Source organism: Schistocerca americana, chromosome 7 (assembly GCF_021461395.2).
Source record: "Schistocerca americana isolate TAMUIC-IGC-003095 chromosome 7, iqSchAmer2.1, whole genome shotgun sequence".
Lineage (NCBI taxonomy): Eukaryota > Metazoa > Arthropoda > Insecta > Orthoptera > Acrididae > Schistocerca > Schistocerca americana.
The window spans coordinates 593,648,529-593,710,856 of record NC_060125.1 but is presented as its reverse complement, the minus strand read 5'-3'; the positions used below and the strand labels follow the sequence as shown (position 1 = coordinate 593,710,856).

General features: G+C 41.5%; 1 protein-coding gene and 1 non-coding gene across 2 annotated transcripts; one reads left to right on the top strand and one right to left on the bottom strand.

Moving 5' to 3' along the window:
* Positions 1–20,389: 20,389 nt before the first annotated feature.
* Positions 20,390–35,599, top strand: LOC124622388 (prostaglandin reductase 1-like). The gene is made up of 3 exons (XM_047148077.1): positions 20,390–20,593; positions 26,526–26,876; positions 34,934–35,599. The coding sequence occupies exons 1-3, from the start codon at positions 20,393–20,395 to the stop codon at positions 35,384–35,386; spliced, it is 1,005 nt and encodes a 334-aa protein (XP_047004033.1). The 5' UTR covers positions 20,390–20,392; the 3' UTR covers positions 35,387–35,599.
* A 10,679-nt stretch (positions 35,600–46,278) lies between these two features.
* Positions 46,279–46,353, bottom strand: Trnas-cga. Its single transcript has one exon. It is a non-coding gene; the product is annotated as a tRNA-Ser (tRNA).
* Between the last annotated feature and the right edge of the window lie 15,975 nt (positions 46,354–62,328).

The window sequence follows — 62,328 nt, the reverse complement described above, 5'->3', positions numbered from 1 at the left end:
GAATTATAAAATACATTTTGGTTACCTTGTCCATCATTAAACAAAAGAAATGCATACATGACCTCTAACAGCCTTTAGTTCAAATAACTCTCAGTAATTAAGTACGATTACGGAGTGTGAATGATCATAATATTTCACAGTGTGTACACCACTTCAAGAATCATGGCAGAAGCAAACATGTGGAGTATTTTTGTGTCAAGTGTCACTTGCTATTTCAATTGCTCACGAAGAATGCAGTGTAATAACTGTCAATGGTCTAACCCTAGTGTTGGTATGTCATGTCGTTAGCTTCCTTCCTATTAGCATAAATTTATACAGCTTTCATCAAACCTCAGCTCATGTGACTTCTATGAAGTTTCTTGTACTAATGTCGTTCGTCGAATTATAGCAGTTCATTTTCTTATCTTAAAATATAAAGCACTGAGCGTAAGCAAAACATGCAATAGCGAGTAAATATACCAGTGGAGAACAGAATGTCAACAAGTGGATGCAGCACAATTCCTATAATGAGGCTCTGCCAAGCAAACAATCTATAATTAATACCATAGTGTGACCTAAACTCCATGTTCGTACAATGTATATCAGCATTTCTACATACAGCAAATTAAAGAATAGTTATGACAACAAACAGAAATGTATAAATATGCAATCCATACGCACAGCAGCAAACATATATCTTACATAATAAACAGATCATTAGCATCATATCAGCATAAGCAAATAAATGTTCATATGTAATCTTAATAAGTAAACATAAAGGCGCAAGCAGATAAATCACAAAGTGTAGGCGGAAAAGGAACGATTTCAGAAATGCGATTTGTCGGTGCTTTGTTTTTTAATATCAGTATAGGCGGTAAAGAAGTTGAATCATTAGGGAGTTCATTCAGAATGTTTTGAAAAATATGAAGATACTGATCCCAAGTTCTGTGATTCTGATGACAATAAAGACGACACAATTTATTGATTTCCTTCATCCATCTCTCTGAAGCGTTAGATTGAGGGTGAAAAGGTGAAATGAAAATTAGTTTAATCTTACGAAACCGTAGAGTGCGAAGCCATATTTTAGAGCGAAACTGTGATCCATTATCTGATATAACCTTATCAACATGACCCACTTCTTTAAGAAAATGTTTGATGAAAGCATTAGATACTGAACGAGCTGTTGCTTTGCGTAAAGGTGTAAAACACACATATTTTGATGTCAGTTCCACTGCTACGAAAATGTACGCAAATCCATTAGTAAACGAACCACTGGACCGAGCAAATCGACTGCAGCCATCCCCTTTAATTTCGCTGGATTGATAGGAAACAACGGTGCTCTGTGAGAAATAGTTGGCGGCTAAGCCTTTTGACATAATTTGCATTTGGCAAGAACAGATCGGCAATAGTTTTCTGTACTACAACGTCGTTATCTTCTGTCTCTTGAAATAAGTGTGCACCTAGGCCTTTGTATGATGAGTCCGTCGCCAAACAGAAATCTTTAGATAAATCCGGATGTGAAAGAAGTGGAGCAGCAACTAAAGCATTACGAAGTTGTTCAAATTCTGATTGAGCTTCCTCATCCCAACACCAATTAGAATTCTTTCCAGATAGTTCACATAAACGAGGTGTGGCCAAATCGTCCAATCTAACAAAGCGTCTAAGAAAATTACAGACACCAAGGAAACTACGAACATCACGTTTTGTGGAAGGAACAGCATAATTACGAATAGCGTCTAGTTTTTCTGGATCAGGAAGAATACCTTCTGTAGAAATAATGTGACCGAGAAATTTCACCTGAGAACGACCAAATTCAGATTTTTCCAAGTTCACTGTAATGCCAACTCTCGCAAAGATACGTAATAATGAATCCAAAATTTTGTTGTGCTCACTCCAAGAATGTTTAGCAATAAGAATATCGTCAACATATGAAGTAATATTGTCACGAAGATAAACAGGTAAAATTTAGTTTAAGCTAAGAACGAATGCTGCTGAAGATACAGTAAGTCCAAACGGTAATTTCCGAAATCACTTTTGTGTAAAATAGTCATACTCTTAAGAAACTCAGCTACTCTCTTCGGCCACGAGACCTAGAACGCCAGTGCCCATGTTGATGTAGTATTCTTCGGCTTTAGAAAGGAGTCTTATAGAGTTCCACACTCATTTACCGAAAAAAAATACGAGCTCACCGAATATGGGACAGATTTGTGATTAGGTTCAGTACTTCCTTGCAGACAGAACTCAACACTCTATCTTATCATAAAAAAATTTGATGGATGTAAAGGCAATTTCAGGAATACTCCAAAGAATGTGTGGTAGGATCATTCCTGTTGACAGTTTACATAAAAGATCTTCTGAGCAACGATCTGCAGAGGATGGATGACTGGTGCATGGACTGCCAGTTGACCCAGGACATAGACAAATGTAAGGTATTATGAATGAAATCCACTGTAAAAACTTCCTGGCACATTAATACTGTGTGCCGGACCGAGACTCGAACTCGGAACCTTTGTCTGGCAATTGCTCTACCATCTGAACTACCGAAGCACGACTCACGCCATGTCCTCACTGCTTTACTTCTGCCAGTACTCGTCTCCTACCTTCCAAACTTTACGGGAGCTCTCCTGCGAACCTTGCAGAACATGGCTAAGCCATGTTCCGCAACATCCTTTCTTTCAGGAGCGCTAGTTCTGCAAGATTCGCAGGAGAGCTTCTGTAAAGTTTGGGAGGTAGGAGACGAGTACTGGCAGAAGTAAAGCTGTGAGGACCGGACGTGAGTCGTGCTTGGGTAGCTCAGATAGTAGAGCACTTGCCCGCAAAGGCAAAGGTCCCGAGTTCGAGTCTTGGTGCGGCACACAGTTTTAATCTGTCAGGAAGTTTCATAGCAGTACCAATGTACGAAGAATTCTGAAATCTGCAAAGTGGAAAGTTTACATTCCACGATTACTGCACACGATTAATGATGACGATCCTGATCTCCGAATGTAATATTGCGAAGGGCATCAGCAAATGGTGATTAATGAGGAACAATTTGTGACAAAGAAGAGTGGAGTGACAAGGCACAATTTAAACTTAATGGAACCGTGAAACGGCATAACAGTTTGTACTGGGCACCGGAAAATCCGCATGTTCATGTGGATAAAACAGTCTATCTACCAGGGGTTCACGTGTGGTGTGGACTATCATCTAGAGGCTTAGCAGGACCCTTTTTCTTTTATGCTACCGTCACTGGAAAAGGGTACCTGGAAATGTTATGCACCTCAATTTTGCCGGGTATACGTGCGCTTTATGGAGCTGATGAAGTGGTCTTCTACCAACAGGTTGGGGCGCCACCACACTACCACCTAGCTGTACGAGCTTTCCTAGATGACAATTTTCCGGGGCATTGGATTGGACGAAGAGGGCCCATTGAGTTCCCTTCACGGTCGCCAGATCTAACACCTATGGACTTGTGGGAAACTGTGAAAGATAACGTCTATTGACACAAGCAACGCATGCAGGAGGAACTTCGCCAGGGGATTACAGCGACATGTGCAGCGGTTTCAACTGACGTAGTTGCCGCGACCGCTCATCGTTCTGTTATTGCGTATAGCCGCCAGCGGTGAACATTTAGAACATTTAAAGTAACCATGTGCTAAACTAAAGGTTATACAACATGTGCGATCAATTATTATATGTAAAATAAACACATAAGTAATACTTTTCCTTTCTTACAGTGGGTATACATTTTTCTGGCGGTCTCGATATATTGGGATTTTCCGCAAAGCTCGATAGCAACTCGGTTTTCAAATCATCGTTATATCATAATTCGGCAAATTTTTTTTTTTTTGATCAGAGTAAATCATTTGATCAACAATTACATAAAAAGTCTTAGTTTTTACCTTAGACCTTATTCCGGGCGCGATTTTACATCATCCTTACCCATATCTTCCACGCCGTACTCTGACAGCTTACATACGACTGCAGTGCTATGTACTCTGGCCAGAGAGTTTCGCTTTTGTTCTGAAGCTGCTAGACTTCTGCGATGCCGCTACTCTTCTCTAAAAATCTTGCGTACAAGTACATTAATACCGTTCTTCCAAAAATCAAGTCACTGCTCTGAAACTCCAAACAAACAAAAGCCATTATTACTTTATTTTGCAGGGCGCATGTACTAAAATTATGACATTGCAGGATTTGTCTTTGTTCTTGATAGCAGAAGTATTTGTTCATTAACACGCGGACATATAAGAATTTCAAATTCTTAGCAGAAATATTGGCAACTGTCATCGGTTGATGGCTAAACGTTCGTCCGCTTATGATACTTCCATTTTACCGTTAAAAAATACTTTCTCAAATGCGACTGTGTTTCACGTACAGAATACGGTTTCAGACTCTTGCTACAATTCATAATAAAGAAACTAACATTCCAGTCATTCTGCATTTTCACTTTTCTCCCCCACTCGAGATACAACGTGAATTCTATTGTAGTTGCTTCCAACGTTACGAATTTCCAGAACATAAGAAAAAAACACGAACCTCATTCTACCAAAATCACGAAGTTAACAGTATATAATTATCACAGATAATTCTGTACAAGGAGTAAACAGCTAATTTACGCAACAGAGAGCTCATCTGAATAAAATTACTTCTATGGTACGTAGACTACAATAAATTGTTGTTCCTTCTCCATTGTTAATGAAATCTAAAAAGGCGCTTAGATTAAATATTTATGAATAATTAAAATTTTCCCATACCAAGCGTTATGGTCTTCGAACTTTGACTTGAAGAGATGTAATCAGCTTGAAATTATCCTTTCCATTTGTCGTTGGATCTGATCAAATTTCGGGGAATTTTAGATTCGTGAGCAAAATCATTTCAACCTGGATTACAGTACATTGTGATTTTAGTGTGACCGAACGATCTTGCACAATGATTTATCAAAATAGGTGTAATCTCATGCATCTGTACGACCACTCCAATTTAAGTACATCGCAGTTTTTCCACATATCATCAAATTAATGACCACAGTTCCGTCATACACTTCTAAATTTACAGCTACGTCTACATAACTACTCTGCAGTTCACAATTAGGTGTCTAGCAGACGATTCATCGAATCACCTTCAAACTATGTCTCTGCCGTTCCACTCTCGAACAGTGTCCGGGAAAAACGAACACTTAAAACTTTCCAAGCGAGCTCTGATTTCTCTTACTTCATTACAATGATCATTTCTCCCTATGTAGGCGAGCACCAACTTAGCTGGGGACAGAAATTTCATGAGAAGATCATGCCGCAACGAAAAACGCCTTTCTTTTAATGATTTCCAGGTCAACTCGCCTGTTATATCCGTGACACTGTCTCTCCTATTTCGCGATAGCGCAAAACGAGCTACCATTCTTTGAACACTTTCAGCGTATACCGTCAATTTAATCTGCTGCGGATTCCACACCGCGTAGCAGAAGGCGATTGACAAGTGTGATGTAGGTAGTCTCTTTAGCAGACCTGTTGCATCTTCTAAATGTTGTGCCAATAAAGCGCAGTCATTGGTTCACTTAACCCACAACATTATCTATGTCATCGTTCTGGTTTAAGTTAGTAGTAAGTGTAATCCCTTAGATCTCATAACTAATGAGGAGGTTGTTGTTGTTGTGGTCTTCAGTCCTGAGACTGGTTTGATGCAGCTCTTCATGCTGCTCTAATCTGAGCAAGCTTCTTCATCTCCCAGTACCTACTGCAGCCTACATCCTTCTGAATCTGCTTAGTGTATTCATCTCTTGGTCTTCCTCTACGATTTTTACCCTCCACTCTGCCCTCCAATACTAAATTGGTGATCCCTCGATGTCTCAGAACATGTCCTACCAAACGATCCCTTCTTCTAGTCAAATTGTGCCACAAACTCCTCTTCTCCCCAATTCTATTCAATACCTCCTCATTAGTTATGTGATCTACCCATCTAATCTTCAGCATTCTTCTGTAGCACCACATTTCGAAAGCTTCTATTCTCTTCTTGTCCACGTTTCACTTCCATACATAGCTACACTCCATACAAATACTTTCAGAAATGACTTCCTGACACTTAAATCTATACTCGACGTTAATAAATTTTTCTTCTTCAGAAACGCTTTCCTTGCCATTGCCAGTCTACATTTTATATCCTCTCTACTCCGACCATCATCAGTTATTTTGCTCCCCAAATAGCAAAACTCCTCTAATATATTAAGTGTCTCATTTCCTAATCTAATTCCCTCGGCATCACCCGACTTAATTCGAGGTATTGAATAGAATTGGGGAGAAGAGGAGTTTGTGGCACAACTTAACTCGAAGAAGGGATCGGTTGGTAGGACATGTTGTGAGGCATCAAGAGATCACAAATTTAGCATTGGAGGGCAGCGCGGAGGGTAAAAATCGTAGAGGGAGACCAAGAGATGAATACACTAAGCAGATTCAGAATAATGTAGACTGCAGCACGTACTGGGAAACGAAGCAGCTTGCACAAGATATAGTAGCATGGAGAGCTGCATCAAACCAGTCTCAGGACTGAAGAACACAACAACAACAATATTTGATTCTCGATGGATTTTACAAAGCACGAATGTATTCTCATTTCTGAAAGAGTTTTGATTATTATCTACGACTTTGATTGCGCCAAAAGAGGAAAATCCCTGCCTGTTTTGTTTGAGTGGCGTTATCTGTTGTGTCAGCACATATGCGGCACACAGCCGGGGAACGAATTAGCGCGGCTAACAGATGGCACAGGTGCTTCGTCATCGTTCTCTCCACCTGCACGACTTGCAGTAATGGACACGGTGTACAACTAGAGTACCGTCTGCAAAACCTACTTTTCGATTGCGCAAGAACATGTAACATAGTTTGCAATAAGCTAGTATCTTGTCAGTTCGACATAATATAGAGGTGCAGAGGAATTTTAACACCCTCGAAACAAATATCACATATACCGATCATTTGTTTGAGTTGTTTCTAAAATAACGTTACTTTGCACTTGTAACATTAAACCTGTGGAAGTGTTTCGATGCACTACTACGTCTGAAATTTCTGTGCTGTTCGGCTGATGTTTCGTAATGTCCGCTAAAGCTTCCTAACCGTTTATCGCAAATTCGTGGTTGGATCCTTTGTAAACGGCCGACCTCCTTTCCTACTCTCCACCAATATGCGCACCAAAGTGCTCTGTCACCTTACGACCTCGCCGCCTGCCGGACGTTAAAATATAATCACGTTTCTTCTTTAAGTCATGTTCCGATTGCAGATGTTCATGGGGAAATGAGAACAGGTACTCGCTTAGCGAGATCTTGACTACCCGACACCAACACGCTACATGTATCAACAGCTGGACCTAGTGTCAAAGGCACAAGGAGAGTTCTGCCGCCTCCTACCCATAATAGGGCAAGAGAAACCAAACTACATCTACATGATTACTCTGCAGTTCACTGTTAAGTTCCTGTCAGAGGGTTCACCGAACCACATTTAAGCTATTTTTCTACCGTTCCACTTTTGAACGGCGTGCGGGAAAAACGAACATTTAAATCTTTCCGTACGAACTCTGATTTTTCTTATTTTATTACGATAATCATTTCTGCCTATTTAGATGGGTACCAACAAAACATTTTGAAACTCTGAGGAGAGAGTTGGAAACCGAAATTTCGTGGGAGGATCCTCCCACAACGAAAAACGCCTTTGTTTTAATGATTGCTATTTCGATTCGCGTATCATACCCGTGGCACTCTCTCCCCTGTTTCGCGACAGCACGAAACGAGCTGCCATTCTTTGAACTTTTTCGATGTGCTCCGTCCCTGCTACCCGATGCGGATCCCACGCTGCTCGGCAATACTCCAGAAGACAAGCGTAGTGTTAAGCAGTCTCTTTGGTAGACCTGTTGCATTTCGTAAGTGTTCTGCCAATAATTTGCAGTCTTTGGTTTACTTTCCCCACAACGTTATCTACGTGATCGTTTCAATTTAAGTTATTTGTAACTGTACTCGCTAAGTATTTAGTTCAATTTACAGCCTTTAGATTTGTGTGATTTATAGTGTAACCGGAATTTAACAGATTTCTTTAGCACTCACGTGGATGATTCCACGTTTTCATTATTTAGAGGCAGTAGCCAGTTTCCGCGCTAGCATACATCTTGTTTAAATCATTTTGCAATTAGTTTTGACCATTTGATGGGTTGACAAGACTGCAAATGACAGCATCATCTGCAAACAATCTAAGAGGGCTGCTCAGACTGTCTCCTAAATAGTGTATGTAGATCAGGAACAGCAGACGGCCTATAACACTTCTTTGGAAAACGACAGGTATCACTTCTGTTTTACTGGATGATTTTTCGTCATATACCACGAATTGTAACCTTTCTGACTGCAAATCACAAATCCTGTCGCGTAACTGAGACGATACTCCATAGGTATGCGGTCTGACAAGAAGTCTTTTCTGAGAAACGGTGTTAAAAGCCCTCTGGAAATCTACAAATACGAAGTCAATTTGACACCCCATGTCGATAGCAGTCATTACATCGTGAGAATAAAGAGCTAGTTGTGTTTCACGTGAACGATGTTTACTGAATCCGTTCTGACTAGCCGGCCGCGATGGTCGAGCGGTTCTAGGCGCTTCAGTCCGGAACCGCGCGACTGCTACAGTCGCAGGTTCGAATCCTGCCTCGGGCATGGATTTGTGTGCTGTCCATAGGTTAGTTCGGTTTAAGGAGTTCTAAGTTCTAGGGGACAGATGACCTCAGATGTTAAGTCCCATAGTGCTCGGAGCCATTTGAACCATTCGTTCCATTTGTCAATAAACCTCTTTCTTCGAGGTAAGTAATAATGTTCGAACACGGCATATGTTCCAAAATCCTACTGCAAATCAACGTTGGTGATATGGATCTGCAATTCAATGGATTACTTCCTTTTTTGGGTATTGGTGGGACTTGTGCAACTTACCAGTCTGTGGATACGGAACTTCCTACGAGCGAGCGGTCTTGAGTGATTGCTAAGTATGGAGCTCTTGTGTCAGCGTACTCTGAAAGGAACCTGATTCGTGTACAATTTGGTTAGCATGCTTTGCTTTCATTAAGTGACTTGAGCAACTTCGCTACACCGACGACATCTACTAAGTTACTCATGTTGGCAGTTGTAGGATGTTTGACATTAGAGCGGATTATTACAACCGTGGATACTCGCGGTCAACAGCACCCGCTGATGACCGTTATCCAGAAATTATGATTCGTAGCAGGAGACTGCAGTACAACTGCGCACTGCCTGTTTTAGGAAACGGGATGTGCTGTGCAATGTGTCCATGGTTGATACTATAGCAATGTGTAGTAGCCTAATAACCTGTTATCAGTGTTATTCTACGTGTAACTAATGTTCATAGTGCGTTTTAGCGGCAGAACGCATGCCTTGTACCTTAATTCATATACAGGTTTAGAGTGCAGTATTACGGTAATTCGCCTCCATCTCTTCTGTGGCATCCGCCGAGAGGTCGGATATAGACTTGTCTTCTGTGGGCTCGTGTCTATTTATAGTTTATGTTTTGGGTATTACCAGGATAATACGCCAAATACATGTTCTAAACCCTCAGTAGCAAACGTATTGCAACCCTGGGCAAGCCGCTGTGGGGACTGTCGTATGAATTCCATATTATCATACATACACTGGTTAAATGCTCAGTATTCAGGAAAAGTAAGCACATTGCAGAAAATATCGTTCTTGTGCAACACAACTAGTTCTTTATTCTCATGAAGAAATGGGTGCTATCGACAGGGGATCTCAAATTGATAGCATATTTTTAGATAGGTTTTTGACACCGTGCCTCAGAAGAGAATTCTAATCCAATTGCGTACCTATGGAGTACCGTCTCAGTTGTGCGAGTGGCTTCGTGATTTTCTGCGAGAAAGGTCACGTTTCGCAGTAATCGGGGGAAAGTGATACAGTAAAACATAAACAATATCTGGCATTCCCCAAGCTAGTGTAATAGGTCCTTTGTTATTCCTTATCTACATAAACGATTTAAGAGACAATGTGAGTAGCGCTCTTAGATTGTGTGCACATGAAGTACTCATTTACCGTCCAGTAAAGTCATCAGAAGATCAAAACCAATTGCAAAGTGCTTTAGAGAAGGAATTTGTATGGTGTGAAAAGTGGCAATTGACCCTAAATAATTAAAAGTGTGAGGTCACCCTCACGAGTACCTGCTAAAAGGAATTCGTTACTTTTCGGTTACACGATAAATGACACAAATCTGAAGGCCGTGAATTCAAGTAAATACTTAGGGAGTACAATTACGAACAACTTAAGCTAGAACGATCACATAGACAATGTTGTGGGGAAGGCGAACCAAAGACTGTGATTTACTGAGACATCATTTAGAAGGTGCAATAGAAGCCTACATCTCACTTGTCCGTTCTGTGCTAGAGTACTGCTGTGCGGTGTGGACATCGAAAAAATTCGAAGGGCAGCTCGTTTTTTACTGTCGCGAAATAGGGGAGAGTGTGTTATGGGTAAGATACACGAACCAGTGGTGGCAATCATTAAAACGAAGGCATTATTTGTTCCGGCGAGATTTTTTTCACGAAATTTAAATTACCAACTTTCTCCTCCGAACGCAAAAACATCTTGTTGACGCCCACCTACATAAGGAGATTATCGCAATGAAACAAGAGGAATCAGAGCTCTCACGGCAAGATTTTCGTTTTCTTTTTGCCCACGCGCTGTTCGAGAATGGAACGGCAGAGAAATAGTGTGAAAGTGGTTCGATGTGCCCTCTGCCAGGTGCTTAGTTGCCAGTTGCATGGTAGTCACGTGAATATAGACGTGATTACTATGAGAACCATTTCCGATGAAATTAAGCCCACATCGACACACTGGTTTTAATCTGTATATCAACTTACTAGGAGCTGCGAGAAAGCCTCGTTTCTTCTCGTTCGCCTACGGTAGCCGTTAAAAACTGGTTTTAGAATTGAAAAACCCGTCAAATACTAAATCCGTTATAATAAAAAATGAAAAGCACCAGTTTGCTTTTGTTCTACAATATTACTTTTATTGCTAACCGGTTCTCGGCTTACAAGGCCATCTTCAGACATTTACTCGTAAGCCGAAAACTGGTTAGCAATAAAAGTAATATTGTAGAACAAAAGCAAACTGGTGCTTTTCATTTATCATTATAATGTTGTTATACCAAGAACCGACGGAAGATTCTGTTAATATGACTAAATCCGTTCTATAATCGTGTTCTTAGTGGCAAAGAATCTCAAAGCTAAAGATACCAATTGCGAAATTTGTACTGTATACTTACGGAATCTCGTCGTCAACGTCTTCCTTAACAAGGCACAGCCTACTGCCTTTACCCAACTGTTTTTCTATTCCGCTTGTAGTTCAGGATCTAGGTGAATTCTACGACTTGTCATTCTCATGAGGTGTTGTCTCCAATTTTCATGATACTTTTGAATCCTTTTAGTGCTGAAAATATATAATTCTGTTCAGATATCTTCATTTATACATAATTATGTCTCTTCACGTGCAGCCCTTCGTCCTCCCGAGGCGGAATTCTATTGTATTTTTTTTTAATTTTTTGGTAACGCCGTTTTCGCTTCCGTAGGATAGGACAGGAGCCGCCATTACTTCATAAATTTCTTGGTGATCTCTTATTGTAGTTTATGGCTCATTACTCTGCTAATTGTACCACTGGGAATTTGAAATCTGTTATTTTCAATATTGAAGTCAAAATCAAAACGTAAATTGCAGCCCAAGTACGAGAGTCGAGAGACTTTTTCTGAAACTGAATTATCTAAAACAGTTTTTGATCTGACTGTATATTTCCCTTGGATTGCCAATACCTTCGTTTTATTACCATAAATTTTAAATTGCTTGCATATTTCTTTCAGCTGGTATACTGATCATTGTGCGTCTTTCTCATTCTTGTGAATGATAACGATAACATCAGCAAACAGAAGAACATTTGTGATCTTAATTCCCTTGCTTGTATTACATTTTCATTTACAAAGAGTGAAGTCACTGTAAATATCAGAATGAATAGCAGATGTCACGTTCTTTCTTACACCTTCGTTAATACCTATTTCTTCTAATACATACCTACCTATGTTTGTTACAAAGCGTGTATTTTTAAAGACTTTTCACTACCTCTGTTAGGTGATAAAGGTTATCCACATTCAGGGGCAATCTTCCTTTGGCTATCATGACTGACGTGGTCGAAAGTCTGCTCAAGTCCAAAATGGCCATATGTGTTTCTCGATTAACATCACTGTGTTTTTCTAAAATCTTCTTAATTACAAAATGAATGTATGATATGATATAAATCAATTTCGTTTCCCAGAAATAACAGCTTCTGTAATATTTTTCTTGTGGTCATTAACTATCGTTGAGTATAGCTAGTAGCCAGAGTTGAGAAGAATGACGCCACAATAGTTTCAGTAGATATGTTGTGCATCATTGCTGTCCTTTGTGTAGGAGTGGTAACACGGATGTTCACGGCGCTGACAGAAGTTGAAGGTGGGCTGTGCTATTTGCCATGACGATTTTCTGGAAGTTTTGGCCCTAAATGTGAATGAAGTTACGAATTTGATAAATGTATTCAGTCTCTGAAATATCGATAAAATCATATTCTTTGTAAGACTGTGTTTGACACCGGCGATGTCGGTCAGAAAAGTTAACTTTGCTTTGTCAGAGTACGTCAGATAACAGCAGTAGCAGAATGTGTTGAACAGTCTGGCAAAGTATTTGATTTGAAAAGGATGGAAGCTGGTCTGCTGTGTTGTGGAGGCAGCATTATTCAAAAAGAATTTTGTAATAATATGTTTTAAGGAAAGATAGTGAGTAAATGAAATTATATTGATGAAAGAATGATAAAAGTCAACTTTTTTAAGGTAATTTAGTTTTTTATATTTGTAACTGTGTAGCTTCTTGTTGCTAGAACATTGCGTATGGTTGAAGTTTGCTGTAGAAATTTTGTAATGGAGTATATGGTCCTGTCTTATAGTTGAAACAAGTGTCAGGGGAGGCAATAGTACACAGGGGAGTTATTAAGAAATATTTTGCTAACTTGTCTAGACGTGAGGACCTTACGAGAAGGTGTATTGTTGTTGTAGCTTAATGAAGCACAGTAAACTTGTAGCCTTTCTTCTCATTTAACACTAGTTAAGATTAGTTTCCCATTTTCATTTGTGCTACGGTCGCAGGTTCGAATCCTGCCTCGGGCATGGATGTGTGTGATGTCCCTAGGTTAGTTAGGTTTAAGTAGTTCTAAGTTCTAGGGGACTGATGACCACAGATGTTAAGTCCCATAGTGCTCAGAGCCATTTGAACCATTTTCATTTACTTCCTCAATCGCATTGCACATCGCGAACTGTGTATTGACAAGCGGTTATGAAAAATGGCAATATACTATCTTGCACTGCACATAGCAAGTACGATTAATGGAATTTGATTTTTAACAGTCACACCATTATTCCTAGTAGCAACAAGTTGCGGAGCAGATGAGTGTTCGGTGCCCACAGGTAGGCCAATAAATTTAAGTACCACCAAAGTTCATGTTCCAATGTAAGGCACGGTGTTTGGCAGAGTGTATTTGTGAAAGTAATATCAGTATCATTTCAGAAGTTTTGCACCAGTAAAAGATCTTGTGAATTTTCATGCAGTTTTATCAGAAAGTCAGATGCGTTAATTTTTATGTTCATTTGCTGTTTAATTACAATAACAGTTCCGGTACAGTGATTTTTTATAATACTAACGATAAAGATTAGTAATATTCAGGGCCAACATTTTTAACTGAGTAATTTTGTTTTGCACTGAGATGGCGTATGTAAATTTCATTGAAAACGGATTGCCCTCTCACAGACCAATTGTTTGATGTACGGGCTAGTGTGTATCTTGTATCGTGTAGCGTGAGATCCTCAAATTTCCCTTTAAAAATAAATTTTCACATAGTTACGAACTTCACATTGATGAACACGAGGTTAAAAAAATAAGTTGCTTCCAAAAATGATCGTCCGTTTTCCGTGACCAACGAAATGATGAGGAAAACTATCCAAACAATTTGTGGTAACCGTCTTTTCAGGATGTATCAGTTGTTGGACAACTACTTGCATGTTTCTCGGATTGTAAGTAATTTGGTACCAATAGTTCTGTGCTCGTTGGGTTAACAGTCATGTGACAGAATTATATTCAGGGGGAGTTAAGTAACTCATGAAGAGATATGATAAATCCTTAAATCTGACTGGTAATTATGTAGAGAAGTAATGCAAACATCTATAGTAAATCCCCACTAATTCCTTCCCTTCCCGAGAAAAAAATAAATAAATAAAAAATTGAAACGTATGTGAATTCCTAAGGGACCAAACTGCTGAGGTCATCGATCCCTAGACATACACATTGCTTAAACTATCTTACACCACACACACCCATGCGGGAGGACCCGAACCTCCGCGGTAGGGGCCGTGCAATCCGTGACATGGCGCCTTAAACCGCGCGGCCACTCCGCGCTGCTTCCTTTCCCCTCCTTTTCACCTGCAGGCCGGAAAGGTTCCGGATGGTAAAACCATGAAAACATTGGTATAGGTTTAAATGTTGATGTGTCACTTAATAATCGTTCTTCTGTTTACACTCTTGAAATAGCTAACTAATTCGTATGAGCATGAAGATTTATTACGTAACTGTCTACAGATGTGCATTCTGAGCGGAGATTTAATTCACACTCAATCTTTTTCCCAAAATGTTTAAACATCCGATGACTCATGACTTCATCTACTCCGAGGCTCCCTTTAAATCCAAGCGCCGTGCTCCGCTCAACAAGTGCCTCAAACAAACAACAATGCAACACAAAACAAATGTTTGACCATATAAAAATGTCCTTTGCATTAAAATGACTCTTTCATGTATTTTTTAAACATCATTAACATTATTATAATATTCGCTGTAGAAACGTTTTTTTTTTCATTTATATACGGCGACGAGGGTTCTAACTAATAAAAAAATTGTTTTTTTTAAATTTTACTATTCACGCTTAAATATTGTACGTGGTGGGAGATTATGATTACTTTTATATAGCTATAACAATGAAATCCTACACGAAGCTGAAATGCGGTCGTACCGCACCTTTTGTTCATAAATGGTTATCAAGAATACTTTCTTTCGTATGAAATGTTAATGACAAAAAACACTGTAATATTCCATAATTTACTACGTAAAAAGTCTTAAACTTAAGAAAAGAGGGGCCACAGGCTACAGAAACTTCATACATCTAATGATTACGCGACTAATCCAGAATTACATTTCGCAAAACATTCTGTATCTTCACAGGCCGACAACGATTAACATACGTATCTGTGTTGCGTACAGGGACACAACAATTTAGAAACCTCCTCAGTTTGCTTTCTCAAGCTTACATAATGAGTTACGCTAAATTCTATCTCTTTGATCGCTTAAAAAGGTATTAAAATGCGGTAGTGTATTCATCAAGTTTGTTAAATGTTTGAATTTGCATTGCAAACTTCAACGCATTTAATCCAGTCGCACATTTTTGTGATATCATTACATATCTTCTGAACTCTGGCTACTAGCTATACTCAACGATAGTTAATGACCACAAGACAAATATTACAGACTAAAAATACACGCTTTGTAACAAATATAGGTAGGAATTTATTAGAAGAAATAGTTATTAACGAAGGAGAAAGAAAAGGACGTGGCACTCTGCTATTCATTCTGTTATTTACAGTGACTTCACTCTTTGTAAATGAAAATGTAATATAAACAAAGGAATTAAGATTGCAGATGTTCTTCTGTTTGCTGATGATATCATTATCATTCAGAAGAATGAGAATAACGCATAATCTTACGTTTCAACTTAACTACTACGTCCACGGTTTGTTAGGTTCATTATTACATCTGCAGATAACTATTTTAGAAAACATTTATGTGATCCCGACTTTCTACAATTCGGACTAGGACTGGCCCCAATTATACAAGTTTCGCTGTAGTTTTAAGACTTTTCTACTATTTAGTAGATACGATTTCGATATTTCATTTATATCTGTAGCCACTTTCTGGGTTACTCTCGTATTATGTAAACACCAAGCATGGTCTGGAGCACGCCAGAAATCACTGAGGTACGAATTACCAAGCAAAACTTGGTTTAATCTGAATAGAGTTGAAATTCCAGACGTATTTCCCGAAACAAATGGGAAAAGTTCGCACCCGCTGGACATGGCTTCGGCTGTGGACAGATCAGAAGACACGTTGTGAACACGTGGCTCACGCTTCGCCTTGAGGTTTCAGTATATCATTATAATGCGGGTTCGAGTCAGCACGGATGACAGAAAAACTAGAACTGTCCAAATCACGGAAGTTTTTACCGGAATCTACTGTTTGCTGTATTAACAAAGCATTTGAAGGCACGCCGTATTACTTACATCCTTATTCACCGGAAAGTGGCAACATGCTTGCAGAATTACACTTGAGACACACCGTAGTTCCTACCACATGCTGCCAGTTCTCTTGCGGGAAATAGTCGTCCAGTTCGTTCTATTTCTGTCTTTCAGTCAGTTTTTCTTGACGACGGTTTTCGTTTTCGGGAGAGTCTGAACACCGGTACGTTGAAACGGATTCTGTCCCGCATACTGCAAAAGCAGATGGTCGTATTTTAGTTCGTCTATCGCCTCGTTTTCGCTCGCTTCCTCTATCAAAAAACACTTGTCACTATTGCGTTGTCACTTGGTTGCTCAGATTCCGGTTCATTGGCATCTCTATTTAACCAGCAGCGGATGTTCCGTCATCTTAACAACCAGAAATTTGTATTCTAAACGAATATATTCTTCCTAATCATAACAAAATACCTTAAGGCTAGTTCTATATTTGTTCAAAAATCGCGGATGATTCTCAAGCCCGATTATCCACACCCAGATAATCGGGAGCTTGTCTTGCAACACACTTTCTCAGTGTAAAATACGACACCATGCTGACCCTTTGCGTGATTGTTTCTTACACTGATCTTAGACTACATTCAGTTTTTATTTATTTATTTATTTATTGTTTACACACGTCTATTTGTAGTTAACTGTGTTCAATCACGTACAGTGAGGCGACAAAAATCGAACAGCGGAGGAGTGGTACTCAAGCGTCAACTTTAGGTTACAATATCTCCGGATGTAATTAACATTTTACAATGCAACAAACGGCACTGATTACGTATTTGTTTATATGTTCAGATGTGCTAACAAAACTAACGGGGTTCCATTTAAAAAAACGTAGGTTTGTGTAAAAAAACGTACTTCCGTGCATTTTTGTATGGTTTGTATTAAACAATTACACTAGCCCCTCTCCTCACATTCGGTCTGTGGAATCGGTTCGTCAATATTTGATGTGGTTTACAAAATTATCCAGCGGTAACGTTAGGTGACTCACCCTGTATATGTTCATATCCGTGTGAATCCCATAGGGGGATAGGACGACATATACAGACGGCGGTAGTATCCTGTACACAAGGTATAAAAGGGCAGTGCAATGATGGAGCTGTCATTTATACTCAGATGGTTCATGTGGAAAGGATTCCGGCTTGATTATGACCATGCGATGGGAATTAAAAGGCTTTGAAACCGAAATCGTAGTTAGAGCTAGGCACATGGGGCATCGTTAGGGAATTCAGTATTCCTAGATCCACAGTGTCAAGAATGTGGCGATATGACCAAATTTCAGTTAACACCCGTCAGCACAGACAACGCAGTGGCCTTCACGTAACGACCGAGAGCAGCTGCATTCGTGTGGAGCTTTCAGTGCTAACAGATAACCAGGACTACGTGAAATAACCACAGACATCAATGTGGCAAGTACGACAAACATGTCTGTTAGGACAGTGAGGCGAAATTTGGCGTTAATAGGCCATGGCAGCAGACAACCGACACTTGTGCCTTTGCTAACACCATGACAATGTCTCCAATGGCTCTGAGCACTATGGGACTTAACTTCTGAGGTCATCAGTCCCCTAGAACTACTTAAACCTAACTAACCTAAGGACATCACACACATCCATGCCCGAGGCAGGATTCGAACCTGCGACCGTAGCACGACAATGCCTGCAGCACCTCTCCTGGGCTCGTGACCATATCGGCAAGACGGCTGGAGAAGCGTCACCTGGTCGTACGAGTCCGGATTTCAGTTGGTGAGAGCTGCCGGTAGGATTCAAGTGTCGCGCAGAGTGCATGAATCCCTGAACCCAAGTCGTCAACAAGGTATGTGCAAGTTGGTGGTGGTTCCATAATGGTGTGGGCTGTGTTTACATTGAACTAAAACGGACATTGACTTGGAATGGTTACGTTCGCCTACCTAGAGACCATTTTCAGCCATTCATGAAGTTTGTGTTCCCAAACAACGATGGAATTTTTATGGACGACAATGCGCCATGCCACCGGGCCACAGGTGTTCGCGATTGGTCTGAAGAATATTCTCGACAATTCAATCGAATGATTTGGCGACCCAGATCGCCCGACATGAATCGCATCGAACATTAATGGGATATAAGCAAGAGCTCGGTTCGTGCACAAAATCCTGCACCGGCAACACCTTCAGCATTCTGGACGGCTATAGAGGCGGCATGGCGCAGTATTTCTGCAGGGGACTTCCAACGGCTTATTGAGTCCGTGCCACGATGAGTTGCCGGCCGGCAAAAGGAGGTCCGACACCGTATTGAAAGGTATCCTGTGACTTTTGTCACCTCAGTGCGAATCGCGCTGACTTAAATTATTGACTGTGAATAAAAGTATCATTTCTGTTCGTCTCATTGCGTATTTCTTTCATTTACCTTCCGTACTGTACTGTAGAAACACTTTGTGAAGAGTTGCCCCAGAATTTGGCGAGAGTACGAGGTGCATTCAAGTTCTAAGGCCTCCGATTTTTTTTCTCCGGACTGGAAAGAGATAGAAACATGCGCATTGTTTTAAAATGAGGCCGCGTTCATTGTCAATATGTCCCAGAGATGGCAGCACTGTATGGCAGATGGAATTTTACCGCCAGTGGCGAGAATGAGAACTGTTTTAAATACTTAAAATGGCGGCGTTTTCCTTACTTGAACAGCGTGCAATCATTCGTTTTCTGAATTTGCGTGGTGTGAAACCAATTGAAATTCACAGTTGAAGGAGACATGTGGTGATGGAGTTATGGATGTGTCGAAAGTGCGTTCGTGAGTGCGACAGTTTAATGAAGGCAGAACATTGTGTGACAACAAACTGAAACAACCTCAGGCTTGCACAAGCCGGTCTGATGACATGATCGCGAAAGTGGACAGAATTGTTTTGGGGGATCGCCGAATGACTGTTGATCAGATCGCCTCCAGAGTTGGCATTTCTGTGGGTTCTGTACACACAATCCTGCATGACGACCTGAAAATGCGAAAAGTGTCATCCAGGTGGGTGCCACGAATGCTGACGGACGACCACACGGCTGCCCGTGTGGCATGTTGCCAAGCAATGTTGACGCGCAACGACAGCACGAATGGGACATTCTTTTCGTCGGTAGTGACAATGGATGAGACGTGGATGCCATTTTTCAATCCAGAAACAAAGCGCCAGTCAGCTCAATGGAAGCACACAGATTCACCGCCACCAAAAAAATTTCGGGTAACCGCCAGTGCTGAAAAAATGATGGTGTCCATGTTCTGGGACAACGAGGGCATAATCCTTACCCATTGCGTTCCAAAGGGCACTACGGTAATAGGTGCATCCTACGAAAATGTTTTGAAGAACAAATTCCTTCCTGCACTGCAACAAAAACGTCCGGGAAGGGCTGCGCGTGTGCTGTTTCACCGAGACAACGCACCCGCACATCGAGCTAACATTACGCAACAGTTTCTTCGTGATAACAACTTTGAAGTGATGTCTCATGCTCCCTACTCACCTGACCTGGCTCCTAGTGACTTTTGGCTTTTTCCAACAATGAAAGACACTCTCCGTGGCCGCACATTCACCAGCCGTGCTGCCATTGCCTCAGCGATTTTCCAGTGGTCAAAACAGACTCGTAAAGAAGCCTTCGCCGCTGCCATGGAATCATGGCGTCAGCGTTGTGAAAAATATGTACGTCTGCAGGGCGATTACGTCGAGAAGTAACGCCAGTTTCATCGATTTCCGGTGAATAGTTAATTAGAAAACAAATCGGAGGCCTTAGAACTTGAATGCACCTCATACATTTGTAGAGAGAACTAGCTATTAATTTACACAACAAACGGATGTTAAATTGCAAGACAGTGGTGGAATTTGCATCTCATCGCCTCTCAGACCCACAGTGATTCAGCACCGTGAGTCTGACGACCTTCCATCTGGGACCCAATACAGATGGCGATGACAACGCGTCAAGGCCTCGCGGCGCGGCCGCGTTATATAAGCGGCGTGCAGCGACCGCGCTTGCAGTAGGACACCGGCAGCCATGGTGAAGGCGCGCAAGATTGTGATCGCCCGGGTGTTCCAGGGAGAGCCGCGGCTCGAAGACTTCCGCATCGAGGAGGAGGACCTGCCGGCTCTCCGCGATGGCCAGATACTCGCCGAGGCAGTCTACATCAGCGTCGATCCCTACCAGAGGGCGTACAAGAACATGCACCACGTCGGCAACACCATGATCGGCTCGCAGGTGAAGTTTCTTTCATATGCCTCCGTTGCTAACCAATTCTAATTAACTCGCACTAATTACTGTCCTGACAGAAGAACACCATTGCGAATGACAAAATTATTACAGGTACGCCATATTGAAGAACACAAGTCCACACACACACGCTCACAAATAACATCACTGACTTTCCATTGGCACCCCCTGTTTCTGTTCACCACCGATGCAAAAATAAAATAAAAACGATTTGCTGTGCTGAAGTCAATGAATCAATTTACTTTTGGGTAATGACAGATGATAAAACTTTGCAAAAAATGTCGTACATGAACGAGTTCAATTTTTTGAAAGATAAAAGTCTTTTCAGGCGTTTTGACAGACACTCGTATTTCACTTTTTTTTTTTTTTTTTTTATTACTTGATTTAAGTTTGGAAATTTGTGGTAAGCTCCTATGCGACCAAATTTCTGAGGCCATCGGTCCCTAGGCTTACAAACTACTTAATCTAACTTAAACTAACCTACGCTAAGGACAAACACAAACACCCATGCCCGAGGAAGGACTCGAACCTCCGACGGGGGCAGCGGCGCGAACCGTGGCAGATTTAAGTTGCTTACAGGCGATGATGAATGAGAATAATATTATCACATGCTTATTTCTAATAAGTAACAAAGCTGAAGTAATCAGATCGATACTGAAACTGCTTTGTGAGTTGGTATTAATCTCAAATGATAACATTATGAATAATTAGTTTGTTGGTGTACGCCTTTTTTTATTTACTTGACCATAAAATGATAGACATAAATCTATCGTTAACTGAATGCGATTTTTGCCGTGGTCCTTTAGTTACGATCAATTTTATCTTCTCCTTCTTCTGCCCTTCAAGGCTGAGTCGTTTGTGCCTCTTCCGGCTTCACCTTTTACTGCCACCTCTTTCTGGGCCTTCGTACGTCCCTTCTTCCTCTTGGCTGGTACAGCGTGGCCACTCATTCTTTGTTGGTGATGTTAGCATACAGTTTTATTTTGTTCAGTCTTTTCATTAGTGTTATAAATATTTAGTTCGTTCCTAACAACTTCATTTCTTATGCGGTCTTCACTGGGAACAACTCTCACTTCCCTAAAAAAAATCTCATTTCTGCTGCTTGTGGTTTGCTTTTATCTCGTTTTTAAGGATCCATGACTCTCTTCCCTACAACAGTACACGATCAATTCATATGTCGTTAAGTAAACCATCAGTCTCACTGTATAAGAAAGTTGCCATTACTGTTTTACTGTAAAAGTCATCTTGTTGTGAACTGCTACTTATCACACACATTAATTCGACATTTACAGATGTTTATGGTCTATAAGAAATATCCAAATTCCGTGTGTTTAGAAAAATAGGACTAGCCTGACTTGTATTTATGTTATTCTTGATATTGTTGACAACTGGCAAGTGTGTTATACGACCTTAAGTCAACAGTTACTTTATGTAATACCAATCGCTGTGACTAACTGACACTAGTTCAATCACTCCTTGTCCATCGACATATTTCATAAGCTTTATGTAACAAGAAAAATTTAATTTCTCTGAACCGACATCTTGCATTTTCCTAGAAGACGTGTTGTCAACAGAATCATATCACTCTTTTGAATACATAGCAGTTGATAAGAGTACAGCAGCCCTTCGGTTCAAGGTTTAGTTTCTTCTAACTTACACTACAGCTTTCAGCCGCTTGTGCAAACGCAGAAGAGTGTTAATTGATGTGATATCTAAGTATAAAAAGCATTGTTAGATCACTAATTCACCTGAAGACGAATGGAATGACAGGTATCAATGACCTGGGGGGGGGGGGGGGGGGGGGGGATATTTTTGGGTTCTGGCGAAATGTAGGATCATACGAGAAAATTTATCTGGGCAGATAGATTCAAAAACGGCAAAACAATATTTATAGCATTTGTATATTTAGAAAAAAACAATGACAATGTTGACTGGGATACACTCTTTGGAATTAAAAAGTTATCGAAAATAAAACACGGGGAGGAAAATGTATTTAGATTGCACAGTAACCAGACTGCAGCTGCCAAGAAGAATACGAAAAGGAAATCAGTAACTGCCTCTCCATCATATTATTCAGTCAGTACACTGAACAAACAATGAAGGAAACTCAGGAGAAATTCGGAAAGGAAATTAAAGTTGAAGCAGAACAAATAAAAAACGCTTCAGTTCTCTTGACAGCATTGCAGTTCTACCAAACAGTGCAAAAAACTTGGAAGATTATTTGAACAAGTGGATAGTGTCTTCAAAAGAAGTTGTAAAATGAATATCAACAATACCAAAGCAAAGGTAACGAAGTGTAGTGGAATTAAATCAGGCGATGATGAGGGAATTAGATTATGAAACAAGATACTAGAAGTAGTAGACGACTTTTACTATTTGGACAGCAAAATAAATTACGATGGCAGAAGTAACGAGAATATAAAATGTATACTAGCAGTAGCAATGAAATCTCTTCTAAAAATAAGAAATAGGGAGTGGAAACAGTTGTCGGGTGTGAGGTCGAATGTCGTTGTGAATTTCGACAATATTTCATCAAACGCAACCGAATGACATCTTCAGGTGCGACTAATACATTGCTGAATAATGAATGTTATCACTGTCATAACTCAGCAGTGAGTTCGACGCACCTGCAGATGTCGATCAGCTGCGTCAATGAAACATTGTGCCTATTTCACAACGACAGTCGACCTCTCTTCCGACAACCTTTCCTACTAATCCGTCGGGTAAGCCTCAAGCAAAGCAAGAAAAACGTTAATACCGTGTACAAATTTGAAAGTCAGAATGTCTTCCACGACAGTATTTGCTGGATTGTAGTAACCTTATCTGTAATCTATTCGTGTAGAATAAACAGAGCAGACATGAATAGAATAATGTCCGATGTTACGGAGAATGCTTAACATTAGATGAGTAGACTGGATAACTGATGAAGAGAAACTGAATCGTGTTGAGCAGAAAAAAGTGCATGAGCACAACTTAACTGTAAGACTGGATCATGAGGCATCAAGTAATAGTCAGTTTAGTAATTCGGAGAAGTGTGTTGCTACAAATTGTAGAGGGCGGCCAGTGTTCGGCTATGGAGTTTCATACGGACAAAGCTTGCATTAGGTATGCAGAGATGATGAGAGTTAATCAGAAGGTCTAGCAGATACAGACGCATCAAATCAGTCTTTGGAATGAAGACCCCGAAACAGCATATCATTAAATATTACTGTGTTGGCAGACTATATTTTACCATACACTACAGTGTGACGTTAATATTACGAATGTAAATCGATGGAAAGTACTGTGTGATAACTATTGAACTGTATGAAATGAAATCGTCATTACTTCTGAACGGTTTGCGTTAGCACGTTCAAACTGTACGGTTGGCCGCAGGGCACGGTGGGAATTAGTACTCAGATGCATGGTTTGGTTTATCGAAGAAGCCCACTTTCATTTGGATGGGTTCGTCAATAAGGAAAATTGGCGCATTTGGGGAACTGAGAATCCACAATGCGTTATCGAGAAGTCTCTTCACCCTCAACAGGTCACTGGGTGGCGTGCAATGTCCAGCCATGGAATAATCTGTGCGATATTCCTTGATGGCAAGGTGGCTACCGAACAGTACGTGAAGGTTTTGGAGATGATTTCGTCCCCCATTACCCAAAGTGACCCTGATTTAGACAAGATGTGGGTCATGCAAGACAGAGCTCGATCCTATCGAAGAAGGAGAGTGTTTGACGTCCTCGAGGAGCAGTTTGGGGACCGCATTCTGGCTTTGGGATGTCAAGGGGCCACTGGCATGAGCCTCGATTGGCCGCCATATTCTCCGGATCTGAATACATGCGATTCCTTTTTGTGGGGATATATTAAAGACAAGGTGTATAGCAATAACCCCAAAACTATTGCTGAGCTGAAAACAGCTATTCCAGAGGCCATCGACAAGATCAATGTTCCGACACTTCAGCAGGTCATGCAGAATTTCGCTATTCGTCTGTGCCACATCAACGCCAATGAAGGCAGTCTTATCGAACATGTCATAACCTATATCCGAATATATGTAGTAACGTTTAAATGTTGAATAAGGTGTGTGCACGCTGTAGTTTGTAACTAATTTACGTTTTTTTCATATAGTTCAATAATTCTCACGCTGTAATTCTTTTCTGTTATGCAGTCTGCAGTAGATCTTTCTCGAGCGCTTTGTAGAGAACTTGGGTGGCAAGAAATCAACAAGTGATTGAGAACTCTGAAGAAACTTTCAAACGCCAAGATCGCTAGTAAAGCTGATACAATGTCAGGAACATATAAAATGATTAATAAGTCACGGCTTTGACAGTAACAAATTACCAGTATGTGGCTGTGATTTCAGTTTCATGCAGACTGCATTCCACCTGTTTTACAGCATCCACACTATCATGGAACACACAGGTTATTATCTGAGTCACAAGTAACAACTAAAACCAAGGTTATTCTTCTAAAAGTAGCATTGTAACTTTCAATGTCAGACGCCATCTGTTGACAGACGTTCGTACTTCGTTCTGGGTGCCTTGTGTCTCAGGCTATCGATGTATAACCTGTCTATGGTCGAAGAAGTGGTCCACGTATTCTAAACACAAACTCGAACTGTACTGTATGGAAGATTATGTTATCATTCTCAACATCCACCATTAATATATTCAAACTTGTTTCATTACTAAAAAATTTAAAGCCAAATGAAGAACACATTTAATCCATACTTACTACAGACCGTTTCGTTGGGGCAAAATTTTCTCTGTGCACAGTCGTGTCCAGTTCTCAAGTAACATTTGTTTACCATGTGGTAAAAGTTATGTAGTACTCCTGTCCATTATCTGAGATACGTTTTCTGACTTTGCCTTGCAGTTTTAGATTTTGTGATGAAAAGTGTGATAAACGAAGCAAATTGGGTGAACGTAAACATCAGGCTATGCTGTAGGTCAATCTTTTACCACAACTTTTATTTGCCATTTTCATTCGTTAGCTTCGCCAATTCAAAAGCAAACTATCGCCTTCCAACCTAATCCAAACATCGGGCTACGCTAGAGATCAGTCTGTCTCAGTCTGTCATTACAACCAAGATTTTGTGGAGTTCTAATATCACACTCTAGCATGTCAGCAACAACTGAGGATGAATGGTTCTAAATACGAGTATTAACAATATCATCTCACCTAACATTTTGTCTCGTCGGTTATCGAAAACTATAACGTTAGGTCTAAACAAGTAATCGCCTTTACAAGCGAGAACGTATGGCTTCCGTCACGTTGTCACAATCCACCTGGCTAGGTATACCAGTCAGCAACGCACTTGTCAGTGACTGTTAGTCCTTACAAGTTACTAATCACAATGTAATAGGTGAGGCGATAGCAGCAGGAATATTTTAATGTTGGTGGATTGTGGAGTGATGTGTTGTGGTCTTCAGTCCTGAGACTGGTTTGATGCAGCTCTCCATGCTACTCTATCCTTTGCAAGCTTCTTCGTCTCCCAGTACGTACTGCAACTTACATCCTCCTGAATCTGCTTAGTGTATTCATCTCTTGGCCTTTACCCTCCACGCTGGCTTCCAATACTAAATTGGTGATCAGAACATGTCCTGCCAACCGATCCCTTCTTCTAGTCACGTCGTGCCACAAGCTTCTCTTCTCCCCAGTTCTATTCAATACCTCCTCATTAGTTATGTGATCTTCATTGTGATCAGCATTCTTCTGTAGCACCACATTTCGAAATCTTCTATTCTCTTCTTGTCTAAACTATTTATTGTCCACGTTTCACTTCCATTGTGGAGGGATACAGGTTGTGAATTCGCAAAACTGTAACAAAACACTACTAAAAATACCAGTTATTGCAATTAACAGAAATCACTGTTGCCAGGAAGTCACAGTTTACGCTGTCTCTAAAGGTACATGTGCTAATCTCTGCCCACAGGTGGCCCGCATCGTGGAGAGCCGTGCTGCGGACTTCCCAGTGGGGCGGTATGTGGTCGGCTACTGGGGGTGGCGCGACCGCACCGTGGCCGACGTGGGGCCGGATGCGCCCTACTTCATGTCTCCGGTCATGCTGGTGCCAGACCTGGGGGAGCTGCCCCTCTCCCTCTCTCTGGGGGTGCTGGGCATGCCCGGAATCACAGCCTACTTTGGACTGCTGGAGATCTGCAAGCCTAAGGAGGGAGAGGTCGCCGTAGTCAGTGGGGCAGCAGGTGCTGTGGGGACCATAGTCGGGCAGATAGCGCGCCTCAAGGGGTGCAAAGTAATTGGCTTCGCGGGATCAGACGCTAAGGTAAGACACCGCTTCCATTTGCGATTCCTGCACCTATGACGCTGTGGTGTGCGTACTGTAAGACCTTCAGTACACACACCATCAGATTATTTGACATGTCGCTCTAACGAAGTAGTTGAGTGTCAGCAATATGTCTCGTGGTCTTATCGTGGCGTGTTTATCTCCTGCCGTTAGGTCGGACGACAGAAATGCCACTTGCACGCTTAGAGTAGCAGATTGACGGTGACCAACCTAAAGCAGAACTTGATTAATTTTCACACACATTTATTAAAATAATAACAAACATAAAAATTACTTAACTTGGTTCTGGATGCTATTTACAATTGACAATCTGAAGTTCCTTTGGTATTGGTACGTTAGTCTTATTCTCACATATATCTCTGATACTTGACAAAAGTGCGTATACATTTATCTTCATGGCTATGTACAGGAATATGGTAATCTCATTAGGTGCAGACTGAAACTTGACTATAGACTGGTACAGGCAAATGTAGACTGGTACAGACTAATGCAGACTGGTACAGATTAGTGCAGACAAATGCAGACTGACTAATCGGAGGTCTGTACACTCGTTATAATACCACGCGCATTCGTGTATCACTGCGCGAGTGTGATCTGCGAGGAGAAAAAGTTCTACTTTAGCAGCAATCTCATTGGCTGCGTTACATATTAATACACAGATCTGCGGAAGCAGAATTTGGTCCGTCTCTATGGCAGCGCCATCTCGTAGTGCGGAGATGGACGAGCGCTGCGCCTGCACTGTTGTGCTTAGTGGGGCGCGCTCTAGTGGGAAAGTTGTGTATCCGCTGACTACGTGGAACTATGTACACAACAGACGCAGGTGAGGTCAGTGCAGCATAATCTCATCAGATCAGTGACACTTGTTCGTAAGTACTGCTGAGTTTTCCTCAAAATCCTTACATTCTTCAGACATAAGAAGGCTGCCCAGAAAGTAATGCATCCCATTTTTATCTCAGCTGAAAACAATGCTACGAATGGGAAACGTTACGTATGTATTATTTGAAGTCTCCTGAGTGAGCGCGCCAAGTATCTGTCTCTTCCGACGGATAGCGTAGCTGCATTTCAAAGTGGCGTCTGAGGGTGACACACGTTACAAGCAATGTGCCGCCATTGAATTTCTCACTGTAGAGGAGAAACAGTGGGGAATATTCACAAACATTTGTGCAAAGTCTATGCAGCATCTGCTGTCGACAGGAGTACAGTTAGTAGCTGGGCACGGAGGGTGAGGTCATCAGAAGGTGGTTCGGTGGAGCTCGACGATTTGCAGCGGTCGGGGAGACCATCCACGGCTGTCACACCTGACATGTTGCAGCGAGCTGATGTTGCCATTCACGAGGACAAATGGACAAATGGTTCAAATGGCTCTGAGCACTATGGGACTCAACATCTGAGGTCATCAGTCCCATAGAACCTAGAACTACTTAAACCTAACTAACCTAAGGACACCACACACATCCATGCCCGAGGCAGGATTCGAACCTGCGACCGTAGCAGTCGTGCGGTTCCAGACTGAAGCGCCTAGAACCGCTCGGCCACATAGGCAGGCTTCACGAGGACAGACGCATTACGACTCGGTAGTTTGCGCTGCATCTGTCAATCAGCAAAGGAAGTGTGGATGCAATTATCCGCATTTTTGGATATTCAAAAGCGTGTGCAAGATGGGTCATGCGGTGTATAACGGTGGATCACAAATCGCACAGAAAAAAACATTTTGTCTTGATTTGCTGCAACGTTTTGAAACTGAGGGGGAGGCCATCTTGTCCCAGATTGTGACAGGTGATGAAACCTGGGTTCACCATCTTGAGCCCAAAACAAAACTACAGTCGATGGAATGGCGCCGTTCTCTTTCCCCGCAGAAGAAAAAATTCGAAGCACCTGCTTCCGCCAGTAAGATCATGATCATCGTGTTCTGGGGCTGTTAAGGTGTGATTCTCGTTGATATGATACCAAGAGGCGGTACCATTAATTCAGGAGCATATGTCAATACATTAACAAAACTGAAGACGCGCTTCCGGCGACTTAGGCGCCACAACAATCCAGCAAATGTTTTGCTGCAACACGATAACGCTCGGCCCCACACAAGTATGAGGACTGCTGAACGCATCGCAGAACAGGGTTGGACAGTGATACTCCATCAACCCTACAGCCCTGACCTACCCCCTCGGGCTTAACACTTGTTTGGGCCAATAAAAGATGCCATTCGTGGAAGACACTTTGAGGACAATGAGGAGGTGATTCACACAGGGAAGCACTGGCTCCGTCACCAGGACCTTGACTGGTACCAATAGGACGTTTTGCGCTGGAGGAAGACCATAGAACGGGATGGAGATTACGTGAAAAAATAGGGTATGTAGATAAAACACCATTCTTTCGTGCGTGTAATTCTCATTATGTCCAATAAAGAATTATTGAAGAAAAAAAATGCGGTGCATTAATGTCTGGCAACCCTCGTACAAAGTGTAAATAAAGACATGTGCATTACCTGGTCAAACGTATTCGGACACCTCTATGTAATGGGAAATTGACGACTAAATGTCACTAGAGGCAGACGTGCCAGTATAAAAGGAAGTGAGGAGAGAAGCAGCGACAGCAGGATTTATCAGTCGGGAGAGCTCTGTTACTTCGAATTTGAAGTCGAAAAGCGATGGAACAGCCACAGTAAGCCGAGACCAGGCAGGGCTCACACACTGAGAGACAGGTACCATCGAATATTGCGGAATGTGCTTATAAAAATCGCGTGAAATCAGCGATAGATTTCACTCGTCAGTTCCAAAGTGCTACCAGCAGTACGGCCAGCACATTGGTTGTGCACAGGGAGTTAACAAACATGGGGTACAGTCATCGAGCAGCTGCTTATAGGCCACACGTTTCTGCAGTCAGTACAAAGCGACGCTTGGAGAGCTGTAAACAACAACATCACTGGATAGTGGATGAAACTGATGATTTGGAGTAATGAATCACACTATACAATTCCGTGGGAAGTTTCCGGTTTGCTGGATGCCTGGAGAACGTTCCTGTGATCAGCTATTACCAACAGTAAAATGCGGAGGAAGTGATTTTATGCTACTGGGGTGTTTGTCATGGTTATGGAGTGGTCCCCTTACTGGGTTTAAGAAAACACTAAATGCGGAAGGATATGAACACATTCTGCAATATTGCATACTGTGTACAGTAGAGGTACAGTTTGGAGACGATGAATGTTGTATCAGCGTGACACTACACTCTGCCACAAAGCAGCGTCCGTGAGCCCATGGTTTGTGTACAACAACGTTCTTAAAATTGACTAGCCTACCCAGAGCCCCTATCTGAGCTTAGTGAATCACCGTTAGGACGTCGACTTCGCACCAGATCCCACTGTCCAACTTCACTATCTTCTTTCGTTACTAGGAGGACTTCTCGCAAAAACTGGGGCCTAAGCCCCAGGGGTATGCACTGGATATACAACACAGTGGTTAGACCTAGGATTTCCTATGGGGCCATAGTGTGGTGAAAGAAGGTAGAACAGCGGGTTGCTGCTAAAGAGCTTGCTAAGGTGCAGAGATTGACCTGCTTAGCCATGTTGTTGTTGTGGTCTATGTTATTTGTAAAGAAGAAAATACTCACGTATATGAGCCATGTTGTTGTTGTTGTGGTCTTCAGTCCTGAGACTGGTTTTATGCAGCTCTCCATGCTGTGCAAGCTTCTTCATCTCCCAGTACCTAAGGCAGCCTACATCCTTCTGAATCTGCTTAGTATATTCATCTCTTGGTCTCCCTCTACGATTTTTACCCTCCACGCTACCCTCCAATACTAAATTGGTGATCCCTCGATGCCTCAGAACATGTCGTACCAACCGATCCCATCTTCTAGTCAAGTTGTGCCACAAACTCATATTCTTCCCAATTCTATTCAATACCTCCTCATTAGTTATGTGATCTACCCATCTAATCTTCTTCATTCTTCTGTAGCACCACATTTCGAAAGCTTCTATTCTCATCTTGTCCAACCTATTTATCGTCCATGTTTCACTTCCATACATGGCTACACTCCATACAAATACTTTCAGAAACAACTTCCTGACATTTAAATCTATACTCGATGTTAACAAATTTCTCTTCTTCAGAAACACTTTCCATGCCATTGCCAGTCTACATTTTATTTCCTCTCTACTTCGACCATCATCAGTTACTTTGCTCCCCAAATAGAAAAACTCCTTTACTACTTTAAGTGTCTCATTTTCTAATCTAATTCCCTCAGCATCGCCCGACTTAATTCGACTACATTCCATTATCCTCGTTTTGCTTTTGTTGATGTTCATCTTATATTCTCCCTTAAAGACACTGTCCATTCCGTTCAACTGCTCTTCCAAGTCCTTTGCTGTCTCTGACAAAATTACAATGTCATCGGCGAACCTTAAAGTTTTTATTTCTTCTCCATGGATTTTAATACCTACTCCGATTTTTTCTTTTGTTTCCTTTACTGCTTGCTCAATATACAAATTGAATAACATCGGGGAGAGGCCATAACGGGCGGAATTAGCAGCACACCAACCGCTGGAATGGAAGCCATGCTGGATATGCCTCCACTTCACCTTTGGGTTAAGATGGAGGCAGCAGCTAGGGCATACAAACTTGAAACGACAAAACTGGGTCTCATTCAGATATCCAGAATCACACACTAACGTAGTGAGTGAGGTAAATAAGGGTTTGGCCAGGGAATTGCCCGCCGACTATATAATAACTCCGAACTGCTTCGACAAGCCTTACAACATAATAATTGGAAGTAGGGAGCAGTGGAAGAAAACAGTTCGACACCATACGAGGGACATTGTTTGGTTCACCGATGGGTCGAAAACAGATCAAGGCGTCGGGGCAGGGTTGTACGGGGTTCTACCAAGACTGGAGAGCAGCATCTCCCTAGGGAAGCTGGCCTCTGTATTCCAAGCCGAAATTACTGCAATTAGGGCATGTGAGGAGGAGAATATGAGTAGGTGCTACAATGACCGTAGCATCTACATCTATTCAGACAGCCAGGCAGCCCTGAAATCATTGGCAGCTCCTGCAACAAGATCTAAGATTGTTGCAGATTGCCACAGGGCTCTGGTGGAGCTAGGGGGAAGCAATAGGGTGAACCTAGTGTGGGTCCCTGGCCACTCAGGGACCTGTGGCAATGAACAAGCCGATAGATTGGGTAGGTAGGGGGCAACAACTCCATTTATTGGACCGGAACCTGTCTTGACAATCATCAAGGCTATGATCAAATTAGAACTACTGAACTGGCTTAGGAAACAGCATGTAGGATATTGGACCATGGTCCATAAACAAAAACATGGTAAGGTAATGATGCCCAAGCCATGTTTTAAAAGAAGCTCTGTAATCCTGGGATTGAACAGGAAAGAGATCAAACTCATGACTGGACTGATGATCGGCCATGGGAACTTCAAAAAACACCTACACACAATGGGTATAATGGAAGAGGACCCTAAATGAAGGATCTGTGATGAGGGTGAAGAAACTGCATCCCACCTAATCTTTGAATGCATGGCATTGGAGAGTAAAAGATTCAGAATCTTCGGGACAACTAGACCTGAAGAAATTGTGTCTAACAAAAAACTGGTAGAGGGACTCTTTGCACTATTTACGGGCACTGGTTGGCTTTAGTAGATATACAGGGAGCGATACCGCACGATAAACCTAGTTTCGGTGCGGGCAGTGGCGGGTTAGACCTAAGCTGTTTTAGTTCTCCTGTTAAAATCAATCAATCAATCTTCTTTCGTTTCGGTTCTTGAGGAAGAATGGGATGGCGTTTCTTCACAAACACACACCTCACTAAAAGTGTCCCTAGGAGGTTTCAAGCTGTCATAAAGGCGAAGGGTGGACACCTCCCATATTAATGTCCATTAATAGGTATCTGGATGCTTTTGATCAGATGTTTAAGGTCGCAGCTCCATTCAACGAGATTATGTTGGCTATTTTCAAAAAATTGTATGATGTATCACTCGTACAAAAGCATATTGTTTGGTTGGCCGGTATAAAGAGAGCTTGAGAGATGAAGTGTCGTATTTGTATTACTATCGGTGAATATACATATGAAAAATAAGAAAAAGAGAATGAAACTGGGCGTGTGTTCACAGCCTCCACTCTTCTCTGGAGACGTCTCAAGGATAGATGTTGATGAGCAGTACTCACGTGTCTTCACTCCGTACTGTACTGATGAACCATAAACCGTTTGCACTCAGTCTCTCAAGCACAACAGCTAATTTTAAAGCTCGAAATCTCATTCTTCACGAATATTCAAACCACGTACTATCTGGTCGAGTCTTGGCGCATTGTCATTGTTTCAAGGCCACAGTGTAACACTGACCCGCTAAGGACAGTAGAAAAAAATGACTAGTTATGTTTCATTAACGATAATTACGTAAGTAAATTCAGAAAAATTACACTCTGTGGTTGTTTCAAAACCCCGACAGACAGTTCATTGTACGTACTCATCGCAGGCTTGACTTATGTCACAGTACTCGTACTTCTGCTGTGTCTGTGTGTTCTTGCACTGCAAACGTCTACTGTAAACGGGAGATCTTATGTTTATTACTGTCTTTCTTTGAAATTAAAATATCGACAAAAATATACAAAATAGAAATGTAATACAGAACGGGGAAGCATGCAGCGACGCAATATTTTTTCCACATTAATGATCTGATCTCATCGCCACCTACACGAAATTTTTGGGGGTAATATAAACATAAGTGGTTAGTTACAAGGATGTACCGGAATCTGTTGTTAGCTATTGAATAGAGCGTCGAGTAACAAATCCAGAAGTTGTCATCGTGAGGTTGAAGCTCTTCTGTCTGTGTTCGTTTACAAACAAATAATAGATGTACACAGAGCTCTCTATAATGGGAGTGTGTTCCCCGCCCTCAAAGAACTATCGGACAACACCGACCTATAAGCTCCCCCTCCCCCCCCCCCTTTCCCTTACACACACATCTTTTTAAAGAAAATACATAGAAATAAATGAAAATAAAATAAATAATTAGATAAAAAAGTAAGTAAATAAATAAAACCCACACCCATTCACACACACAAAACACACACACACACACACACACACACACACACACACACATACATGCATGCACGCACACAAATCTTCCAAATAGAATTAGTTAATGTTAGGTCGACCATAACATCCCAGGCGTAAAATTTCGAAGTAAATAACTTTTCCACATTAAGATCTATATGGTGGCGAAAGACAAGCCGCGAAAGAAAACAAGTGCAATAAAAAAAAACATAAAAACCTAGGCAAACCACTGCATATAAACAATACTTTGTGTTTCAAATTTGTAAATACTGTCTTCAAAACCCAAATTTATATGTTTACAAGTACATAGTAAAGAGCAATTTTTCCTGTTTAATAGAAATAAAATAAAGGCCCACTGATGATTCTCAATATTCAGCGAAACATATGTGGTAAACAGGAGAAAAGGTAAAACTGGGTGTTTGTGAAGGTGGACCCCCTCCAAAAACTAATGTATTCAGAAGTTAATAAAGGAAGAATGTAGTTGAAATAATAAGACACTAAACAACGCAGTTTTACCATTCCAGTAAAAATGAAAAGCAAGGCAAAAATTATTGTATGATAAACATATGCCACCATAATCAGATATCTATTAAAGCTGCAGAGGAGAAGTGCTAATTATGACCTATTTGTAGCAAAAATTGTGTCGTTCATCTGGAATGATTTGGGAAAACGAGTGAAAATTCGAATCAGGAGGGCCGGCCGTTGTGGGCGCTACAGTCTGGAACCGCGCGACCGCTACGGGCGCAGGTTCGAATCGTGCCTCGGGCATGGGTGTGTGTAATGTCCTTAGGTTAGTTAGGTTTAAGTAGTTCTAAGTTCTAGGGGACTGATGACCTCAGCAGTTAAGTCCCATAGTGCTCAGAGCCATTTTGAACCGAGTCAGGAGGAGTGGATGTCATTATAGTAACTAGCTGTAACTTCTTTCCACAATGTGGAAACGTCTTCTTGTAGCGATATAACTGGCCTCTCTTCCGCAGGTGAAGTGGCTGAAAGAGGAGTTGGGATTCCATCACGCATTTAACTACAAGACGAATGACGTCACAGAGGCGCTGAAGCAGGCAGCACCTGACGGCGTCGACGTGTACTTCGACAACGTGGGCGGCGAGATGAGCAGCGCAATCATCAACAGCATGCGAGAGTACGGTCGCATCTCCGTGTGCGGCGCGATATCTGGATACAACGAGTCTAATCTCCCGAAGGCTACCATCATCCAGCACGCAGCCATATTCAAGCAGCTCCGCATGGAGGGATTCATGTACATCCGATGGCACGACCGCTGGGGAGAGGGCATCGGACAGCTGATGCAGTGGATCAGGGAGGGGAAGATCAAGTACCACGAGACTGTTACCGACGGCTTCCAGAACACTCCCAAAGCCTTTGTTGGCATGCTGCAAGGAGAGAATCTAGGGAAAGCTGTTGTTAAAGTCTGAAGCGTGAGGAATACTACCGTACTGGATTTGGGTGCATAAGCGGGGACAAAGACATTTTGTTACAGTATTTTGTGCAGTGAACTACAAAAGGTAGCTGGATGACTGGGACACAATATTCTTTCAGAATTTGTTTGTGCTTTCATTTTCCCAACTAGATTTTACGTCATGATACACTTTTTGTAAGCTAAAAAGAAATAAATTTTATAGAAAACCTTTTGTGTGTTGTGTCCATTACTAAACTCCACAGTCAGATTATATGTTCCAGCATGTAGTTGTCGCAAAAACAACATAACTTAAGTGCTGTACACCAGCAACTGTATAAGAGCATGAAACGATAGAAAATATTCATGTAGCTGGTTAATGTTTGTGTTCTTAAGTAATAGAACCCAATATGAAGTCCTTGACAGAGAGTGTTCATCAGAGACAAGGGGATCGTCAGTAGTGCGCCAGGGTAGTGTGATAGGACCGTTATTATTTTCTACATACATGAGTGATGTGGCAGACAGGGTGGGGAGCAATTTGTAGTTGTTTGCTGATGATACAGTTATGAAACGTCCCATTAGAAAAATTATACATGACTGTGCTTAAACTGACACACAATATTTTTGGCGCAACGCAATCTGACTATCAAAACTCCCTACAAAAGAATGGCCCTGACAAACATTAAACTATACCTTTCACAAATCACTAAATCACTTACCTCACAAAAATCTTCTTTACTCGAACTACTGCAAGACAGCGAGCGCCACTACCGCCAGCTAAATAAAAGATTCAAACTACGGAAGGCGCTAACTACTGATAGGCATAGTTATCAAATGAAAGATTTTAATAGAAAACAACCAATGTATTAACCTTAATAGTCATAATATATATAGCAGTTCATGACATCCAGTCTTACAAATTTAAAAACTCCACCATCTCTCTCCCCACATCCACCACTGCTGGCGGCTCACCTCCAAGTGCGCAACGCTACGCACTGTTCACATCCAACTGCCCAACGCTACAATGGCGAGTATTACAACAATGCCAACCAGCCACAGCCTGCACACAGCACAGCCAGTGATTTTCATACAGAGGGATACGTGGCAGCGGCGTTACTAATACAAGAACCTAAACATCCTACTCACATAGCCCCCATACTCCCCACAAAAAATTTTACAAATTGTTTTGGGCAGTGGCCAATAATCATTTGATTAAATTTTTCATAATTACAATAACAAAGATATCAAATGCACACACTTATTGATACAATGTTGGTCAAAAGCTAAAATTTTCTCGCAGTCCATAAAGACAGTCCTGATCATTCAAAAATGGCTCTGAGTACTATGGGACTTAACATCTGAGGTCATCAGTCCCCTAGAACTTAGAACTACTTAAACCTAACTAATCTAAGGACATCACACACATCCATGCCTGAGGCAGGATTCGAACCTGCGAACGTAGCAGACGTGCGGTTCCGGACTGTAGCGCCTAGAACCGCTCGGCCACCGCGGCCGGCTCTGATCATTCATCACAGTAAAATTGCAGTGTTTTCTCAAAGTCTGAGCAGTAAAGGAGAATTCACACGAAAGTAGTGGATTTCCATGCAGTCTTGAAGTAGTGTTGTTCTACCAACGGAAAGACAGTGCTGACTCTTGACATGCAGACGGGTAATGTGCCACAACAGAGCAAACCCACAGCAGAGTCAGTCGAAGTTTTGAAGAATATTGGTAGGTAGGTCGTCACAGAGCAGACCCACTGTATTCCTGGTAGAGGTTACGGTATTGGTGGGCCACCAAAGGTGCAAACCCACTGCAGTCCTTGTAGAAATGATGGTATTGATGGCTCATCAAAGGTGTAGACCCACTGTAGTCCTTGTAGAGATGGCCAGCAGCCATCTGCTGCGACTATGCAGTTGCACAATCACCATCGAAGAATCTTGCGGACAATATAGCAAGTCCATAACCACCACTTGTGCGCTCACAAAGGTTTTGGAATTGTCCTTAGAACCAGTAATGCTGTTATCCAGTCCCTTGCTGAATTATTAACACACATGCAAACACTAACAGTCCCTACTTCTCACATATTGTCCATATACTATGACCAACAGAAACGTGTGCAGTGAAATGGAACTTACAAATTAATAATATGATGAACTGGGGTCAATTACAATTTTATAACATAAGAATACAATTACAAAGGTACAAAATACATCATTAAAGAACATAACAATACAGATAACATTTGTAGTAATAGGGGCTTTACAAAAGAATCGAAATAACATATACATCAGTGTTACAGGAATTATGACATAACTACATACATAAAAGATCAGAGTAACTTTCGAAACATCAACTTCACACATGAGCATTAAAACAAAACAGAATAAATAATGTCTAAGCATCTTTACAAGGTAAATAACATATTATCAGATAATTCTACAACATAAATCTTATTAGCTAAACACATACAGACAGAAAAAACACAAATTCACATAGTGTAATAACACAAAAATACAGGACAGGGTTTGTTTTCAGTGTGACATTTGGTACTGCAGTCCACCCCAAAACTTCATTCCATATATCTTTCCTCTTATTTCAATATTTGTTTCCACCAAAAAAATTATATCCAAGCATGCTTTCTGTATTTATATGTTCACATATTTCTTACCTCATTATTTATTTTCCATTATCGTACCTCATCATTTATTTCCAAGAAAATCCTACCTAAACCTGTTGTCCCTAAACCCTACTTTTTTTTGTTCATATCCTCTTTCAAAATACTTTTTTGGCCAAACCATTTTCTTACAGCATCTCAATGCATTTCTTCCAATTCATCACAACTTGTTCTCTTATATGGCCTACCCCATCTTAAGCTAACTTAAATCTACTGAGCTCAGATGCTAAACTAAGGGACGAGGCAATGCAGCAGCACAAAACAATTAACACAAACAGCAATGCCAAAAATGCAAATTGGCAAAGCAAGCAGCAGTAAATCTAAATTAACAGAGAAAATGCAACATTACAACTATTATGAGCCAATGTGCAGCAACAAGAAAAATAAATCAGTAGTAAAACTGGCTTAACAGAGTAACACAAAGTGAAATTCAGTAGCACTATGCCTGGCAAACAGCAGCAGCAAATGCTATAACTTATATCTAAACGTGACAGAGCTCAAGCACAAAAAAATAGTAGACTAAAGACAACAATGCAGATAAGGGAAATGTCTATTCACATCTTAATATCTATGTCATTAAAGTGGTGCACCACAACTCATTCTACAAAAGAAATTACCAAGCACTTGAAAAGAAAATTATGTATGCAATTCCTGTGAAGGGAAATGTCTTTTTGTGCTCCTTCGTTTTTTTTTTTTTTTTTGAAGTACATCATAAAGTTATGATTTACTGGATCTGTAGGCATAAAATTAGTACATCTATAAAATTTTATTTTAACCAATGCTTCAGTGCAGCTAGAAACTAGATATTAAACAAATTGAGCAATCTCTCAACTAGAAAGACAATACATATAAAATGTTTCTCATCATTTCATTAGGCATTTTAGTAAATATCATAAATTAAGAGCTCAACAGTGTAATCATATATTTTCAAGTTTGAGCATGTTGTATTTGTGATGCTTTCGACAAAGAAATGTCAATAGCGAGGATAATGACCTCTTTTTTTTTACTCCACCTGTGCCTCTGAAAGGCACACACTAATGACTTTTTTCCACGTGACTGTCGCTCGGATGGGCCTCCATGGCACATTACGTAAAGGTCATCTACCTTCTTTACAGAAATATTTACGGCAGCAGTTTCCACTACAGTGACAGTCTCATGTAAAATAAAAAAAATCAAAGGTTAGAAATTTGCATTAGAAGTGTGTAGAAACAAAATCTCATATATAAAGTACTATTCTTGGTTTCCAACATCCTTATTTCACAAATCAGAGCTCCACAGTGTAATCATATGTTTTCAAGTTTGAGCATGTCATATTTGTGATGCTTTCGACAAAGAAATGTCAATAGCGAGGATAATGGCCTCTTTTTTTTTTTACTCCACCTGTGCCTCTGAAAGGCACACACTAATGACTTTTTTCCACGTGACTGTTGCTCGGATGGGCCTCCACGGCACATTACGTAAAGTTCATCTACCTTCTTTACAGAAATATTTACGGCAGCAGTTTCCACTACAGTGACAGTCTCATGTAAAATAAAAAAAATCAAAGGTTAGAAATTTGCATTAGAAGTGTGTAGAAACAAAATCTCATATATAAAGTACTATTCTTGGTTTCCAACATCCTTTTTTCACAAATCAGAGTTCCTAGCCACTACTCATTATTCCTTACCTTATTACACATATACATATTCGTCGACACTTCAATATTTCATCATAATAAATACATATCATAATAAACACTTCTCAACAGCATAATACACATCGTCGTCGTAATAATAACATCATAACACCTCAGTCAAATCTCAAAAACGTCGTAGCTTCCTCCAATAATTTCAAAACCTAAAAAAAATTCTCTGCTCATTTCAATAGTGTCATCTACCTCAAACGTACTTTAAAAATCATGATCCCATATCAAATACATCATTGGAAGCTCTCATAGCATCACAATGGTTCTGAAAAAATATGAACAGCTCACAAAGTACAGACAAAATACAATTTCGTAAGTGTGAAGTTATCCAACGGTGTAATTATGTAAACGTCTGTCACTGATGTAGTAAAATAAATGTTTGTCTCTCTCAGTTAAATGGTCAGATAGCTGTGTAATTTATGTGTTAGAGAAATATGGTACCGATGTGTAAAGTTGTATAATCAAATACCATATTAGCTAGGGCTCCTTGTGCTTGCCAAACACATGGTACACAAAGTAAGCGTGTACCCCCCTGAGGATTAATGTAATTATACCCTCAGGTGTTACAAATTACAGCAGTGGAATGAAATGTATCACGGAAAACTTTCTTTGTAATTCAAAAATCTTTAAAAATAAATGTTTTAAGTACTTAATTAATCACTCCAATACGTGTCCTGTAGCGCTAAATGTGCGTCTTGCTGTAAGATAATCTCTGTGGAAGTGTTGTAGTTATTGTCCTATGAAAGCTAAGTTCTGCAGAAGCCAATGTACTTACCTCATGATAAACAAAAGTGAAATGCTTTGCGTATAGATATCTTAGTTATTACGCTTATTGCCATGCTGAAGAGAGTACTGTGCTGTAACGTATTGTTGTGCTACAGAAAAGGCTGTCTCGTTGTAGCTGTACCACAAAAGTTACTACTAAAACATGTTTTCCTCTCCAGAAGAATTCAGAAAAACTGTGCAGATATAAAACAGAAACACCGCAAAAGCAACATTGTAAATTGTCACTCATTAGTAGCATCGTGATAAAATCCTGTAGCTGTCACATAAAGTAACCACTGTGTCATCTGGTATTTCGCAGAAAGTATTTTAAATCCAGAATGTATTTTCAACTAAACCAAAATGTTGCATTAAAATCTCATTAGCAGTACCAGTATACGTTCTAAGTATGTAAGCCTTATAGTCGTTACGTAATCATGCAACTAACAAGCAAGAATGTACACACATAATAACACTGTGACGTCTGTTCACTATAACAATGCATTCGTAATTTCTGTTTAAATAAGTTCTCTTGGTTCTTGATTGGATATTTAACTTCAAACATTGTTGCATGGTAACAGTTTCTAAGTCTGACAATGCATACTAGAAATGTGAAGTGAAAAGTTTTATGGCAAAGACAAAGTTAAAAGGCAGAGTATCTCTCAGTAATTGGTTTTACACGTGAAATATGGTGTAAACCTCTACTCTTCCTAGTATCCAGAGTTTCAGTTTCAACGCAATTATCATGTGGTATATGTCAGTAACGAATACTGGAATTTATCTCAAGGTTAGTTAATGTTATTTTTCTGAAGCCCAGCTGGCGCACGTGGCTGCCTGCGGTGCGAGTCATTGTCTGTTTCTTTGTTGGCGCGCGTCGCTATTGGGATTTGGAGACCTAACTTCTACAAATTCACCTTGTCCAGAGGGCCCTGCTCTGTTTGAATCCCGCCAATTCTGATGCAATTCAGCACTGTAGTTACGATCATATCGTCTGTCATCATGTCGGTAGATTCCACAGTTTCTTTCTTGTCGGTCACGTGGTGGAGAATTTCTCCCTGAATCGTAACTGAGCGCTGAACTGTTGCGTCTGAAGTTATTCTGTCTCCCGTGATAATAATAGTTCTGGTTGCCATATTGTCTGTTTCTATGATTGTCTCTGTCATATTCATTACTACGGAAATGCAATCTTTCTCTGTAATTATTACTACTCTGCCAACGGTTATCATACGGGTGGTGTCTGTTTTGTCACGATTTGTGTTGTGAGAATAGCCTTGCCGTGTCCAGTTATTATTTCTTTCATCGCGGAATTGCAACGGATGTGACCTGTAATTGATGTGCTCCTGTTTTCGCGTTCCGCGATTGTCAGTGTTAATTTCCAGTTTTTGGAACAGTCCCTGAAAAGCTTCAATGTCGTCTTTGCAACGTCCTGCCAAAATAATATGTCGTAAATGTTCAGGTAATTTGATTAAGCAAATGCGGATGAGTTCTGAGGAGCTGTATGGGTTGGACAGGTACTGATTCTTGTGCAACATGTCTTCAAAATATTTCACAAGACTGGAGAATTCAGATTGTTCGAAATTTTTCATCATTATGACGCTATGTTTTACTCGGTCTTGTGTAGCTTGAGACCAATATGCTGAGAGGAAGGCATGATAAAATTCTCCTTCACTGTGGCAATCGTGAATGACCGATCGCATTCTTACAGCTGGTTCATTCTCTAAATAGCCACACATAAATTCTAATCTGTGCTCTAATGACCAGTTGGGAGGAAAACAATGAGAGAATTGATGAAGCCATGCTTGTGGATGAATGTCGTTGTCAGAATTCTTAAATGTTTTGAATTTATGTGTAGTAATGAACAGCTTATAGTCAAAATCATCGTGTCGGCGAGTCGCACATCGCTCATTGTTACTTTGTTTCGGCGGTTCCATCTCAAAATCCAATGCGCCTTGTAAATTTCTTTCATAATTTCTGAAGTGTCCTACGTTATTATTTTGTGGTTGTTCCATATTTCTATGTCCTTCTTCCCGTACTGGAGTGCGAGTGTCCTCTCAAATATGTAATTCTTGTGTTACCTGTGTCAGCTGATCTTGTACTTCCCGGATTTCTCTTTTGTACTGTGTATTGATTTGATTTTGATTTTGTTTGAATTTTCTAATTTGTTCATACTCTTCAGTGTCGGTGAAGGCTACCAGTGTTGTGTCATTCATATCATCATCTACCTTTGTAGATAAGTTAGTGAACTGATCTGAAAGTTCAGCTACTTTATCCGTTAGTGAAATTATTTCCTCTGTGTGTTTTTCTGAACCAAGTTTCAGAGTGTCCATTTGTGTTGAAATCGTATCTACTGTGTCCTTTAAGTTTTCCTGAGTTTTTGCAAGTTGCGTAACCAAATCGGTAGATGCAATTGCGTCAATTTTAGCTTGCAAGGTCTCATTATTTTCATGAACAATAGTTTGCAGTTCTTTTATGGCTGCTTCGTGATTCTGTAATGCATTTTCATGCCGCAAAAAAATAGGTTGAAAATGCTCACAAATTTGTGTTTTACATCATTACAGACTTTTTTACATTTCGATTCAATGTTATGTAACCAGTAGTTAAATCTTCACGTGTTTCTTCAAGTGTGGTGTCTAACTTCCGAAGATTTTGTTCCATTTTGTCTAACTTTTGAAGCTTTTGCTGTGTTTGTCTCTGATTTCGTTCCATTGTGTCTAACTGTTGCTGTGTTTTTCTCTGGTGTTGTTCCATTGTGTCTAACTTTTGAAGATTTTGTCCCATTTGTTTCTGATTTTGTTCAAGCGTTGTATCTAACTTTTGTAGCCTTTGTCCCATTTGTTGCATTAACTGTAATAACAGTGCACTGGTATCTGAAACATGTTCCTCAGTGCTCTTCGGCAGTGCATTTGAACCGGCAATATTAGCATTTTGAAAAGCAGAAAATGTGTCTCGATTTAATTGAGAAAATGGTGAGGACGCAAAACCTGAATCTACAGTGTTTGCAAGATTGTGTCCTGTCATTTCGGAATCCTGAGGCGAGCTGTTGCCGACCGATCGATCGATAATGCTTCCCTGTTCACTAATTATTTCACTGCCTATACCACTGTTTGCAGCCCGCTCCATTTCCCTATGCACAATTACCAAATTACTTCATTACATGGTGGCGCTAACACACTGCTTTCGTCTTCACTGTCATTTCTCAGTTTACTTTGGAGCCTAGTATTACGTTTTTCACACGCCATTATTGTCACAATATTTCACACGACAACACAGACAGACACAATTTGAAGAGCAAAATAAGAAAACACATTAACATAACATTAAAAATAGTATCTCGTTAATTGCAAGCGCAGCTGCGAAATACTTGGTGCAAATCTACATGCATGCCACAACTGTTTTACTGTACAAGAATGAAAAACTACAACTACAAAGGAAATTTGCTCTACAATTACGCGCTAGCAATAAACAAAGGCTGCACTAATTGCACAAACTACAAGAAAAAATCAGAAGATTCCAGTGAGGTATCCTAGCAGGGTCGCCATATGAAACGACCCCTTAGAGAAATTATACATGACTGTGCTTGAACTGATACACAATATTTTTGGTGCAACGCAATCTGACTTTCAAAATTCCCTACAAAAGAATGGCCCTGACTATACCTTCCACAAATCACTAAATCACTTACCTCACAAAAATCTTTACTCGAACTACTGCAATACAGTGAGCGCCACTACCACCAGCTAAATAAAAGATTCAAACTACGGAAGGTGCTAACTACTGATAGGCATAGTTAGCAAATGAAAGATTTTAATAGAGAACAAACAATGTATTTACCTTAATAGTCATAATATATATAGCAGTTCATGACATCCAGTCTTACAAATTTCAAAACTCCACCATCTCTCTCCCCACACCCACCACTGCTGGCGGCTCACCTCCAACTGCGCAACGCTACGCACTGTTCACATCCAGCTGCCCAACGCTACAATGGCGGGTATTACAACAATGCCAACCAGCCACAGACTGCCCACAGCACAGCCAGTGATTTTCAAACAGAGCGCTACGTGGCGGCGGCGTTACCAATATAAGAACCTAAACAGCCTACTTACACAGTGTGTAAGATAAGATGTCATGGTCGAAAGACTATAGAAGGAAACAAGGTGACTTACACAAAATTTCTTCTTGGTGTGATGAGTGGCAGCTAGCTCTGAATGTAGATAAATGTGAGTTAATACGAAGGAGTAGGAAGAACAAACACGTAATGTTCGGATGCAGCGTTAGCAGTGTCCATCTTGACTCTGTCATATCCTTTAAACATCTGGGTGTACCTCGCAAAGTGATGTGAAATGGAACGAGCATGTGAGGATTGTGGTAGGAAAGGAGAATGGTCGACTTCAGTTTAGTGGGAGAATTTTGGGTAAGTGTGGTTCGTATGTCAAGGAGACGGCACATAGGACGTTAATGTGACCTATTCTTGAGTACTGCTCGTGTGTTTGGGATTCCAACCAGGCCAGATTAAAGACAGCATCGAAGCAATTTAAAGTCTGGCCGGTAGATATGTTACTGGTGGGCTCGAACAACATGCAAGTTCTATGGACATGCTTCAGGAACTCAAACCGAAATCCCTGGAGGGGAGGCGACGTTCTTTTCGGGGAACACTATTGAGAAAATTTAGAGAACCGCCATTTCAAGCTGACTGCTGAAAGATTCTACTGTCGCCAAGATACATTTCGCGTAAGGACTACGAAGGTAGGAGATGGGAAATTAGGGCTCATACAGAGGCGTGGTTGTTATGATGAAGTCCCATACTCCTTGAGAGAGCATAGGGGAACGATGCGGGGGATCCGCACCGCCCTACTAGGCAGGGTCCTAGTGGAGGTGGTTTGCCATTGCCTTTCTCCGACCGTAGTGGGGATGAATGATGATGATGAAGACAACACAGCAACATCCAGTCATCTCGAGGCAGGTGAATATCCCTGACACCGCCGGGAATCGAACCCGGGACCCCGTGCTCGCGAAGTGAGACTAGAGGCATATTAACAGCGTCTTTCCCTCGCTCTGCTTGCGAGTGGGACAGGGTACACTCTCCCACGCAGCGTACGGCGTCCTGCAGAGAATGTATGTAGATGTAAGTATTAGTAATGTTATTTCAAAATCTCTCGGCAATATAGCCATTGGAGCCAAGAACAGTTTCTTCTGTGAAGTGTGTCATAAGTATTGAACATTGTGCAAGTCCTCTCGTATTGAATTTGAGAACGTAGTCTTTCGCTGACAGCACTGTTGTATAAAACATTCTCGGACTACTGCCGCCTCAAAAGGTAAAACCTCGAACTTTCGACGCTTGCCACCATCGTCAGCATTCACCAAGGAAAGGAAACGTGAAAACGTTGAACATTCACGTGATGAGTCAGCGACTGCATTCCTTCCCTTCTGCGGAGATACATCCAACAAAATAGGCAGAGACCTGGGAAGACGAGGTACAAGATATGTTTTTACGATCTCCTAAAAAGATAAAGCAGATGCTACGCCCTTTTAAGGAAAGTCTTGGTCGCAGGATTCCTGAAATTTACAACATCCCATGTGAATGCGGGAGGAAATACATCGGCCAGTCCCTGCGCACTGTTTCCACAGCTGTGTGGAGCGTCAACGGCATACGAGTATCAAAAATCGCGAGCTGGAGAAATCCGCAGTTGCTGAGCACAGCTTCACAAACAAACATAAAATACTAGAATGAGATTTCCACTCTGCAGCGGAGTGTGCGCTGATATGAAACTTCATGGGAGATTAAAACTGTGTGCCGGACCGAGATTCGAACTCGGGACCTTTGCCTTTCGCGGGCAAATGCTCTACCAACTGAGCTACCCAAGCACGACCCACGCCCGTCCTCACAGCTTTACTTCCGCCAGTACCTCGTTTCCTACTTTCCAAACTTCACAGAATTTCTCCTGCGTACCTTGCAGAACAAGCACTCCTGAAAGAAAGGTTCCCAGGAGAGCTTCTGTGAAGTTTGCAAAGTAGGAGACGAGGTACTGGCGGAAGCAAAGCTGTGAAGACGGGGCGTGAGTCGTGCTTGGGTAGCTCAGTTGGTAGAGCACTTGCCCACGAAAGGTAAAGGTCCCGAGTTTGAGTCTCGGTCCGGCCCACAGTTATAATCTGCCAGGAAGTTTCGTCTTAAACATAAAATACTGTTTGACGAAACAAAAGTTTGACTCTATAATTGAAGACGCTGTGTGAGGGAGGAGGAGGATATTGGTGTTTAACGTGCCGTCGACGACGAGGTCATTAGAGTCGGAGCACAAACTCGGATTAGGGAAGGATGGGGAAGGAAATCGGCCGTGCCCTTTCAAAGGAACCATCCCGGCATTTGCCTGGAGTGATCTAGGGAAATCACAGAAAACCTAAATCAGGATGGCCGGAGGCGGGATTGAACCGTCGTCCTCCCGAATGCGAGTCCAGTGTGCTAACCACTGTGCCACCTCGGTCGGTGAGAATGTGTGAGGGAACCTTTAACCGTGATGGCTGACATAATCTTAGCGGTGAATGGAAGCGAACTCTCGATGCAGAGAAGAGCCACAGTTATTCGTCGTTATGTTTGCAGTACGGCGAGAGCGATGGCGCCACCAGCGCGTACGTTGACACCATCTGCGACAGTATGACGTAACTACCGACCAATCAGAAGCCGTCTTTGGGCTATATAAGGCCACCGCAGCGCGATTTTGAGAGTCACTTGCTCCTGACGACGACGATGGTGGATATCGTCGAAAGCTCGAGGTTTTACTCTGAAATGACGAGGCGAGAAGTCCGAGAATGTTTTATATACCTATTAACTATAGCGACTTTTCGACCTATCGTGGACATCGCCCTCTTTCCACGAATACCGGGTTAGGTATACATTTTTCAACTTTCTCCCTACATGTTAATCATCAGAGTGACAACTGTCGGTTCTACATATTATAGGACAGAAGGAGATACCATCGATGAGTGCCGTGATAGTTTGTAATGGACGAATTGGATCTTGTAGTCAGGATACTAGGTTGATGAAGCACCCGCGTGTAGCTAATATGGGGACACGAAAAACGATTATATATGAAATCTGCTTTCGCAGGACAGAGGGGATCAGGATGTGGAAATGGGCCAAGATCAATTACTGTTAGTTACACAAGAACACACAACTTTATTCCTTGAAAACCAATGCACAGTTATCTCTTTAAAACAACAAGGATCAGGTCATGGCTGTGGGCCCAAGTAACTTCTCAATAATAAAGTTTAAATAATCTCTTTTAAAACACAAGGATTTAGAGAAATGGCTGAGGCCTTAATTAAGTAAAATTAAAATATCCTTAGATAATTCCTTTTAAGGCACAAGAATTTAGACAAACGGCTGAAGGACTTACTTAAATAAAATTAAAATATCTTCTCGGCTAAAGGCCTAAATAATATTTCTGATCAGCAAAGGAAATTCTTAAAAGGCAAGGAAAATTTAAATTAATTCTTCAGCTGAAAGCCCAATAATATTTCATTATAATAAAAGGGAACCTTTAAAGACAAGCATTTACACAGTACAACGGAAAACCATCTTAAGAAAACTTGAAATATCTTGACACATGAAGGCCCAAACAATTATTCAAAACAATTAAAGACAACCTTAAGATAAGCATTTACACACTAAGGCTGAAGGCTGTTTTAAAATTTCAAGATAATTAAAGAGAAACCTTACAGACAGGAATTTACAGAACGCCACAGAATTTAAAACAAAAGGCCTAAAAGCAGAGTAAACAAGAATTTTAAATAAAACGTGGCTGATGGCCCAATCTTAAAATATTTCACATAAGGTTCGGCTGAAGGCCATATACTGAACACCAAAACAAACTAAATAAATACACGGTTGAAAGTCTCTCCCAGTACTTGAGACAAAAGAAAATGACAATTCCAAACAACGGCTGAAGGACCGACCAACAACCTAATCTATCCCCTTCCACTCGACCAACGGCATCACAACCGAAAATATCAGGGAGGACGAAGTTATCAGCAGCACTATGTCTTGACAATTGGCGTGTAAATACAGCTAAGGCACAATACCCACTCAAAAATATAAACAAACACCAAAGGCTGACGAACTACACGCCATGCCGGACAGCATCAACATGGCGAGGAAACACACACTCGTTGCTCTGTCCCAGCCGACCGACTGCCTACTCCAGTAAGCAGACAGCATTCATAACTGCTAAGTGGAAGTCACAGAAGCTACACACAGTTCCACGTAAACACTTACACCAAGAACTCCGATAATCCTAAAACCAATCACTGTGGAACAGTAAGGAGAACTCTCAAGTTGACACACAAGGAGCTTCCATAAGCGGTCGGCGACCAAATACACGTCGTCCGATGAGGCGACCGACCGAACAACCAACCGATGTCGTCCCCACTCAAGTTATGTCTGTCGGCAACAGTCTGTCCGGAGCTCGCTGCAGCTCCATCCCGACTCCCTTGATGTCCGTTCGGAACTCGGAGACCCGGGCACACTGGCTCGGACCCAACCATGCACAGGGAACACTTGCCCATTGGCCACCAGACATCTCTGCACAAGGATGGAACCGACCCACGTCCGGCAAGATGACCAACTGACGAGGCCCAGAAATGGTCAAAAGATGAGACGACCGACCGAACGACCAACCAACGCTCTTTCCCGCTCCAGTCTCCTTCCGTCGGACAGTATCTGCGTGTCGCCAGTGATCGGCGAGTACTGACTGTCCGCACCTCACTGGCGCTCCGCCCCAACTGAACTCCCGACACACCATGAGCCGGAAATACTAGCGGTCGCTTCAAAGATAATACGACAGTGCATTTATCGATAAGCGCTGCTGCTGCCACTCACGGGCAGGTAAAACAGGAACTTAGTGAAACCAGTAAATCAAATAAGAAAACGAGGCGGCAGTACCATAAGGAGAAGATAACGAACAATAAACGACATGAACACGAGCCGCGCAGGGCTCAATATAAGCACTTATGTTAGTAACGAGTACAATAATGGTGACCAAGAAAACAACCGTTGAAATCCACACCAGTTTACTCTTGTGGACACACAGGGTCACAAACCCAGTTGGATCCTCTTAAAAATATGAAATACGTTTCTTGAAATGAGTACCTGATAGTTACACACATATTTCTTAAAGCACTTCTGACATGTACTGATTAACATAATTCGACAGATGAACAGTGGGTATGTACGAAACAACATAAAATTACAGCAATTATCGTACATGCATATAAAAATCATGATTTTCAAATAATTATTTTGAAAAATATGTTTCATGTAATAAAATTATGAAAAGGATAGATTCCTATTCACCATATAGAGGAGATGTTGAGTCGCAGACAGGCGCAATGAAAAGACTGGTATACGTTTAAGCTTTCGGCCAAAAGTTCTTCTTCCAAAGTAGAAAACACATACGCATTCACACAAGCAAAACTCTCTCTCACACACAGACATTATCACCGTCTCTGGCCCCTGTGGCCGGGCAAAGATATTGGTCATGGGCATATGAGTTGTGCTTGTGTGAATGTGTGTGTGTTTTCCCTTTCAGAAGGTCTTTTAGCCAAAACTTAAATGTACAGCAGTCTTTTCATCGTGCCTGTTTGCAACTCATCTTCTCCTCTATATGGTGAGCACCTTTCAATTCTTTTTACCATAATATCGTTGTTGTTTTATCCTGGCTTCTCATTATTTTCTATACTAGATTGTCCTTCATGGCATGCTACAATTGGGAAGGTTAAGTTAATCTGCTTTATAAAACTTAACTATGGTAACTGTTGGAAGTCATCACTCAGAGTCAACATATTATGTATAGCTACGGACTGAGCATAGCTTATTACGCATGTTCTCAACATCAAACCGTGTTAGTCACGAGATTTTGGGACGGTGCTGTTTGTTTACAGTTTGCAGTAATAGCGAAACTTGAATATTACAAGTATTCACCTTGTTTTATATACGTTTCTGCACGTCTCAGTTTTAGTAACAGGTATGGTGCTGTATTGTCGTTGCTTCGGAAGTAAAGCGACGTATGTGAAAGGAGGACCAGTTACTTTTCATAATATGTACAGCAAATGTATAACTAAACCTCGTATTCATATGAAACACTTTACATGTTGAAAAATATCGAGACACCATATTGTAAAATCTTGTATTGTAGAGACAATTTCTGCGATTTTACGGTCATGTCCTTAGGAGACAAATGCGAGATAAATTTGCAAGTGTGTCTGAGTAAACTGCCAGTCAGTATATACATATTGGTACTACGTTAATATGCTGAAAAGATTTGTACGTGACATATTAATTTCCTTAATTTATGCAAGTTCTCAAAATCTTATGTGTATCTAAATATTTCTGCATGAGACAGCTTGCTATACAGAGTCATTGTAACGTTATTAATTAGATCAGATTCGACAACATGAGTCAGAGCAACAGAAAACCTAAAAAAAACTATTGTTGGTTGCCACTCCTTTTATTACTCCACAATTCAAACATTGACCTCGTATTTTTTATTTTTTGTTTTGCATGAGAAAAAGATGGTATAGATATTTTACTTGTGCATACAAAGCAGAAGGTTAAATGAAGATAAATTGAAGATAATAGTGGACAAGTAGGTGCTGCAAGTCGCTTACCGTATTTACTGTAACAGCTCCATGGTTCCAAAAGCGTTGTTTTTCCGTGACACCTCGGCGTCATCTACAGTGTCATTGTAAAGTAATTAATTAGTTCAAATGGCTCTGAGCACTATGGGACTTAACGTCTGAGGTCATCAGTCCCCTAGAACTTAGAACTACTTAAACCTAATAAACCTAAGGACATCACACACATCCATGCCCAAGGCAGGATTCGAATCTGCGACCGTAGCGGTCGCGCGGTTCCAGACTGTAGCGCCTAGAACCGTTCGGCCACGCAGACCGGCTAATTAGAACAGAGATTCGACAATATGAATAAGTGCAATAGAAAACATAAAAGAATTGTTTGCTATCACTTCTTAACCAGTTAATGAAGAAACGTAAATAAAGTGGAGGCTGGGGTATGATACTTCGGCGAAAACGCACTACACCATTGCTCTTCACATCATTAAGCCAAATTCAGTTTCTGGTTTTAAACTTGTCTGTAAAGCGGCGACACTCACGGTACTTCTTAAGGTGATCTGTCTGTAGCAGCGAAGTACTAACACTCAAAATACGCTGAGCGCTACACGGGCTAAAATGCCCCGTCCCAAGATCACATGACTTGAACTACAGCAGATGTTGCGGACAGAATTCTTGTTCTGCCTATCCAAATGCTCACTCCGTCGATATTTGCACTCTATGAGAATCAATGTCTCTGCTAAAAAATTCAGCTTTGGTGTTGTTACTATTGACACTTTCCGTGTATGTCCTTTTGCTTAGTTCAGCTTTGTCATTATTAGTGTTACGTTCGTTCAGCGTAAAAATAAAATTCATTACTTAGTTTCAGGCCGTAACTACACTTTCATTTATAGCTCAAATAACAGCAGCAACTGACGTAAGCCAAACGATAGTGTACAACTGCTCCAGTTAAAATTCAGTTTTTATGATTCATGTATATCTTATATCTCTGGAAGAAGTATACACCCACCGTTGATGTTTATATATTCTTTGAAGCGGTTTGCTAAAACTGATATGAGATTTATTTACTTTTCCATACATATACAACTCAGTCATTTAAGTATGAAATCTCTGCGTGTCCGAAAAATCTGTGAATATTCTTATTTAATTTTGGAATTGATTCATCAGCAGTTCGATAACCTGTATCAGGTAACGGCCTCGACATGTCTTTTCCAGGCCAGTCTGGCCCCTGATACATTTGTTTATTTTTTTTCTTTCCTACTGATTTCCAGCATGTATCTGGTAGTGATTTTACTCTTAGCGTTTAGTAATTTATTGAACTTTTATTTAGACCGTATACTGCTACGTGTACACTACTACTTTTTTAATTTTTTTTTTAATTTGCAGGTTCATCTATTTGAGAAAGAACAGTGACGAGAAAGAATGATGGCTTCTTGTTAAAACACTAAGGTTGTCGTAGAACTTATTGATTGTTTAGTTGCTTAGATAACCAGCATCGTGTTTAATATAATGCTCATCTAAAAACACAGAAGCTCTTAATTTTGTGGTGTCATTCCAAGATAAACTTAAATGCTATCGAATTTCCACCTTCGTACTTACTTTAATTAAGTGAAATTAAATAGTTTTCATTCATTTACCCTAGTAAATTATTTTGTTCTTTAAGAAAACTCATTACTCAATGCAAACATCCCTCGTCGATGTGTTTCAAAACTAAACATACTGTTACTTACATATCGTTTGCCATGTAAATACTTGTTCAATAAATATTCAACGGACTGATTTTCATAAATACACAAGTGAAGTACACTTTTTTTACAAATAAAATACTACAGGATGCACATAATATGCAATTCTTATTTTTCACCTTCTCAGTAAATTAAATTGGTTTATTCACCACTTTAGAATACAATACATTGCCACTTATTCAAAAAACTCGAAGTAGTGGGAAACATATGTGTACTGCCCCATGACTGGAATGTAATTGATTAAATCACTTATATTTCATTTCAATGAATTGTCATAATAGCTGCAGAAGATTTGACATAGGTTCGGGCTACTTCGTGTGTAGACCACAGTCGACCTGGTGAAGATTAAAGCTGGTGGCGTGAAATTCCCATTTCGTTCCAAGAACAGCTGACATATCTCCTTGTATCTCTGTGTCGCTCATGCAACAAAGTAAACACAAACAAACACTTTGTATTTTCACACTGAGGTGCCAGAGAAACTGGTATAGGCATGTGTATTTAAACAGAGAGATACAGGCAGAATATGGAGCTGCGGTCGGCAACGCCAATATAAGACAACAAATGTGTGGCGCAGTTGTTAGATCGGTAACTGCTGCTACAATGGCAGGTCATCAAGATTTAAGTGAGATTGAACGTGGTGTTGTAGTCGGCGCAGGATCAAATGGACACATCTCCGAGGTAGCGATGAAGTAGGGATTTTCCCGTACAACCATTTCAAGAGTGTACCATGAATATCAGGAATCCGTAAAACATCAAATCTCCGACATCGCTGCGACCGGAAGAAGATCCTGCAAGAACGGGGCCAACGATGACTGAAGAGAATCGTTCAATGTGACAGAAGTGCAACCCTTCTGCAAATTGCTGCAGATTTTAATGCTGGGCCATCAACAAGTGTCAGCGTGCGAACCATTCAACGAAACATCATCGATATGGGCTTTCGGAGCCGAAGGAACACTCGTTTACCCTTGATGACTGCACTACACTAAGTTTTACGCCTCGCCTGGGCCCGCCAACACCGACATTGGACTGTTGATGACTGGAAACATGTTGCCTGGTCGGACGAGTCTTGTTTCAGATTGTATCGAGCAGATTGACATGTACGGATATGGAGTCACCCTCATGAATCCATGGATCCTGCATGTCAGCAGGGGACTGTTCAAGCTGGTGAAGGCTCTGTAATGGTACGGGAGGTGCGCAGTTGGAGTAATACGGGACCCCTGATACGTGTAGAAACGACTCTGACAGGTGACACGTGCATAAGCATCTTGTCTGATCACCTGCATTCATTCATGTCCATTGTGCATTCCGACGGACTTGGGCAATTCCAGCAGGACAATGCGACACCCACACGTCTAGAAGTGCTACAGGGTGGCTCCAGGAACACTTCTGAGTTTAAACACTTCCGCTGTCCACCAGACTCCCCAGACATGAAAATTATTGAGCACACGTGGGATGCCTTGCAACGTGCCGTTCAGAAGAGATCTCCACCCCCTCGTACTCTTTCGGATTTATAGACAGCCCTGCAGGATTCATGGTGTTAACTACCTCCAGTACTACTTCAGACATTAGTCGAGTCCACGCCACGGCGTGTTGCGGTTCTTCTGCGTGCTCGTGGGGGCCCTACCCGGTATTAGGCAAGTGTACCAGTTTCTTTGGCTCTTCAGTGTATATTAAGTAATTATTAATATAAAAATCAGTAACACTGATATGCGACGTATAATTTCTTTGCTGTTTTGTAGGTGGAAATATTGACAGTGATACTGCCCAAAATTCTGTATCGCTACAGGCCGCATGTTTCGACTTTGACCAAATTCTAGTTGGACTGCCAGTACAAGCGATTCGTGGCAGTTATTCTACGATAACATTTATAAGGAAGTATAAGTATTTTCCACTTTTTTCCTGTTTGAGTAAAACGACTTTTTTTATAAGAACAAATACAATAATCTGACTATGATGCATGTTATTTGTTATGAAGAAAATACTCATGTATATGACCCATGTTGTTGTTGTTGTGGTCTTCAGTCCTGAGACTTTTTATGCAGCTCTCCATGCTACTCTATCCTGTGCAAGCTTCTTCACCTCCCAGTACCTACTGCAACCTACATCCTTCTGAATCTGCTTAGTGTATTCATATCTTGGTCTCCCTCTACGATTTTTACCCTCCACGCTACCCTCCAATACTAAATTGGTGATCCCTTGATGCCTCAGAACATGTCCTACCAACCGATCCCGTATTCTAGTCAAGTTGTGCCACAAACTCCTCTTCTCCCCAATTCTATTCAATACCTCCTCATTAGTTATGTGATCTACCCATCTAATCTTCATCATTCTTCTGTAGCACCACATTTCGAAAGCTTCTATTCTCTTCTTGTCCAAACTATGCATCGTCCATGTTTCACTTCCATACATGGCTACACTCCATACAAATACTTTCAGAAACGACTTCCTGACACTTAAATCTATCCTCGACGTTAACAAATTTCTCTTCTTCAGAAACGCTTTCCTTGCCATTGCCACATTTTATATCCTCTCTACTTCGACCATCATCAGTTATTTTGCTCCCCAAATAGCAAAACTCCTTTACTACTTTAAGCGGTCCATTTCCTAATCTAATACCCTCAGCATCACCCCATTTAATTCGACTACATTCCACTACCCAGTTTTGCTTTTATTGTTCTTCATCTTATATCATCCTTTCAAGACACTGTCCATTCCGTTCAGATGCTCTTCCAAGTCCTTTGCTGTCTCTGACAGAATTACAATGTCATCGGCGAACCTCAAAGTTGTTATTTCTTCTCCATGGATTTTAATACCTACTCTGAACTTTTCTTTTGTTTCCTTTACTGCTTGCTCAATATACAGATTGAATAGCATCTGGGAGAGGCTACAACCCTGTCTCACTCCCTTCCCAACCACTGCTTCTCTTTCATGTCCTTCGACTCTTATAATTGCAATCTGGTTTCTGTACAAATTGTAAATAGCCTTTCGCTCCCTGTATTTTACCCCTGCCACCTTCAGAACTTGAAAGTGAGTATTACAGTCAACATTGTCAAAAGCTTTCTCTAAGTCTACAAATGCTAGAAATGTAGGTTTGCCTTTCCTTAATCTATTTTCTAAGATAAGTCGTAGGGTCAGTATTGCCTCATGTGTTCCAATATTTTTACAGAATCCAAACTGATCTTCCCCGAGATCAGCTTCTACCAGTTTTTCCATTCATGTTAGTGTTTTACAGCCGTGGCTTATTAAACTGATGGCTTATTAAACTGATAGTTCGGTAATTTTCACATCTGTCAACCCCTGCCTTCCTTGGGATTGGAATTATTATATTCTCCTTGATATGAACCATATTAAGTCATAATGCTTAAGTTCGGTAATTAAGTTATCTTTGTAAAGCAATATGCGTCTTTTGTCTGACATATTTCACTTGCCACTGCTTTCTTTACCTTTCTTCCTCCTAGCCACGATCTGTTAAGACGCATATGTTAAAGTAAGTTCCTTCAAGTGAGAATTATTACTCATTTCTGTTCAAACATTGTGTTATGTTCTTTTATTTTGCAACACTGATACCTCTGGTATGTTATTTTCAGGTTTTACAATGGAAGTGCGGGTGAGTCTTATGTTATGAACGAAAGTAACCGGCTTTGGCGATATCTGCATTGCTGCCATTGCGACCACATCACCTACAAAACTACTGTTGCCTGCCTGTTACTTAACTAACGAAGTCCGATTGCCCCGCGCGAATAACATTGGTGCACGAGATATTCCAATCTTGTACGGTCGCGAAAACCCGGAGTCAAGCCAGCTATTTCCAAAGAGTGAAATCTCGTGTCTCATAGGAACTCAGTCGGTAGAACTTTTGTCTGCTTAACTCACGCTCTGTAAAGGGTGAGATAAACATACCACAAATCTGACAAAAAGGATGCCCTTCATCGATCAGACAACGGGAATAACTTCTTCAATGAACAACACACAGACTGAGACGAGAAAGAGAGTAAGCTGAATAGTAGCATCTTTTACCTTGAATGCAATAAATTGATAATTTAAGCGCAAAAAATTGGTGCCCCACTGATCCGCGCCTACAGTAAGCGAAGGGAAAATCTAGGCGTACCACTGCTACTCGAGGTGAGGTAGTCAACGCCGTCAATCGGTTCAGCAGATCGTTTATTGCTGCTGCTGAGAGACAGCCTCTTTCCGACATTGTTCCATTATTTTCACCGGGATTGTTATAACAGTGAAGGCTTTTGGTACGCTGAATTCCCGTCACCTTTGTTCTGCTACTAAGGAGTATTAATTTGCACCTCAGGCAGAGAACCCGATAGAGTGGCACTACAAAGATACGTGCAGAAACAACAAAGGACTTGGAAGAGCAGTTGAACGGAATGGACAGTGTCTTGAAACGAGGATATAAGATGAACATCAACAAAAGCAAAACGAGGATAATGGAATGTAGTCGAATTAAGTCGGGTGATGCTGAGGAAATTAGATTAGGAAATGAGACACTTAAAGTAGTAAATGAGTTTTGCTATTTGCGGAGCAAAATAACTGACGATGGTTGAAGTAGAGAGGATATAAAATGTAGACTGGCAATGGCAAGGAAAGCGTTTCTGAAGAAGAGAAATTTGTTAACATCGAGTATAGATTTAAGTGTCAGGAAGTCGTTTCTGAAAGTATTTGTATGGAGTGTAGCCATGTATGGAAGTGAAACATGGACAGTAAATAGTTTGGACAAGAAGAGAATAGAAGCTTTCGAAATGTGGTGCTACAGAAGAATGTTGAAGATTAGGTGGGTAGGTCACGTAACTAATGAGGAGGTATTGAATAGGATTGGGGAGAAGAGAAGTTTGTGGCACAACTTGACTAGAAGACGGGATCGGTTGGTAGGACATGTTCTGAGGCATCAAGGGATCACAAATTTAGCATTGAAGGGTAAAAATCGTAGAGGGAGACCAAGAGATGAATACACTAAGCAGATTCAGAAGGATGTAGGTTGCAGTAGGTACTGGGAGATGAAGGAGCTTGAACAGGATAGAGTAGCATGGAGAGCTGAATCAAACCAATCTCAGGACTGAAGACCACAATAACAACAGAGCCAGATTGGAGTCTGAATACTGAATAGAGACCAGCCAGATCCAAATACGACACTGATCTGTGCCCACCGTACAGAATCTGCCCTGAATGACTTCACTAAGGATTTCAATTGAGCCTTTTCTTTGTTATCGAGCTCTTAAGTCTGTCTTCGTGGGCACAAGCTGTCAACTACCACTCTTCAGACCAAAACTTGCGGTAATATTTAATTTTTCATTATATTCGCCATTATTTTCGAAGGATAATTCCATTTGTGAGTCCATAGCTGGTACCACTGTTACATCTCATTTCCTGTCCGTGCCTGTGTAATTTCCTGTGGTTATTGTCCACAACGCGGTCGGCCTCTGGTGGGGGGAGGCTTTCTGCAGCCTGGAGTGAACGGGCTGAACTCTCCCTAATCCTTCTACATGGCTCCGTGATCAGAACCTATATGGCTGGCTTACAGGGAGAGTAATTTTCCGGCAACGGCCAGAATTTCCAACGTCCATTGCAGAATAAGTTCTTAAAGTCATGCCAGAAGGCAGGACCTCACAGAAGCGCTGAAAGCATTAGCAGTAAATGGACAATGAGAATTTCGTGAATGACGCCACACACACACACACACACACACACAAGGCTAAAGGTTAAATAATAATATAGACATTTTTGAGGGCTCGCAAAATAGCGAAGTCGGCCGTCATCCCTCGTGGGGTTCAAATGCAAGTGGTGGACTTTCTGGGGCGGGGGGCAAATGTTGGGTTTTAAAGTATGTACACCACTGGCCATTAAAATTGCTACACCAAGAAGAAATGCAGATGATAAACGGGTATTCATTGGACAAATATATTATACTAGAACTGACATGTGATAACATTTACACGCAACTTGGGTGCATAGATCCCGAGAAATCAGTACCCAGAACAACCACCTCTGGCCATAATAACGGCCTTGATACGTCTCGGCATTGAGTCAAACAGAGCTTGGATAGCGTGTACATGTAAAGCTGCCCATGCAGCTTCAACACGATACCACAGTTCATCAAGAGTAGTGACTGGCGTATTGTGACGAGCCAGTTGCTCGGCCACCATTGACCAGACGTTTTCAATTAATGAGAGATCTGGAGAATGTGCTGGACAGCGCAGCAGTCGAACATTTTCTGTATACAGAAAGGCCTGTGCAGGACCTGCAACATGCGGTCGTGCATTATCCTGCTGAAATGTAGGGTTTTGCAGGGATCGAATGAAGGGTAGAGCCACGGGTCGTAACACATCTGAAATGTAACGTCCACTGTTCAAAGTGGAGTCAATGCGAACAAGAGATGACCGAGACGTGTAGCCAATGGCACCCCGTACCAACACGCCAGGTGATACCCCAGTAAGCCGGTCGGTGTGGCCGTGCGGTTCTAGGCGCTTCAGTCTGGAACCGCGTGACCGCTGCGGTCGCAGGTTCGAATCCTGACTCGGGCATGGATGTGTGTGATGTCCTTAGGTTAGTTAGGTTTAAGTAGATCTAAGTTCTAGGGGACTGATGACCACAGATATTAAGTCCGATAGTGCTCGAGCCATTTGAACCATTTTTGACACGCCAGTATGGCGATGACGAATACGCGCTTTCGATGTGCGTTCACCCCGATGTCGCCAAACACGGATGCGACCATCCTGATGCTGTAAACAGAACCTGCATTAATCCAGAAAAATGACGTTTTGCCAATCGTGCACCCAGGTTTGTCGTTGAGCACACCATCGCAGGCGCTCCTGTCTGTCATGCAGCGTCAGCGGTAACCGCAGCCACGGTCTCCGAGCTGATAGTCCATGCTGTTGCAAACGTCGTCGAACTATTCGTGCAGATGGTTGTTGTCTTGCAAACGTCCCCATCTGTTGACTCAGGGATCGTGACGTGGCTGCACGATCCGTTACAGCCATGCGGATAAGATGCCTGTCATCTCGACTGCTAATGATACGAGGCCGTTGGGACCCTGCACGGCGTTCCGTATTACCCTCCTGAACCCACCGATTCCATATTCTGCTAACAGTCATTGGATCTCGACCAACGTGAGCAGCAATGTCGCGATACGATAAACCGCAATCGCGATAGGCTACAATCCGACCTTTATCAAAGTCGGCAACGTGATGGTATGCATTTCTCCTCCTTAGACGAGGCATCACAACGTCTCGCCAGGCAACGCCGATCAATTGCTGTCTGGGATGAGAAATCGGTTAGAAATTTTCCTCATGTCAGCACGTTGTAGGTGTCGCCACCGGCGCCAACCTTGTGTGAATGCTCTGAAAAGCTCATCATTTGCATATCACAGCATCTGCTTCCTGTCAGTTAAATTTCGCGTGTGTAGCACATCATCTTCGTGGTGTAGCAATTTTAATGGCCAGTTGTCTATTATTTCGGAAGTCTTAAGTTAGTGATACTTCTACATCAACAAGACTACTTTTCCAGTAGAGAAAGCCTTCATATCATTAAAAAGCACGCTCCCTTGTGTGAGTGTATATTTGTATAGTTCTGCTTGGGCACCTTCCTAATTTGTTGGCGAGAGGTGCGTGTTAGTGAGCGTGGACTCGCTGGATTTAGATAGCCCTCAGAGCGTAGATGGACTTGGCTAGCGTTACATCATGCCAATAAATGTTACTTGTTTTTGTGCAAATTTGAGTGGTGCTTTTCGTGTGAATCTTCCCTTATGTAAAAAGGCAGAATACGGCGCTGCGATCGGCAACGCCTATACAGGGAACTCTTTCAATTATTTATTGCACAAGAACCAAACATTGTACAGATATCATACATAAGTAATTTTGAAGTGTATACCTCCACAGCGTAGTTTGGTAATTTGCCGATAGTCAGCGCTAGTCGCAAACATGGCGAGTTCAGGTGCGGAGCGATCTCTCCCTGTGTTGGAGTTCGACAAAAACAACTGTGCTACAGGTGTTCAACGGATGTTTAGAACCAAGTACAGTAAGAAGCCACCGACAAGGGAGGCCATTTACCACTGGCCCAACAAATTCGTTACGACGGGTTGCTTGTGCCGAGCAAAAAGAAGCGGACGTCCTAGTAGGAGTGAAGAGAATGTGGAGCGTGTACGAGAGACATTCATAAGGATTCCAAAGAAATCGGTATGTCGTGCATCCCGTGAACTCGAAATGGCTCCAATGACAGTGTGGAAAGCCCTGCGACAGAAGCTGTCTACGAAACGATTCAAATTGGAGCTAGTGCAGAAGCTCCGTGACGACGACAAAGTCAAGGGTTTTGAGTTTTGTTCGCAGTTGCAATAATTGAATGAGGATGTGGATGGCATTGTTGATCGCTTAATTTTTAGCGACAAAGCCACTTTTCACACTAATGAGAAAGTGAACAGGCATAATTGTCGAAGCTGGGGTACAAAGCATTCACACGAATGCATTGAATTTGAGCGTTATTCCCCAAAGGAAAATGTTTTTTGTGCCTTGTCACCTCGGAAACTGTATGGGCCATTCTTCTTCGCCGAGAGCACTGTAACTGGATATTCCTACTTGAACATGTTGCAGCAATGGCTGACGCCTCAAATGCAATCGGACTCTCCGTTCATCTTTCAGCAGGACGAGGCTCTATCCCATTTTCATCGTAAAGTTCGTGGGTACCTGAGCACGGAGCTGCCACATCGAGGGATCGGCCATGCTACAGAAGGGGACAGCTGTTTCATGAAATGGCCTCCCCAATCACCATATCTCACTCTGTGTGACTTTTCTCTGTGGGGTCACATTAAAGATCTGGTGTATGTACCGCCTCTACCACGTGATGTAGCAGAGCTCTGGGAGAGAATACGGGAAGCGACTGCCACAGTCGACGATGCCATGCTGGGACGGGTATGGCAAGAATTCGATTACCGTATTGACGTCTGCTGGGTCACTCATGGTTCGCATATCGAATGTTTGTAAAAACACTTTCAGAGTTTCTCTTCAAAATGCAATGCGTATGACACCTGTACAATGTTTAGTTCTTGTGCAATAAATAATTGAAAGTGTTCCTGGACTTTATGTGCACCCTGTACAAGACAAGTGTCTGGCGCAGTCGTTAGGTCGGTTTTTGCTGCTACAGTGGAGGCTATCAAGATTCAAGTGAGTTCGAACGCGGCATCGTTATGTTGCCACACAGAGAGCTCGATTTCCAGCAAGGCAAGCTGAAACCTTCCACCAAAAATGAGCAAATACAAAGACAAACTTTCTTGATGATTATACCCGCATTGAAATATACGACTTGAAAGGACATATTGTGAGTGAGGTTCCAGTGTCATTGCTTCAAACATTTATTGACTATTATAACAGCTGTTCCGGAAGATTTCCATTTTCAAGTACGTCTACGTTGTCTTGACATATATATATAACATCTGGTGTGACTGTATCTCGTGACTGTTCTCGTTATAAATGGTTCAA

Excerpts from the sequence above, each read along its gene's own strand:
- LOC124622388 (XM_047148077.1), top strand. The coding sequence starts at position 20,393 with ATGGTGAAGGCGCGCAAGATTGTGATCGCCCGGGTGTTCCAGGGAGAG. Across the intron at positions 20,594-26,525 it reads ACACCATGATCGGCTCGCAG|GTGGCCCGCATCGTGGAGAG; the intron begins GTGAAGTTTCTT and ends CTCTGCCCACAG. Across the intron at positions 26,877-34,933 it reads TCGCGGGATCAGACGCTAAG|GTGAAGTGGCTGAAAGAGGA; the intron begins GTAAGACACCGC and ends TCTCTTCCGCAG.